At 46.1% G+C, this 72,089-nt stretch overlaps 1 protein-coding gene across 1 annotated transcript; it reads left to right on the plus strand.

Moving 5' to 3' along the window:
* The first annotated feature begins 30,850 nt into the window (after window positions 1–30,850).
* Window positions 30,851–49,117, plus strand: LOC140065725 (nicotinamide N-methyltransferase-like). Its single transcript, XM_072113299.1, has 3 exons — window positions 30,851–31,001; window positions 47,828–48,035; window positions 48,586–49,117. The coding sequence occupies exons 1-3, from the start codon at window positions 30,851–30,853 to the stop codon at window positions 49,007–49,009; spliced, it is 783 nt and encodes a 260-aa protein (XP_071969400.1). The 3' UTR covers window positions 49,010–49,117.
* Window positions 49,118–72,089: the final 22,972 nt, after the last annotated feature.

The raw sequence follows: 72,089 nt of genomic DNA on the forward strand, positions 1-72,089 counted from the left end.
TGACCTCATGACTTAATAGACTTTTGCTTATAGTGTAATTCAGGTAGTAAGATGGGAACTGCTCATTAAGTGCAGACAGGGTAAGGACTGATTTGTACAGGATATCAGTAAAATGTAAGTTACAATGCAGACCACCAGTATAGGATTAAACACCCCCGCTTCCTTTATCTATTATAAAAAGAGAGGTTTTGGCAAAAATTGAGATGGAATGTTCCACATAAACAGGTAAAGAGCAAAGGCAATGAAGACAGTGGGGGATATTTATGAGCCCTGCCGCTGCAAATTTGCAGCCCGATACATCAAGAGGCTTCTGCCTCTTGATGTATAGGGGCGGGAGGCAGCAAAGCGCTTATCCTATGCCAGTCAGTGCCTGGTGTAGAAAAAAACGCAGCCAGCGACTTTTCACGTATGAAAAGTCGCGGGCAGCAGCAGGTAACGCCCCGTAACCGTAACGCCCCGCGCCGGCCCACTCCCATTCGGCCGCGCCCTCCGATTGGCCGCGCCCCCCCCCCTACCAGTGGGGCATGAAGGTGGCGGATCGGGTCAAATAATCGCAAAAGCTATCAATAAGCTAGCATTTGCGATTATTTCAGGGCCTCTGCGCCACTGGTGGTGCGCAGAGGTCCTGATAAATATCCCCAAGTAGGTGAGAAAAACATACAGATAAACCAGACAACCCCATTCATTGTGGGATACTTGTCATTAGGACGACTCCTTGGCCCAGTTCCATGACTTTGGCCCTTTAATAAACCTGTCAGTAGTATCAGCCGCATTTAAAAATAAAAACTTCTTAAAAATTGTAGAATGATTTTAAAACAATCAGAATTCCAGAAGTGGAGTGACTGTGACTTTTTATCCAATTTTATTTCTTTTTACATTGCAAGTCACAAACAGGGTGTTGCACAAAATGCAATGCCAAAAAGTCAAGAAAATCCTTTGATCAATGTTCCTCATTTTGTCAGCTACTCCTAAAGTATTCTGAGGTTCTTGGCGCACAATTTGATTCCGTTGTGCGAGCCCATCTGCCACGTCAAGGCGACCTCATTCAGATGGGTCCCTACACTAAGACAATTTTTTTGTACACTAGTAATATAGAAGTAACAAATTACATGAAATATTCTGTTATACATAGTAGTGTTAGTGTAGGGACCCACCAGTACGAGGAGGGAAGTGCGTCAGATAGGTGCATAACAGAGGGTAATATAAGAAATCAGAACTTCATTTGTGTAATTGTATAACCAAACAGGGTACAATTGGTAAGTGATTGTATAGTCAGTCTCTGTAGAGGAAAGACTGCATTTAGTATATTTGTTTTAAAATGTCAGTAAAATTGAATATCTAAGGAGTAGATTATGTTTAACTTCTTAAAAGTGTCTGTCAAGGCCTTAGATACTTATGATCTTTCCATGGGACAGCTCTGACACCATTATGCACATTTTGTAGTAGTGGAATCAGGTTACTATAGGTAAGATCCAGCTGAGCAGTAGTTTGGAGTGAACCTGTCACCAGGAATGCCAATTTTACCTGGTGACAGGTTGCAATAACTATGCTGATTTTAAAAATACCTTTGTCACTATTCTAAATCATTTCAATAGTTTATATGACTCTAATTCACATTACTTGGCTCACTACCAGCAGCATGTGGTAAATTTGGTGGAAGGGGGCAGCTGCAGCCGTGTGTGCCTGTGTCAGTCTCCTCTCCTGCACACTTATGTACTTCCCTCCCCCTCCCCACTCCCTGTCATGTGCATTGAGCAGGCAGGGAGGGGGATGATGTGGGGGAGAGGTAGAATGCATGAGGAGACACAGGCACACACAGGCTGTAGCTGCCCCCTTCCCAGGATTCTATACACACTACAGGCTCACAGCCAGGTAAAGTAAAATAATCTTTTATATTCCGCTGAAATTATTCAGAATGATGACAAATGGATATTTCAAATCAGCATAACATAGGATATTGGAACCTGCCACCAACTAAAAATCACAACCCAGCTGATATAGGTTTGCTTTAAAGTCCAAATATATAATATGAACAAATCCAAATGTGTTTATATTATAGTAATTTATACCATTATTATCATTTTATTATATTGAAGAAAATATAGTAAGCTCTCAATCTATTTCTATTAAGATAATTAAAGATAAAAAAACATTAATACAGAGAGGATAAAGAGAAGGGTGAGGCTGAGAAGTGGGAATAGAGAGAGGGGTGAGGGTAGGGAGTGGGGACACAGAGAGAGTTGGGGGTAGGGAGTGGTGACAGAGAGAGGGGTGGGTGTAGGGATTGGGGATAGAGAGAAAGGTGGGTAGGGATAGAGAAAGTGGTGGGGGTAAGGGCTGGGGATAGAGAGCGGGGTTTGGGAAGGCAGTCGGGATATAGAGAGGGGTGGGAGTAGGGAGTGGGGATAGAGAGAGAGGTGGGGGTATGGAGTAAGGATTGAGAGAGGGGTGTGGGTAGGGAGTGGGGATAGAGAGAGGGGTGGAAGTTCGGAGTGGGGATAGAGAGAGGAATGAGGTTAGGGAGTGGGGATAGAGAGAGAAGTGGAAATAGGGAATTATGAATAGAGATAGGGGTAAGGGGTGGGGAATGAGAAAGGGGGTTTGGGTAATAAAAAGAGGGGTAAGAGGGGGGGATAGAGAGAGGGGTGGGGAAAGAGAGAGGGGTGAGGGTAGGGGTGGGAATAGAGAGAAGGGTGAGGGTAGTGGTTTGGGATAGAGAGAGGGGTGTGGGTAGGGTTTGGGGATAGAGAGACGGGTATGGGGTGGGGGTAGGGTTTTCTGAATAGAGATGGGTGTAGGGGGTGAGGATAGAGAGAGGGGGTAGGATTTTGGGGATAGATAGAGGGGTAGGAGGTGGGGATAAAGAGAGGGGTGAGGATAAAGAGAGGCTGGGGGTAGGGGGTGGGGATAGAGAGAGGGGTGGGGTTAGAATGTGGGGATAGAGAGAGTAGTGGGGGTAGGGGTGGGGATAGAGAAAGGGGTGAGGGTAGGGGATGGGGATAGAGAGAGGGGTGGGGGTAGGGGTCGGGGATAGAGAGAGGGGTTGTGGTAGGGATAGAGAGAGGGGTGGGGGTAGGGATAAAGAGAGGGGTGGGGGTAGGGATAGAGAGAGGGGTTGAGGTAGGGATAGAGAAAGGAGTGGGGGAAGGGGGTGGGGATAGAGAGGGGGTAGGGGGTGGTTGCAGAGAGAGGGGTGTGGGTAGGGTTTTTTGAATAGAGATAGGGGTAGGGGGTGGGGAAAGAGAAAGGGGTTAGGGTTTTGGGGATAGATAGAGGGGTAGGAGATGGGGATAGAGAGAGGGGTCGGGACAGAGAGAGGGGTGGGGATAGATAAAGGGCAGGGATGGGTGGTAAGAAAGAGGGGGTAGAGAGAGGGGGGTAGAAAGAGGGGTGGGGGTGGTGGGTAAGGGGTGGGGCTAAAGAGAGGGGTGGGGGTTGAGAGAGGGGTGGGGGTGGTGGGTAAGGGGCAGGGATGGTGGGTAAGAGGTAGGGGGTAGAGAGAGGAGGGGTAGAGAGAGGGGTGGGGTTGGTGGGTAAGGGGTGGGGGTAGAGAGAGGGCTGGGGGTGGTGGGTAAGGGGTGGGGGTAGAGAGAGGGGTGGGGATGGTGGGTAAGTGGTGGGGATAGAGAGAGGGGTGTGGGTGGTGGTAGAGAGAGGGTTGGGGGTAGGGGATGGGGATGGGGATAGAGTGAGGGTGGGGGTAAAGATAGAGAGGGTTGTGGTGGTAGGTGTAGAGAGAGGGGTGGGGCATAGGTATTAGGGATAGAGTGAGTGATGGGGTAGTGAGTTGGGATAGGAAGAGGGCCAGTGGTAGGGGATGGGGATAGAGTGAGGGTGGGGGTAGGGATAGAAAGTGTGGTGGGGGTGCGGGTAGGTGTAGAGAGAGGGGTAGGGGATAAGGAGTGGGGGTAGAGAGAGTTATAGGGGTAGGGAGTGGGGACAGAGAGAGGGGTGGGGGTAGACAGTGGGGATAGAGCGATGATTGGGATAGGGGGTGGGGAAAGAGAGAGGGGTGGTGGTAGGGGGTGAGGATAGATAGAGGGATGGGGATAGATAGAGGGGTGAGGATAGAGAGAGGGGTGGTGGGTAAGGGGTGGGGGTAGAGAGAGGTTTAGGGGTGGTGAGTAAGGGGTGGGGGTAGAGAGAGCGGTGGAGGTGTTGGGTAAGGGGTCAGGATAGAGAGAGGGGTGGGGGGTAGATAAGGGGCAGGGATGGTGGGTAGGAAGTAGGGGGTAGAGAGAGGGGGGTAGAGTGAGGGGTGGGGGTGGTGGGTAAAGGGTGGGGGTAGAGAGAAGGGTGGGGGTAGAGAGAGGGCTGGGGGTGGTGGGTAAGGGGTGGGGGTAGAGAGAGGGGTGGGGATGGTGGGTAAGTGGTGGGGATAGAGAGAGGGGTGGGGATAGAGAGAGGGTTGTAGGTGGTGGTACAGAGAGGGTTGGGGATAGGGGATGGGGATAGAGTGAGGGTGGGGGTAAAGATAGAGAGGGTGGTGGTGGTAGGTGTAGAGAGAGTGATGGGGGTAGGGAGTGGGGATAGGAAGAGGGCCGGTGGTAGAGGGATGGGGATAGATAGAGGGGTGAGGATAGAGAGAGGGGCGGTGGGTAAGGGGTGGGGGTAGAGAGAGCGGGGGAGGTGGTGGGTAAAGGGTGGGGATAGAGAGAGTGTTGGGGGTGGTGGGTAAGGGATGGGGGTAGAGAGAAGGTTGGGGGTGGTGGGTAAGGGATGGGGGTAGAGAGAGTGGTGGGGTTGTTGGCTAAGGGATGGGGGTAGTGAGAGGGGTGGGGGTGGTGGGTAAGGGATGAGGTAGAGAGAGGGGTGGGGGGGGGTAAGGGATGGGGGTAGAGAGAAGGGTGGGGGTGGAGTTTAAGGGTTGGGGGTAGAGAGAGGGGTGGGGGTGTTGGGTAAGGGATGGGTAGAGAGAGAGGGGTGGGGGGTTGGGTAAGGGATGGAGGTAGAGAGAGGGATGGGGGTGTTGGGTAAGGGAGAGTTATGGGGGTAGGGAGTGGGGACAGAGAGAGGGGTGGGGATAGACAGTGGGGATGGAGGTTGGGGGTAGGGGATGGGGATAGAGTGAGGGTGGGGGTAAAGGTGGGGTGGTGGGTAAGGGATGGGGGTAGAGAGAAGGTTGGGGGTGGTGGGTAAGGGATGGGGGTAGAGAGAGTGGTGGGGTTGTTGGCTAAGGGGTGGGGGTGGTGGGTAAGGGATGGGGTAGAGAGAGGGGTGGGGGGGTGAGGGATGGGGGTAGAGAGAAGGGTGGGGGGTGGAGTTTAAGGGTTGGGGGTAGAGAGAGGGGTGGGGGTGTTGGGTAAGGGATGGGTAGAGAGAGAGGGGTGGGGGGTTGGGTAAGGGATGGAGGTAGAGAGAGGGATGGGGGTGTTGGGTAAGGGATGGGATAGAGAGAGACGTGTGGGGGTGGTGGGTATGGGATGAGGTAGAGAGAGGGGTGTAGGGGATGGGGATAGAGTGAGGGTGGGAGTAAAGATAGAGTGGTGGTTGTGGGGGGGGGGTAGGTGTTGAGAGAGCGGTAGGGAGTGGGGATAGAGAGAGTGATGGGGTTAGGGAGTGGGGATAGAAATAGAGCTGGGGGTAGGGGATGGGGATAGAGTGAGGGTGGGGGTAGGGATAGAGAGAGTGGTGGGGGTGGGGGTAGGTGTAGAAAGATGGGTAGGGGATAGGGAGTGGGGGTAGAGAGAGTGATGGGGGTAAGGAGTGGGGATTGAGAGAGGGGTGGGGTAGACAGTGGGGACAGAGGGATGATTAGGGGTAGAGGGTGGGTATAGAGAGAGGGGTGGGAGTAGGGGGTGAGGATAGATAGAGGGATGGGGATAGATAGAGGGGTTGGTATAGAGAGAGGGGTGGTGAGTAAGGGGTGGGGGTAGAGAGAGTGGTGGGTAAGGGGTGGGGATAGAGAAAGTGTTGGGGGTGGTGGGTAAGGGATGGGGGTAGAGAGAAGGTTGGGGGTGTTGGGTAAGGGATGGGGTAGAGAGGGGAGGGGTTGGTGGCTAAGGGATGGTGTTAGTGAGAGGGGTGGTGGTGGTGGTTAAGGGATGGGGGCAGAGACAGGGGTGGCAGTGGTGGATAAGGGATGGGGTAGAGAGAGGGGTGGGGGTGTTGGGTAAGGGATAGGGTAGAGAGAGAGGGGTGGGGGTGGTGGGTAAGGGATGGAGGTAGAGAGAGGGTGGGGTAGGTGGTGGGGATTGAGAGAGGGGTGGGGATGGTGGGTAACGGATGGGGGTAGAGAGAGGAGTGGGGGAAGGAAATACTTTTTATTTAGGAGCATAGCATTAAGATTTTACTTGGTTTTATTGGACTGGTAGAGACAACTAAGTGGGATAAATGTATTTCATGGCACAATCCTCCTAGAGCCTAGAATAGTGGTGGCGAACCTATGGCACGCGTGCCAAACAGGGCACGCAGAGCCCTCTCTGCTGGCACGCAAGCCATTACCTCCACCATGTGTTTAATTAATGGAGCTGCGGCCAAGCTACAAGCTGCTGCTACATGCCAGAGCTCCAGTGATTCTCTGAGCATCGGGAAGGCAGACCAGAGAGTAACACACTCTCTTCTCTAATACACACACCTTCGCCCTCGGACTGTCAGCTTCCCAGTGCAGGCTGCAGCTGACCTGTTCTGCTATCACTTGTGAAGCAGCAGCAGGTCACTGCCTCCCTCTTTGCTCCCTCCCCCTCCTCCTCACTGAACCCGAAGCCAGAACCCGGCAGCCAGGAGTGCACAGCAGCAAGATGACTGCTAATGAAGATAAGGGAAAGCAGTCCCTCACTACAGGCAGGGGAAGCCTGCTACTCCATTGTCTGCTGTCTGTGTAAGCAGGCAGCAGCTAAAGTGTTAAATAATTGACTTTAGTGATTTGTACCCTACACCCCACAACACCCACTTTGCCCCAGTGAGATCTTGCTAAATAGGTTTCCCAAATCCCCTCAGTGCCCTGCTCGTTTGTTTTTATTTTACCAGATTCAACTTGGACCTCATTTAGTCATATTTCTTGGCACATTCAGTCCCTGCCCCTGTTTCCCTCTCCCACTTCTCTTACACAGCGCTGCTTTCACCTTCTAAATTTCGAATTTCAATAGATAAAGGCCCCTTTCACACTTGCGAGTGTGATGCGCTGAACTTGCCCGGGCTGAACGCTGCAAACCGTAACTAAACTGACATGCTGAATTCAGTTCCGATTTGCAGCGTTCGGGCCGGAAGATCCAGCGCATCACACTTGCAAATATGAAAGGGGCCTTAAAGCTAAATTCTTGTTATTGAGATATATCCTCACATGCTTGGCTTGTAAACAATGGAAAACACGTGGTGCGAGTTCACGAATGCGATGGTGCAGTCAGACGTACCGCTTTGATTAAGTTTAGAAACAGAATCAAAGTGCATGGGGGCAAACCATGGCTCGATTTATATATGCGCTTCCATGGAAACGCATGCAATCTTGTTAAATGTAAGACACTGGGGCAGATTTACTTACCCCGGTTCATTCGCGAACCAGCGGCGCGTTCTCTGTGGTGGATTCGGGTCCAGCCGGGATTCACTAAGGCAGTTCCTCCGACGTCCACCAGGTGTCGCTGCTGCGCTGAAGACTATCGAAATGCACTGAAGTTCACAGAGCCATTGTGGGTGAAGGTAAGCGCGTGTCGAGTGACACTTTTTTAAAAAAAATGCAGCGGTTTTTCCGAATCCGTCAGGTTTTTTTTACGGCCACGCCCCCCGATTTCCGTCTCGTGCATGCCGGCGCCGATGCGCCACAATCCAATTGCGTGCGCCGAAATCCCAGGAAAGGGAAAATCATTGCAAAACGGAAAAATTAGGTTAACCCGTCGCAAAAACGTGAATCGGGCCCTTAGTAAATTACCCCCACTGGGTGCTAGTTGACAATCGAATGCACTTGCATAGAAATGCATATATGATCGGGCAGTGGTTCGCCCCATGCACTTCGATGCTCTTTCTAAACAGAATGAAAGTGGTACATCTGATCGCACCCTCATTCAATCACAGTGTGTGAACATGGCCTAAACGCCTGTTTAAATTTTCTGTTACCTTTTTAGTTTATTTACTAAATAACAGGCTTCCTCTTCAATTTCTCATAGCTGAAAAGGACCTGAGTGGGAGTATAAGGCTGTGTTCACATGATGAGTCTCGAAACGAACGTGTTTTGCATTGTTAAACATGATTAATGTTAAGAAATAAAACACATGTGGCTGCTGTAAAATCCTATGTTTGTTTGGTGATGTATTTCGCCCAGTGCATTTACAATGTATATCAAAATTAAATGCAAATGCATGATGTATGTGTAGCCTTAAGATGCAGTCACACAGTGCGTTTTTGATCCGTTCTTGGTGCTTTTTTTAAATGCAGTGAAAACGCTGGAATTTTTACATGTTTACCATGAGTTTTTATGGTTCAATCTGTTTGTTAATCTCATTTATGGAATTTTAAGCAGCTGTGTTAACGTTTTGAAAGATGCTTACACTTCCAGAAATGAAGAAAAGTGGATTCAAACCAGCCAAAGGCCTTGTAAACAGGCAAAAACACATGCGTTTAAAAAACGCAACAAGAATGGAAGAGAAAAGGAAAGAGCAATAAATATTAGAGGGGGCATAAAAACTAATTGGTAAAAGAAGTGGACTAATTCTAAGAGGGAGCAAGAAAGGGGACTCTAAAACTGGTGCAGCAGTAGCATTGGTGTCCTTTTACATGATGCCATATCTTCACTATATGGTGGTGATATTTATCACTATATGGCGCCAATGTTCAGCACTGGCATTAAAATCATTTACTGTATGGCGGTAATATTCAGCATGATGCCATTTATGTTGTGTTGTAATAGTGATGCTCATCGTATGGCAGTATTATTTGTCCCTTAAATAGTGTTATTTTGGTTAATATTGGTCTAAATTACCATGCTGGCACTTTGCAATAGATAAGTGGGTAGTGGCTTGTAGTTTGGGCACTCGAGTTCTAAAAGGGTCGCCATTACTGGCCTAGAATATACAGTAGCCAGCAATGAATATAATAATAAACATAGAAATGAATTGCTATAACTAGAAGTATTTGTTATAAACTACTGTACTTACCTCTTCAGGCTTCTGAAGGAGATATATTAAGTTGATGTAAGGACCAAAAAGAAGATGTTCTTTAACATAGAGACACAGGAGCATATTCATCAGGACCTCTGTGCCACATCAGTGGGGTAGATGCTCTAAAATAATTGCAAATGGCAGCTTATAGCCAGCACTTGTGATTATTTTTCCCTTTCCGCCACCTCCACATCTGGGGTGGGGATGGGGGTCCTGAATGGGCTTCCCTGTCCCGGCACAGGCGCACCAGCTGCAGCCTGCAACTTTTCAGATATGGAAAGTCGCCGGCTGCTCCTATTTCTACGCCATATTTTACAAATGAACTCAGCGCATGTTCCGTCGGTATCCGGCTGCACCTTATGGGCTTTGGGGATATCATATACCAGTGCAAGAGGGCACTTTATGCCATTTCTTAAAAAAAATATTTTTCTTAAAAACAAGGATATAGGAAACTTAAATAAGAACAGATCCTCTCAGAGGGCGTACACCGGTATGTCAGCGTGCTTGGTTTACAGTCCTTCATCCTGGTGGTAGATGTCCTTTAATATTCCTAGGTAGTTAATAAGGATATAAAGATGCTCAGTCTATTACTAGAGGAGGGCATTGTGGAAATTTGGGTAAATGTATGACACTGTAGAAAATCAAAACTGTCTTTGTTGTTATAGCAACTACTCGCAGCTGAGGTGTCACATCCTGAAGTGTTGGCAGCATGGAAACCTGTGGCTCTCAGTAGTAAATGCTGGCTGTGTACTGTCCCTACTTACATGGCTTCCCCTCTTACTCTCTTGGTATGGAGCACGCAGGTCGCCATCGTCTTGCAGCATCTCCAGTGTCCTACAGGCCAGTGTCTCTCCGGAATGTTCTATACTGTCCTGTGATGTCATGTGTTGTCAGGGACACCAATTCCAGATGTTAATAAAGTTTACTGTATTGAAAAAAACCTCACCCATCTTGCTGGTGTCGCTGTCATTCTTATTATTGCACTTGTAAATGGTTAATGGCTGCTGGCCGGCAGTAATCCAACCTTCCTGGTCTGTACAGAGAGAATCCATCTCTCCAGGCTGTAACAGACCTGCCTGGTGTGGTCATATGTGTTGGTTGTATGATGAAAAAGAATTTCTTGTTTCGTTACAATCCCAGGAGATGCCGCCTTTCCTTTGCATTATCATTACATCTTTCTCTTTAGCAGTGATATGGTATTTCTACATTGACAGGTAGCAGAGTTATATGGGAGAGAAAATGAATTCCCCACAGTATCATTCCCAGGAGCACTGACCTTTCCTTTGCCATAAGAGGTACATATTGATGGCCTCAGTGTCCCTGATCTATTTGTAGCTGTCATTTCCAAATCCTTCTCTCCCATATATCTCTGCCAGAACACTTTTATTCTATATTTTTATATCTTTTTCTGATCCGTCACCTAGACTTCACCTGTATGACACCCCGTCACCAGATACGGCAATACACATAGTTGCCTATACATATTTGGTGTTTATTCACCTGTTACTGTCACTAAACAGTGATAGAGGCCCAAGCTCTAGATCCTGCAGAGACTTAGGCCCCTTTCACACTTGCGTTTTTCACGCGCGTTTTCTGCGCGTGCTTTTGACGCGCAGAACTTGCATTGCACTCTGACCCATTATAACCAATGGGTCTTTTCAGACTTGCATTATTTTTCACGCACACACCAAATGCTCTACTTTTGCAAGTCACGCGCGTTCACGCATCAATTGCCATAGAAAAGATAGAGCTCAGTCCTGAGTCCATTTCAAGCGCATTTTCTGCACGTGAAAAACGCATTGAAATTGCATTGAAAACGCGCGTGAAGAACTGAGACACTGAACAAACTCTGACTGAAAACTGGTTGCACTCTGATGCAAAATGTGCGTTTCTCACTGATCAAACCCTGATCGCACCCTGATCAGACTCTGACGTGATCTGCAACGCAAGTGTGGAAGGGGCCTTAGGGCTCTTTCATATGGGCAATTTTCACGTGTGGTTCAGTGATTTCCCTGGATGCCTCACAAAGTCATTGGGGCTTATTTACTAAGGATTAGAGATGAGCGAACATACTCGTCCGAGCTTGATGCTCGATCGAGCATTAGCGTACTCGTAACTGCTCGTTGCTCGGACGAGTATTTCGCCCGCTCGAGAAAATGGCAGCTCCCGCCGTTTTGCTTTTTGGCGGCCAGAAACAGAGCCAATCACAAGCCAGGAGACTCTGCACTCCACCCAGCATGACGTGGTACCCTTACACGTCGATAGCAGTGGTTGGCTGGCCAGATCAGGTGACCCTGGGATAGACTAGCCGCTGCCCGCGCTGCTCGGATCATTCTCTGTCTGGATGCCGCTAGGGAGAGAGCTGCTGCTGGTCAGGGAAAGCGTTAGGGTGTTCTATTAGCTTACTGTTAGGCAGGAGTGATTCTACAACAATCCAACAGCCCTTCTTAGGGCTACAATAACGTTATACTTTTTTTTTTAATTTGCTTGTGGCTGGGCTTGCTGGCACTAGTAGTGCAGCTAGTACCATATTGTGAGGAATTTGCAGGGGGACTTGCTACCGTTGTGTTTAGCTCTTAGTGACACACACAGGGCCGCATCTGCCATGAGGCGAGATGAAAATCTCGCTTCAGGCGGCAGAATGCGGGTCCCTGTAAAGGGCGGCGAAATTCGCCGCTCTAAAGTGGGCGATTCGGGCGTCCATTAACGCCCGAATCGCCCACCAGCTAAATAAATCGCGCCTGTCTCTTTAAGACACAGGCGCGATTTATATGCGGAGCGACGCAGCGCCTTTCCGGCAGCTGCGTCGCTCCGTTCTAAGCAGTGACACAGGCGCCATGACGTCATGGCGCGGCGCCTGTGTCACTGTGCGGAGCCGCGTCTCACAGGAGAGCCGCGTGAACACCGGAGCCGCGCCGAGGGAGCAGCTGCCTGCAGGTGAGTATGATTTTTATTATTTTTCATGTATTTAATTAATTGTGGCTAATAATTAATACTGCGGGGGGGGGGCTATATATATCATATGGGGCCAGAATTATTTTAAACTGGGGGGGGGGGGGATCATGGAATGCTATTTTATTTGGGGCTATAATTATTTCTTTATTACTGGGGGGGATGCAATATATATTTATATTATTTGGGGCTATACTGTAATTATTTTATACTGGGGGGAATGCTATATATATATTATTTGGGGCTATGATTGTTTAATACTAGGGGGATGCTATAGATATTATTTGGGGCTATAATTATTTTATACTGGGGGGGATGCTATATATATATTATTTGGGGCTATAATTATTTTATACTGGGGGGGATGCTATATATATATTATTTGGGGCTATAATTATTTTATACTGGGGGGGATGCTATATATATATTATTTGGGGCTATAATTATTTTATACTGGGGGGGGATGCTATAGATATTATTTGGGGCTATAATTATTTTATACTGGGGGGGATGCTATAGATATTATTTGGGGCTATAATTATTTTATACTGGGGGGGGATGCTATAGATATTATTTGGGGCTATAATTATTTTATACTGGGGGGGGATGCTATATATATTATTTGGGGCTATAATTATTTTATACTGGGGGGATGCTATAGATATTATTTGGGGCTATACTTATTTTATACTGGGGGGATGCTATAGATATTATTTGGGGCTATAATTATTTTATACTGGGGGGGATTCAGTATATATTATATGGGGCCAGAATCATTTTATACTGGGGGGTGCTGTATATATTATATATCACTATATCACTAAGCTGGGGGGATGTATATGGGATACAGTATATTACTAAGCTGGGGGGATGTATATGGGATACAGTATATTACTATGCTGGGGGGGGCTGTATATCGGGTACAGTATATTACTTAGCTGCAGGGGCTGTATATGGGATACAGTATATTATATGTATATAGATTTTATCCCTATATAATGAAGGGATGTGTTATATGTGGGGTAGCGTGCGGTCAGTTGTGTTGTGAGGGGTATATATTATTTAGGAGCGCAGTGTTGTTTTCCAGGAGACTTCATACTGTAAGTGACTGTGGTATTTTTAGGGGCGCCGGGTGGAGATGCTGCACGGAGCTGAAGATATCTGCCCGTGAATTCAGCAGTGATACGTCATGGATTGGAGAACCCGGAATAAAGTCGTCCTGATGGAAGAGATTGTCATCTATAAGGTACTAGATGCCACTAATGTCTCTCAGATCCTGTAGTCAGTCACACAGTGTCAGGGAGCTGCCTGTAGGGTTGTTAATTGTTAGTAAAGTTTTCAGCATTTACTTAACAGGGAGCGTGGGGGGGGGGGCAGCATTTTAATATTCGCCTCAGGCAGCAAATATGCTAGAATCGGCCCTGGACACACATATCCACCTCAAACACCAAAGTGGGAAAATTTATTAGGGGTTTGATTTCAATTAGGCACAGTCTGCCAGTTTCTTTTTATTTTACGTTTATTTTTTTAATAACTCAGTGTCATGTCATCTTGCATAGTAGTGTGCTTTAATACTTGGCTAGAAAATAGCCATAGGAGAATCCAAACGGCTTACTTACGCCTACAGTAGCGTTATATATATTTGATTTCTGGTTGATCTGCTGGTGGCTGTAGTTGCTGCAGTGCATCTACTAGCAAATTGTGAGCAATTTGGAGTGAGACTTGCGACCACTGTGTTTTGCGCTTAGTGACGCACATATCCATCGCAAAGACCGAAGTGGGAAAATTTATTAGGGCCCGGGGTTGGATTTCAATTAGGCACAGTCTGCCATTTCCTTTTTTATTTTACGTTTATTTTTTTCATAACTCAGCGTCATCTCATCTGGCATAGTAGTGTGCTTTAATACTTGGCTAGAAAATAGCCATAGGAGAATCCAAACGGCTTACTTACGCCTACAGTAGCGTTATATATATTTGATTTCTGGTTGATCTGCTGGTGGCTGTAGTTGCTGCAGTGCATCTACTAGCAAATTGTGAGCAATTTGGAGTGAGACTTGCGACCACTGTGTTTTGCGCTTAGTGACGCACATATCCATCGCAAAGACCGAAGTGGGAAAATTTATTAGGGCCCGGGGTTGGATTTCAATTAGGCACAGTCTGCCATTTCCTTTTTTATTTTACGTTTATTTTTTTAATAACTCAGTGTCATCTCATCTGGCATAGCAGTGTGCTTTCATACTTGGCTAGAAAATAGCCATAGCAATAGGATAGCATCGTTTGGTTTTAAAAACTAAAAAACACACAAAAAAAAAAAACACAAAAAAAAGTTAAAAAAAAAATTAAAGTCATAACTCTCATTTTCAAAATGTTTAACCCGAGGGCTAGGGGTAGAGGACGAGGGCGGGGACGTGGGCGTCCAACTACTGCAGGGGTCAGAGGCCGTGGTCCTGGGCGGGGTGAGACACCACCTGCTGATGAGGGAGCAGGGGAACGCCGCAGAGCTACACTCCCTAGGTTCATGTCTGAAGTTACTGGGACTCGTGGTAGAGCACTGTTGAGGCCAGAACAGTGCGAACAGGTGATGTCGTGGATTGCCGACAATGCTTCGAGCAATTTGTCCACCAGTCAGTCTTCCACGCAGTCCACCCATGTCACCGAAATCGGCACTCCTCCAGCTCCTGCACCTCAGCCTCCTCCCCCCCAGTCTGCCCCCTCCCAGGAAAATTTGCCATTAGAACCGGTATACTCTGAGGAACTGTTTTCTGGACCCTTCCCACAGTCACAAACCACTTGTCCGGTTGCTGAAGAGCAATTTTCCGATGCCCAGGTTTTCCACCAGTCGCAGTCTGTGGGTGATGATGACCTTGTTGACGTACTGGAAGAAGTGTGTAAAGAGGTGTCCGACGATGAGGAGACACGGTTGTCAGACAGTGGGGAAGTTGTTGTCAGGGCAGGAAGTCCGAGGGGGGAGCAGACTGAGGGATCGGAGGATGATGAGGTGACAGACCCATGCTGGGTTGAGAGGCCGGGTGAACACAGTGCTTCTGAGACGGAGGAGAGTCCTCGACCAGAACAGGTTGGAAGAGGCAGTGGTGGGGCCAGACGGAGAGGCAGGGCCAGAGCTGGTGCATCAGCGCCAAATGTGTCAACTAGTGAAGCTCCCGTGGCGAGGGCTCCTGCGGCGAGGGCTAGATTTTCAGAAGTCTGGAGGTTCTTTAAGGAAACACCAGATGACCGACGGACTGTGGTGTGCCACATTTGCCAAACCAGGATCAGCAGGGGTTCCACCACTAATAGCTTAACTACCACCAGTATGCGCAGGCATATGAATGCTAAACACCCCACTCAGTGGCAACAAGCGCGTTCACCTCCGGCCGTGCACACCACTGCTCCTTCCCCTGTGTCAGCTGATAGTCAGCCCCCTGCCCAGGACCCTGCCACAAAAACCCCATCGTCGCCTCCACGATCCTCCACAGCATCCACCAGCGTTCAGCTCTCCATACCCCAGACGCTGGAGCGGAAACTCAAATATAGTGCAACCCACCCGCACGCCCAAGCCCTTAATGTGCACATCTCCAGATTGCTAAGCCTGGAGATGCTGCCCTATAGGCTTGTAGAGACCGAGGCCTTTCGCAGCCTCATGGCGGCGGCCGCCCCTCGGTATTCGGTCCCCAGCCGCCACTACTTTTCCCGATGTGCCGTCCCAGCCCTGCACCAGCACGTGTCAGACAACATAATCCGTGCCCTGACCAACGCCGTTTCTGACAAGGTCCACCTGACCACGGACACGTGGACGAGTGCTGCCGGGCAGGGCCACTATATATCGCTGACGGCACATTGGGTTAACTTGGTGGAGGCTGGGACCGAGTCTGACCCAGCGGCTGGTCATATACTGCCGACGCCGAGGATTGCGGGGCCTACCTCGGTCCAGGTGTTTCAGGCCTACTATGCCTCCTCCTCCTCCCACCCCTCCTCCACCTCCTCCTCCGAACGACCATCCGTGGGCATGGCGCCATCAGTCGGTAGCTCTAGGCACAGCAGCAGTGCCGTCGCTAAGCGACAGCAGGCGGTGCTCAAACTGCTGAGCCTAGGCGATAAAAGGCACACCGCCCAAGAACTATTACAGGGCATCACGGCGCAGACTGATCTGTGGCTGGCACCGCTGAACCTGAAGCCAGGCATGGTTGTGTGTGACAACGGCCGTAACCTGGTGGCGGCTCTGCAACTCGGCAGACTGACACATGTGCCATGCCTGGCCCATGTGTTAAATCTGATAGTTCAGCGTTTCCTCAAGACATACCCCAATCTGTCTGATTTGCTCACGAAGGTGCGCCGCATCTGTGCGCATTTCAGGAAGTCCAGCACAGATGCTGCCACTCTCAGGGCAGCGCAGCGCCGCTTCCAACTGCCCGCTCACCGACTGTTGTGCGACGTGCCCACGAGGTGGAATTCAACACTGACCATGTTATCCAGAGTTTACCAGCAGCGCCGAGCGATTGTAGACTGCCAGATGTCAACTTCCACCAGAACTGGTAGTCAGGTCAGTCAGCTTCCTCAAGTCTACAATGAGGAGTGGACGTGGATGTCTGATATCTGTCAGGTGCTGAGTAACTTTGAGGAGTCAACACAGATGGTCAGTGGCGATGCCGCCATCATCAGCCTCACCATCCCGCTGCTTGGCCTGTTGAAAAACTCTCTGGTCAGCATGAAGTCAGAAGCTTTGCGCTCCTCACAAGAGACGGGGGAAGAAGATTCCCTTGTTGATAGCCAAAGCACCCTTAGGTCTGTTTCTCAGCGCATATCGGAGGAGGTGGAGGTGGAGGAGGATGAGGAGGAAGAGGAGGAGAATGTTGGCGAGACACAAGAGGGGACCATTGTTGAGTCCTTCACTGTTGAGCGTGTATGGGCAGAAGAAGAGGAGTTGGAGGAGATGGAGGAGGAGGAAATGGACAGTCAGGCCAGTGAGGGGAGTGAATTCTTACGCGTTGGTACTCTGGCGCATATGGCAGATTTCATGCTAGGCTGCCTATCCCGTGACCCTCGCGTTCAAAGAATTTATTCCAGCACCGATTACTGGGTGTTCACTCTCCTGGACCCACGGTACAAGCAAAATCTTTCCACTCTCATCCCTGGAGAGTAAAGGAGTGTGAGAATGCATGAATACCAGCAGGCCCTGGTGCACAAGCTGAAACAGTATTTCCCTTCTGACAGTGCTAGCGGCAGAGTGCGTAGTTCTGCGGGACAAGTAGCGAGGGAGAGTAGGCGAGCAGGCAGCTTGTCCAGCACTGGCAAGGGTACGCTTTACAAGGCTTTTGCCAGCTTTATGTCACCCCAGCAAGACACTGTCACCTGTCCCCAGTCTCGGCAGAGTAGGGCTGATCTTTACAGAAAGATGGTGAGGGAGTACGTAGCTGACCATACCATCGTCCTAAATGATCACACAGCTCCCTACAACTACTGGGTTTCAAAGCTGGACATGTGGCACGAACTGGCGCTGTACGCCTTGGAGGTTCTTGCCTGCCCTGCCGCTAGCGTCTTGTCCGAGCGGGTTTTCAGTGCAGCTGGTGGCATCATCACCGATAAGCGTACACGCCTGTCGACTGACAGCGCTGACAGGCTGACGCTTATCAAGATGAATAAAGCCTGGATTTCTCCTAATTTCCAATCTCCACCAGGTGAAGGAAGCTCAACCTGAATAATTTATCCACTCCTCCTCCTCCTCATTTTCCTCCTTCTCCTCCTCTTTGTACAGTAAAGCAGAGGAAACTGGCTATTTTTTGACAGGGCCCACTGGCTCTAGCTATAGTACTTTATGCATTTAATTTTTCTGGAGGTCCACCGACCCGGTCCTCTGGTTTGAAAACTTTTTTGGACTGCCACAATTTTTGGGAGTGCCACATACAGGCACTCAATCTATTCAATTTTTCTGGAGGGCCACCTACCTGCTCCTCTGGTTTGAAAACTTTTTTGGACTGCCACATACAGGCACTCAATCTATTCCATTTTTCTGGAGGGCCACCTACCTGCTCCTCTGGTTTGAAAACTTTTTTGGACTGCCACATACAGGCACTCAATCTATTCCATTTTTCTGGAGGGCCACCTTCCTGCTCCTCTGGTTTGAAAACTTTTTTGGACTGCCACATACAGGCACTCAATCTATTCCATTTTTATGGAGGGCCACCTACCTGCTCCTCTGGTTTGAAAACTTTTTTGGACTGCCACATACAGGCACTATCCAAATTGAATTGTCTCCATAGCAGCCTCCACACGTTGTCTCCATTGCTACCTCCAAAAGTCGTCCATATAGCTGCCTCCATACATCGTCCCTTTATCAAACGAGGTGTGTCAGGCCGAAATTTGGGTTGTTTTCATGGATTCCACATCAAAGTTGTTAACTTTGTCGCCACCCTGCTGTGTTATCCACAAAATACACTGGCAAACTTTTACCATTTACGGATATTATTTCAGTGCTTCTTGCGCAGATGTTTACATTCCCCTCACCCGCCATATCCTAAACTTATAAGAACGCTACTACACTTGATCTTATACAAAAGGTTCTTAGAAGTGCTGTTTGGGGAGTAGCCTAGAGACAGGGGCTTGGATTGGCGAAAGCTCGCCTGGCAGCGGAGCGCCAGCTCCATGCCAAGAACCAACTAACATAGTTTTAACTGCAGCACCTTTAATCTACTACTAGTTCACTGCCTCCATACATGGCCGCCTTATCAAACGTGTTGTGTCAGGCAGAATTTTGGGTTGTTTTCATGGCTTCCACAACAAACTTGTTAACTTTGTCACCACCCTGCTGTGTAATCCTCAAAATATACTGGCAAACTTTTACCATTTACGGATATTATTTCAGCGCTTCTTGCGCATCTGTTTACATTCCCCTCACCCGCCATATTCCAAACTTATAAGAACGCTACTACACTTAACTTGGTGCAGGCTGGGACCGAGTCTGACCCTGGGGCTGGTCATATACTGCCGACGCAGAGGATTGCGGGGCCTACCTCGGTCCAGGTGTTTAAGGCCTACTATGCCTCCTCCTCCTCCCACCCCTCCTCCACCTCCTCCGAATTACCATCCGTGGGCATGGCGCCATCAGTCGGTAGCTCTAGGCACAGCAGCAGTGCCGTCGCTAAGCGACAGCAGGCGGTGCTCAAACTGCTGAGCCTAGGTGATAAAAGGCACACCGCCCAAGAGCTATTACAGGGCATTCCACATCAAACTTGTTAACTTTGTCGCCACCGTGCTGTGTAAGCCACAAAATATACTGGAAAACTTTTTTCATTTACGGATATTATTTCAGCGCTTCTTGCGCAGATGTTTACATTCCCCTCACCCGCCATATCCCAAACTTATAAGAACGCTACTACACTTGATCTTATACAAAAGGTTCTTAGAAGTGCTGTTTGGGGAGTAGCCTAGAGACAGGGGCTTGGATTGGCGAAAGCTCGCCTGGCAGCGGAGCGCCAGCTCCATGCCAAGATCCAACTAACATAGTTTGAACTGCAGCACCTTTAATCTACTACTAGTTCACTGCCTCCATACATGGTCCCCTTATCAAACGAGCTGTGTCAGGCAGAATTTTGGGTTGTTTTCATGGCTTCCATGTTAACTTTGTCGCCACCCTGCTGTGTAATCCACAAAATATACTGGCAAACTTTTATCATGTACCGATATTATTTGAGCGCTTCTTGCTCACCTCCTTTGGTTCCTCTCTGCCACCCATTGGTTTGAAGCCTGAGTCCATTTAGGGTATGTCGCCATGCCACTCTCTAGCCTGCTGCTGCTGCCGCTGCCTCTGCATGCCGTCCCCTATAGTGTCAGGGTCAATTATTGGATGTTTTAGATGCTATCTAGCTTCATTCTGTCACTCTGTCATGGCCATGCTGTTGCCCATAATTTTGGCATAATGGTGCGATTAAGCAGCCTCAGAGGCATCCATGCATGCTGCCCCTGCTGTTTCCTGTCCATTTCCGTGGTGTTTCCATCCTTTTCTGAGGTTCCCAGGTGTTTGGCCAAGCTTCCCTGTGCAGAGCCTTGGTCCCCTTGAAAAATGCTCGAGTCTCCCATTGACTTCAATGGGGCTCGTTACTCGAAACGAGCACTCGAGCATCGGGAAAAGTTCGTCTCGAATAACGAGTACCCGAGCATTTTAGTGCTCGCTCATCTCTACTAAGGATCCCTCGGCCGCATTCCCTACGTTTTAGAAACGCGCAGCTGGGACAGGTATTTAGTAGGCGATACAAATGGGGGCGGGGGGGGGGGTTTGGGGCGTCGGACAATCAGATGGATTCTGACAAACCGCAGGATTTGACTTAAAAATTGTGTCGCAAACCATGCACTTACATACATCGGGAGTTAGATGGTGAACTCCGGCGGACCTGAGCAGGGAAGCGACACATGCAGGATATTGGGTGCACAATCTTCTTGAATCGCAGGACAATGTACTTTCGGGATCTCCTCCGGACCAGGTAAATAAATATGCTTTCAGTGATCCGTTGTCCATGGAAAAAATTATGAAACATGTCCTATTTCTTTTATGGATGCAGATCACGGAAGGCAATAGAAGTCTATGGGTCCGGATGAAACGTCATTTTTTTCACAGATGAGGCTGTGATGTTTTTTTCATCAGGTGTGATGTTTTCTATAGTTTTGTCAGTTTTTTCAAAATGATGGTATTTAATATTCCATGCCGTGTAGTGGGAAGCGGGAAAAATATCTTCGGATCTTCGGAAGATCCAAGGCTGTCATGCCCCCCCCCCCCACCATGCGGAGCCATTTTTCTTGGTTTGCAGGCAGCGATACTACCGCCCGAGGACGGACTGGGCCCACAGCTAGGCCCCGACGGCTCTTGGCTCCGTCCCCTCATATAATATGCTAACCGCTGATGTGTTGCTTCTTGCATCTATCGATTTCACTGAGTGTGGCGCCTGCTCCCAGATGCTGGGTCTGGACGGCTCCTGGGACTGAGAACAGACAGTATCTGCAGCAGGACTTTATACCCTCAGGAGTGCACGGATCAGAGAGCAGGCAGCACATTCAGCTGGAGGGTCTCTCATCTTCCCACAACGCTGGGGCAGAGAGGGAAACTGTGAGCACATTACACCTCACTGCCCGAGTGCTGGAGGAAGATGAGAGACCACAGGTAATGAAAGGGTTAATGCCCTGCCAGCGCTGCACTGTGAGCCGGGATGAAGTATTCCCAGCCCTGGCTATGGCCAGCAGGCACACATGTGTGTGAATGTAGCCTGACCTACACTAACTACACATTCTTGCTGTCTATGTGTCATCAGTGCGTAATCAGTTTCTGTGCCATAAGTAGTTTGTTTGTCATCTGTGTAAATGACACCAGTGTAGCATCCATAATTTTCATATTCCTACAGACTTCTATGGGGATGCAAGTGTCAATTTAAAGGGAAACTACTGTCAAAATATATCATGATAAATCAGGGACACCCCTGCTCACCCCTCCCCTCTCCATAGGAAATAGAGCCGCACGACCGTTCCTTACGGCCTAAGGCTGCATTCACACTGCCGCAAGGGGGATGTATATACGGCCGACATACGTCCCCCATAGAAGGCAATGGGCGCACGGAGCCCTACGGGAACGGTACGGTGCAGCACACGTGTGGCACCGTACCGCTCCGCACTCCGTAGAAATCTTTCTCCGTAGTACGGCGCCGTGCGCCATATGTTTCCATGGAGAGGGGCGGGGGTGAGCTGCGCTCACCTCCTCTATCCGCGCACCACCGTTGCCCCCCCGTGCTATGGTACGGCGGGCAACGGCCGTCTGAATGTAGCCTAAGATAGGTCATGTTTTGTGGCCACGGCTTGGAACGTGTGCTCACCGTACCAAGCTCAGGCGCCATAGACAACGACGGAGGATGTATATATGGACGAGAATTGTTGGCCGTATATATACGTCACCCATATGTTCGTGTGAATGTAACCTTACTTATAGATCTAGGCACCGAGACAGTGGTAATCTTCTTATATTTGTTATCCGTGGCCTCATTCCTTCTAAAATTAATGTTTAAAAGTATGCTGATGATCCAGAAGTGCTCCTGGGGTTGTTACCCAACCCCTTCTGTGCTGCAGCTTCACAGGCTTTTACACTGTCCCACCCTCCATCTCTGCTCAAGCACTTCCTTCTCCCTCTGCCTGATGTAATCTCACTGCATCTCACATTCAGCATACAGTAGGAGGGAATGTGCCCCTTCACAATGTAATAGCCTTTGAATCTGCACAGAGAGGCTCTGGTGACACCTTCAGGAGTCCTTCTGGCTCATTAGCATTTTAAAAAGTGGATTTTAGAAGGAAGGAGGCCATGGATAAAAAATTAAGAAGATACCAGGGTCACAGTGCCTGCATCTATGAGTAATGTCCCTAGTTTATCATGATGGATTTTATTATCTTTATTTCTATAGCGCCATCATATTCCGTAGCGCTTTACAAATCACAGGGGACATATACAAATAAAATACTACATTGCAGAGCACAAACAGTCATGTGGAGCAATAGGAGTGAGGGCCCTGATCACGAGAGCTTACAGTCTATATGGGTGACGGGGTGACACAAGAGCATACAGTCTATGAGGATGAGGGTGCGACACAAGAGCTTACAGTCTATGAGGATGAGGGGGTGACACAAGAGCTTACAATCTATGCGGTTGAGGGGCTGACACAAGAGCTTACAGTCTATGAGGGTGAGGGGGTGACACAAGAACTTACAGTTTATGAGGATGAGGGGTGAGACAAGAGCTTAAAGTCCATGAGGGTGAGGGGGTGACACAAGAACTTACAGTTTATGAGGATGAGGGGGTGACACAAGAGCTTACAGTCTATGAGGATGAGGGGGTGACACAAGAGCTGACAGTCTATGAAGATGAGGGGGTGACACAAGAGCTTACAGTCTATGAAGATGAGGGGGTGACCCAAGAGCTTACAGTCTATGAGTATGAGGGGGTGACACAAGAGCTTACAGTCTATAAGGATGAGGGGGTGACAAAAGAGCTTACAGTCTATGAGGATGGAGGGGGGACAAGAGCTTACAGTCTATGAGTATGAGGGGTGACACCAGAGCTTACAGTCTATGAGTATGAGGGTTGACACAAGAGCTTACAGTCTATGTGGATGAAAGGGGGACACAAGAGCTAACAGTCTGTGTGGATGAAGGGTTGAGACAAGAGCTTACAGTTTATGAGGATGTGGGGGTGACACAAGAGCTTACCGTCTATGAGGATGAGGGGATGACACAAGAGTTTACAGTCTATGAGGATGAGGGGGTGACGCAAGAGCTTACAGTTTATGAGGATGACACAAGAGCTTACAGTCTATTAGGATGAGGGGGTGACACAAGAGCTTACAGTTTATGAGGATGAGGGGATGACACAAGAGCTTACAGTCTATTAGGATGAGGGGGTGACACAAGAGCTTACAGTCCATGAGGATGAGGGGGTGACACAAGAGCTTACTGTCTATGGGTTTTCATGGTAGATTTCCTTTTAAAGCATCATAAAGGTTAATAGAGCACCACTGACATATTTATGTCAAAGCTTTATTAACAGGGCACTTTCATCCCTCTGTTCAACTACTTGTACCCCTAGTAATAAGAAATATTAACCTATACAGTAAGTATTGGACAAGCTCTTGTTTATGAATTTTCTTAAACAGGGCACCTGTTAGTTGAGAAATGGTTTCCTTCTTACAAAAACAGCACCAAATGTGATCATGGTTATTGCAGCTCAGCCATATAGAAATGAATGGAGCTTGGTTGCAAAACTAGGTACAACCTATGGTGAGGTTTGGCACTATTTTCGGAAGAAAGTAGACATGTTTTTCAGCCCCCCAACAACCCCTTTAACATTTATCCACCAAATGTTTGCATTGCTAAATAATAGAAAAGCTGACTTTGCAATACTGGTGCCCTAGGACCCCCAGTCTGACACTGACTACTGCTCCCTCGTCCATTGTCCATCCCAGGTGCCGATGCCGGGCGTGCTGTCACTTAGTCGACGGCACCTGGGTCGAACAGAGGACTCTATGACCCTGACGCCGTTGCCTAAAGCATACTTCCCAACATTTGTGAAAGGGAAAGAGGGACAAAATAGCTCACGCGTTGCGATCGCCCTAAGCCACAACCCCCAATCACTCCCTGGCCACGCCCCAAATTTTACTATAATGATAAAAATCATCTTCTCAATAATACATTTTTTTTAACCTGATTGGGATTTGAACCCAGAACCTGCAGAGTCCATGTGCCATAATGTCACAGTGCCTCTATCCACTGTGACACAGATTTAATGCCCTGGTATATAGAGAGAGATCTTCTCAGAGATTATTATTGTAATTATTGAGACAATTATTATTATTATTATTATTATGGAGATGGTTATTATTATTTTTACTATTATTAATAATCGTCTCCATAATAATAAAAATAATACAATTTATAATAATAATAATTGTCTCGATAATTACAATAATAATCTCTTAGAAGATCTCTCTCTATATATCAGGGCATTAAGTCTGTGTCACAGTGTAACAGTAGCAGATAACAGTTCTTAGTTACCAAAAATCCTCAACCAGATAATCACTGGGCTCATAGCTCAGTTGGTAGAGGCTCCTATTTCTAATGCAGAGATTTTGGGGGTTCAAATCCTAGACTGGGCAAACATTTATTTAATTTAATTAAATAAAGAGCTTGTGTCTGGGGAAGCCCTAGGAGACCATATATGGACAGATGCTGATCTGATCCTGATGACTTGGTCCCTTCTCTCCGCTAACCCGACACATCTCTCAAAAGGATTCCCTGCCCGATGAATGCTCTGGGGAACTCTAGGAGATGTGACCATATATGGATAGAGATCTGAACCTGATGACGTGGTCCCTGCTCTCCGCTAACCCGACACTTCTCTCAAAAGGATTCCCTGCCCGATGTCTGTAGAAGCCATTCAGTACAATAAGTTCAGGCTTTGAAAGTATTTACTATGCGGGACACAGAGCCGGGACATGCGGGACCTGGAGGGAAAATCTGGGACAATCTGACAGCTGCCCGTGACGCGGGGCAGAGGTAAGAAAAACGGGACTGTCCCAGCAAAACTGGGACGGTTGGGAGCTATGCATCAGAAGTATTGTAGATCTGATGGTAGCTTCCTCCTGCCTGCCTCTGCCCTAATCTGTAATTTAATAATCGTGGAGCCTAACCTAACTTTGGTGTGGAGGCTACTGGGGTGTGGAGTAGCCTTAGGCCCCAGTGCCCGGCCATGCTACTACATGCCCTGGTAGCCTCTGTAGTTAATTTGCATATTACTAAAATAAAGTTTTTAACAAGTTATATTAGGTTCTAGGATTATTAAATTACAGATTAGGGCAGAGGCAGGCAGGAGGAATCTACCATCAGATCTATTTCTGATGAAATATTACTAATAATAGGTTTTCCTTAAAGGAAATTTTCCATAAAAATCCAGTAAGTAAAACCAGGGGCACTTGCTCATAGATCCAGGTCCAGGCACTGTTATTGTGGTTATGAAGTGATGGGGGCTATGCCTGCAGGATGGGTGCTGGGGAGCAACCGGGTATTGGTCCCTGCTGGTGCTGTGCCGCAGCAGCGGTGGATGCCATGTGATGTCGCACACAAAAGCGTAGGGACCCACTACAACAAAGTCAATGTAAAGTGGTTAGAGGGCTTATACAATTTGATCAAAATGTAACTAGGAACCTTGAGTTTATTATGAAAATGTAGCCTAGCAGCAGTAGATCATTGTATGATGTGTGGATGTGCGGTCCAGTTCTTTTTCTCTCCCCATATTTGTAATTGTGGTTATGTTCTTAGATTTGTTAGCCCTGTCCTCCTTCCTTCTACAATCAACTTTTAAACTATGCTAGTGATCGCGAAGGTCTCCTAAGGATGTTATCAGAGCCCCATCATACTGTAGCTTTATAGGCTGTTAGACAGTCTCACCTGTCCCCTCTGCTCCTTCAGCATCCTCCCCATCCGCCTGACATATTCTCACTGCAGCAGAGGAGGTTTCAGCACACAGTCGGTGGGGGAAGTGCTCCTTGCACACTGTAACACCCTGTGAATCTGCAGCATGGTGGGACTCCAGTAAGACCCCCCGGAGTCTTTCAGGTACATTAACATAATATTAAAAGTTGATTTTTAAAAGGAAGGAGGCCATGGATAACAAACATGAGAAGATTATCACAGTCACAGTGGCTGGGTCTATGTAGATAATCCCTAAATCTTCATCAAGTCATTCAGCATTCCTGTTACTTCCTTTTGTACTGTGTGCAGACTTTCCGTGCTCCTTTGTTTACATCTGTGAGCTTTGTTTACAGAGAAGTTGGCAGATACTTTAGTAGATAATCCCTGAATGTTCATCAAGTGATTCAGCATTCCTGTTACTTCCATTTATACTGTGTGCAGACTCTCTGTGCTTTTTAGTTTACATCTATGATCTCTGTTTACAGAGGAGTTGGGGTATGCTTTAGTCCATGTCTGGGAGGAGATCCCTCAGAAGACCATCCACAACCTCATCAGGAGCATGCAGAGGCTTTGTAGGGAGGTGATACAGACAGGTTTTTTGCTAAGAAGCATCCACTGCACCAAAAGAGAGAAGACTACAATATTTGTACGTAAAATATATCACCTTTATTAACCCCTAGGCTCACCTGGACATTATAGTACGTCCCTGCATAGATACTTCCTGCATCGGGACGTGCTATAACGTCCTGCTTCTGGCACAGGCTCACGAACGGAGCCGACACCAGAAGCAGCGGCCGTCAGCTGTCTAATACAGACACCGTGCTGTAACACCCGTGATCGGAGCCGGCTCCGATTTATCGTGGTTGTTAACCCCTTACACGCTGCGGTCAAGCGCCGATCCTCTTCTTGGCAGCCCCAAGGTCTGCCAAGTGCCCTGGAGGTGCCCGATCTCCCTGGCAGTCAGACCCCTTCCGGGTCTGACTAAACGGTCTGTGCATGCGTCTGCATGATCAGACAGTTTACACTGCTCTACAATGAAAAAGTTTTGTAGAGCAGTGTATTGGAGCATCACTGGTTCAAGTTCAAGTATGTGTAAGTAAAAAAAAGTTAAAAACACTAAAGATCAAACATCAGAATAAATAAAAAATAAATACATAAAAATATAAGCCCCTAACATGTCACTTTCCCATAAAAACACTTAATTAAGTGCTGATTTTCCCAAAAATGTTAAAACTGGCACCTAAATTCTGAGCCTCATAACATTCTAGTAAAATATGTGGAATCTTAAAAAACCATGCCAACATAAAGCAGACATTTGGGAAATGTAAGTTATGAATTTATTTGGGTGCTATGACTATCTGCATCAAAAGTAGAGAATTTAGAACTTTGAAAATAAAAAAAATTTCTAAATTTTTGCCAAATTTCGTTTTTTTCATAACTAAACACAGAAAATTTCATCCAAATTTTTAAACTAATTTGAAGTACAATGTGTCACGAGAAAACAATCTCAAAATCCCCTGGATATCTCATAGCGTTCCAAAGCTATAACCACTTATAGTGACACAGCACAGATTTGAAAAATGGGACTGACGTGGCGCAGAGGCCCTGATAAATATGCCTCAATGGGTATAATGGCATAATATAGCCTGCAGATATAGAGAGAGTGCACCTCTCCAACATGCGATTTATCAGATGGCTTTGTCAAGGAGTGATGTCCAAATGTATAAGGCCATTATATATAGAAGAAAAAGACCTACTAACTTACTTATACACCTGTCATCAGGTCAGTCACTGGTCCTCCCCTACTCTACATCTCAGGAGTTCACTAACATGTCCACCATTTAGCAGCATATCATATAATACAGAGTTGTCTGGACCCATTGAAATAAAATTAAATAGACTTTAAAATACAGGCAGTCCCCGGGTTACATACAAGATAGGGTCCATAAGTTTGTTCTTAAGTTGAATTTGTATGTAAGCGAAACAGTATATTTTATTATTGTCGATCCAGACAAAAATGTTTTTCCCCCAGTGATAATCAGAGTTTCAATTTTTTTTTATGTAATGGGACCAAGTACTATCAATAGAGCATAATTACAGATACTTTACAGCTCTTCATTGCAGCTTGGGACTAAAGTAAAGCATCCAGAGAGCTTCTCCAGAAGTCACAGTGGGCACAGGGGTCTGTCTGTAATTACGGGTCATCTGTAAGTCAGGTGTCCTTAAGTAGGGGACTGCCTGTACAAGATACCACATTGACAATTAAAAATGAGGTACCCTAATAGTTGTACATACAAGATTGTGAGCATGTTATAAACATTATACACAGTATCTAACACAGGGGTGAGGAACCTTTTTGGCTGAGAGAGCCATGAACGCCACATATTTTAAAATGTTATTCCGTAAGAACCGTACAATATGCACATGCCCTCAAGTAGATAGGTAGTCCCAGTGTCACGGGTGCCCCTGCGATCTACATTTTGGATCACAGGCACACCCATACCTCTGTCCGTGGTGGTGCCCCTTTCCGAGCTCACTCACCTCTCCATGTTCCCGCTCCCGTCCCCACCGGATCTTAGTGCTTCATGTCTTTGAGCAAGCTTTCCACAGTGTTTCCTTCCCAAGTGTTGACCTCCCGTTGTGACCCCGGACCTGTTCCTGATTCTGCTCCTTCGCTGCCAGCTCTGACCTCTTGCTCCGTCCCCGACCTTGCATCATTGCCGCCTGCCTTGACCGTCTGCCTGTTCCTGACCACGAGACTGCCTCGTGATCCCGTACCTCGACCTTGGCTACCACCGTGGACAAGTCGCACCTGTGGACTGCGGCGGGCTCTGGTGGAGACCGGGTGCCACTTAGATTCTGGTCCCAGGTGTCTGCTTACATAATCGTCCGCGGTGGTCTAAGGGGTTCACTACTCCAAATCCTGACACCCACCACATGCCTTCCAGTAGATAGGTAGCTACAGCACATACTCCCAGTAAAAGGGTAGCCACAGCACATACCCCCAAGTAAATAGGTAGCCACAGCACATGCCCCCCCAGTATATAGGTAGCCACAGCACATGCCTCCCAGTAGATAGGTAGCCCCAGCACATACCCCCAGTAAATAGGTAGCCACAGCACATGCCCCCAAGTAAATAGGTAGCCACAGCACATGCCCCCCAGTATATAGGTAGTCACATCACATACTCCCAGTAGATAGGTAGTCACATTGCATAACCCCAGTAGATAGGTAGCCACAGCACATACTACCAGTAGATAGGTAGTCACATTGCATAACCCCAGTAGATAGGTAGCCACAGCACATACTACCAGTAGATAGGTAGTCACATTGCATAACCCCAGTAGATAGGTAGCCACAGCACATACTCCCAGTAGATAGGTAGCCACAGCACATGCCCCCCAGTAGATAGGTAGTCACAGCAAAAAAAAAAAAAAGAATATTCACTTACCAGTGCTCCCTGCAACCAGGTCCTCATCACTCCGGCACTCTTCTCTTTGACCCAGGCTTAGACGATGGTGGCAATGGCACCTGGATCGTACAAAGGACGTATGGTACTCATTTGTATATGAATTATGCTGATTCCTGGAATAGCATAATTTAACTTTAACTGCCACTGGGTTAGTGAAGTGGTTTCAACAAAGGTATGTGAAGCGGAAGCAGGCCATGCTGAAACTCATCTGTGTGGGTGAGAGACCACATAGTTCCTTGAAACTGTGGACTGGGATCCAAGAGCAAACAGATTACTAGTTGCTGTCACTTAACCTCAGGCCTGGCGAGATGGGCGTTCGACAATGGCTAGAACCTTGTAGCTGCCTTTGGGCAAGCAAAGTTGACTCACATCACCTGCCTTCCCGAGTTTACACAGCCACCCCAGTATACACAGCCTCCCCCAGTATACACAGCATCCCCCAATATACACAGCATCCCCCAGTATACACAGCCACCCAGTATACACACCCTTCTTAAGTATACACAGCCTCCCCCAGTATACACAGCCTCTCCCGGTATACACAGCCTCGACCAGTATACACAGCCTCCCCCAGTATAAACAGCCTCCTCTGTATACACAGCCTTCCCCAGTATACACAGTTCCCCTGTATACCCAGCCTCCCCCTGTATACCCAGCCTCCCCTAGTATACACAGCCTCCCTCAGTATATACAGCCTCCCCTGTATACTGAACCTCCTCTGTGTATATATCCTCCCCTGTATGCACAGCCTCCCCCAGTATACACAGCCTCCCCAGTATGCACAGCCATGACAACCCCCCAAAAAATATAATCTTTTACTCACCTTTGGGCTCCAGCCCCAGCGCTCCCTCCTCTTCTCCTCCCCTGCTAATTGATTTTTCAGGTAGTACGGACTTGCCAGCCATTGGCAACTCTGTTCAAGTGGCGGTGATCCGCCGCCACTAAAAGGGGTCCACAATTGGCCCCCTGTGGTGGGGACTTCATTGCAGATGCGGCCCTGTTTGATTGTTTGATCTAGTTTGAAAGGTCAACCTAATATTTTTGTGTAAAGCACCATAGAATCTAGGGACAGGGCTGTCTTAGTGTAGTTCCTGAGTCCAAAGTCTGTATTGCATGCTTAGTCATGTTTTTTTTTCCTTAGATGCCAGATGTCCCAGGGAACCTTTTTTTATGGTCCTATTAATAAAAAATAATATTTGTTTGTTTAAAGATTATCTAATCCTGTGACAATTTAAGTTCTCATGACTGATTTGTGAATCTCATAATTTTTTATATGATTTCGTAACTATAAATACACCTTGATCACTGGAGTAGGGGGATTGAACATATGCAGATTCAGGATTTGATAATGGATTCCCATACCAATAAGCTCTACCATTTACATGGCTGTGATTCTAGACAAATTCTGGAGAATTACTTTTCAGGCAAACCTGAAATGGTCTTTGGTGATGATTCCTTGAAATTTCCTATTGAAAATCTTACAAAAACATTCAAATCGGGTATGTACCTTAATTCCTGTGTTTCCATGTCAATAAATTGAAAAAAAACTGAGTACCGGCGGTCCCCTTCTTAAGGACACCCGATTAACTGACGACCCCTAGATACAGACAGAACCCTCTGACCTCTGGTGAAGCTTTCTGAATGCTTTACTATAGTCCCAAGCTGCAATGATCAGCTGTAAGGTGTCTGTAATGAAGCTTTATTGATAATCCTTGGTCGTATTTTGGGCTGTGAGGGTACATTATATACCGGGGCTGTGGAGACTGTGGAGATGAGTTGTGAGGAACATTTCATACTAGGGGTATGGGGGCGATATTATATACTGGGTCTGGGGTGACATTACTTACTGGGGGCTGTAGGGACATTACTTTCTGTGGGGGGCATTACTCATCCGGTGGCTGTGCCGACATTACTCATTCAGTGTAGGGGCACTAGTCAGTATGGGGTTATTTTTTAGTGGGGGGGGGGGGGGGGGGCATTATTTAGTGTGGGTATTATTAGCTGAGGGCTCTTTTTTAGTGGGTCTGATTAGAAGGAGCCCACTATCAGGGGGAATTATGTGTAGGGGTGTTGTGGTGGCATTATTCACTGCAGGTCACATTGAGGGGGTATTAGTAGATGCCACAGGTATTAAGTGTAGATGGCATTATTACATGTTAGGTTAGATTTGGGGAACATTAAAACTCCTTAGTTTACTGTAGCTGAAAATGATAATTACAGTTGTTTTTAGTGCAAGCACATGGGGTTACATACAGGAGCTGACACTAATGAAAATTTGTTACATTTGCATAAGTGCATCTTTTACGCCCCTAGCAACATCCCTGGCACTCCTTCTATTTCCTGATGTATTCAATTTAAATGTGGGTTTATTTCTAAACGTACATAACATTATTTCATAATTGTGTTGCAAAGTATAAAGTGCATTGTCTCCTCAAATCTATTTAACGTGTAAATTATTTAAATCTATTTAATGTAGGGCTACAGTAAATAAAGTAATAATCAGAAAAGTCACATTTCAAAACTTCAGCTCCAAAACGCTTAGTAAACACGATGTTAACGTATGCGATAATGTCACGTTTATATTGCGTTTTTGTCCCTTAAGGACGCAGACTTGGCCTTTTTTAGTTTTTTCACTTCCATTTTTCACTCACCACCTTCAAAAATCTATAACTTTTTTATTTTTCCACATAAAGAGCTCTGTGACAGCTTATTTTCTGGGTAACCAATTGCACTTCATAGTGATGGTATTTAATATTCCATGCCGTGTACTGGGAAGCGGGAAAAAAATTCCAAATGCAGTGAAAATGGTAAAAAAACACATTTGCAATGTTTTCTTGTGGGCTTGGATTTTACAGCTTTCACTGTGCGCCGCAAATGACAGGTCTACTTTATTCTTTGGGTTGGTACGATCACGGGGATACCAAATTTGTATAGGTTTTATAATGTTTTCATACATTTACAAATATGTAAACCTCCTGCACAAAAATTTTTTTTGCTATTTTCTGGCGCTAATAACTTTTTCATACTTCGGTGTACGGAGCTGTAGGTGGTGTACTTTTTTGCAACTTTTAATGTCGTTTTCAATGCTTCTATTTTTAGGACTGTATGGCCTTTTAAATACTTTTTATAGAATTTTTAATATTTTTCAAAATTGAAAAAAAGTGTCATTTTCGACTTTATTTTTCCTCCGCTGCCAGGTCAGGGCTGGCAGTGGAGGAGCATAAATGGGAAAAGGGCCGGGGTCACAATGGGAAATCAATAAACAGGCACAGGGCAACAATACAAGCTTTCTCAGAGGCATATGGTCCAAAGACACTACTAACATAAACTACAATGTCTCACGAGAAAACAATCTTAAAATCACAGGGATTTCGTAAAGCGTTGAAAAGTTATTACCACAGGAAGAGACACTGGTCAAATGTAAAAAAAGGACTGAGCCTTAATATACAAACAAGCTGCGTCCTTAAGGGACAAAAACGCGATGTAAACGTGACATTATTACATACGTTAACATCGTGTTTACTATGCGTTTTGTAAATGTAAATGTTAACAGTAATGTAATTCGGCAAATCACCTCTCCTCAGCTGTTGTACTGTGTTTCAAAATACAATCATATCGCAATCAAAACGCAACATGTGACCACAGCCTCATTTGTCGCCATCTCCCTGTGGTGTGACTAGATTGCTTAAAAATGCAGGATACCGCCTCAAATCCAAAATCTGTATATAACCCCTCACATGGCTTGTGTCCTCTCCTGTTTATAACCCCTCACATGGCTTTTGTCCTCTCCTGTATATAACCCCTCACATGGCTTGTGCCTTCTCCTGTATGTAACCCCCTCACATGGCTTGTGTCCCCTCCTGTATATAACCCTCTCACATGGCTTGTGTCCTCTCCTGTATATAACCCCCTCACATGGCTTGTGTCCTCTCCTATATATAAGCCCCTCACATGGCTTGTGCCTTCTCCTGTATATAACCCCCAAACATGGCTTGTGTCCACTCCTGTATATAACACCTGACATGGCTTGTGTCCACTCCTGTATATAACCCCTCACATGGCTTGTGTCCTCTCCTGTATATAACCCCTCACATGGCTTTTGTCCTCTCCTGTATATAACCCCTCCCATGGCTTGTGCCTTCTCCTGTATATAACCCCCTCACATGGCTTGTGTCCCCTCCTGTATATAACCCTCTCACATGGCTTGTGTCCTCTCCTGTATATAACCCCCTCACATGGCTTGTGTCCTCTCCTATATATAAGCCCCTCACATGGCTTGTGCCTTCTCCTGTATATAACCCCCAAACATGGCTTGTGTCCACTCCTGTATATAACACCTCACATGGCTTGTGTCCACTCCTGTATATAAACCCTCACATGGCTTGTGTCCACTCCTGCATATAACCCCCTCACATGGCTTGTGTCCATTCCTGCATATAACTCCCTCACATGGCTTGTGTCCTCTCCTGTATATAACACCTCACATGGCTTGTGTCCACTCCTGCATGTAACCCTCTCACATGGCTTGTGTCCTCTCCTGTATATAACCCCCTCACATGGCTTGTGTCCACTCCTGCATATAACCCCTCACATGGCTTGTATCCTCTTCTGTATATAACCCCCTTTTATGGACTCTGAACTTGCCTGGAACGATGCAGCTCTCATCGCCACCTTTAAGTAAGGACTCTCGCCGCAGGTCAAAGATGCGCTGGCGGCTCGGGATCTACCGTCAACTCTGGGTGGTCTCATCACACAGGCCACTCGGATTGATGTCCGGTTTAAGGAACGTGCCGAGGAACTTCGCTCTGAGCATCCTCAAGCTCAGGTAAGAGGTTTTCCTCGCCTAGCACCTGCCTTCCAAAGGCCGCTCCAGCCTCCGCCTGTATCGTCTGCTGAGGAACCCATGCAGGTGGACAGAATCCGGCTCTCTCTACAAGAGCGTTCCAGAAGACAACAGGAGAACCTTTGTCTGTATTGTGGCAATCCAGGGCACTACATCGGGACTTGTCCTGTTCGCCCCCAACGTCCGGGAAACGCCAGCACCTAGGGCTCTTGGGAGAAGCGTCCCTAGGTGTGAGCCAAGCTTCTCCACGCCTGATTATTCCTGTGCTCCTCAGCGTAGACACCGGCACCCAGATCCAAGTTTCTGCTTTCCTGGATTCAGGCTCTACAGCGAACTTTATGGACGCAGCCATGGTCTCCCGGCATCACTTCCCAGTGGTTCGTCTTGAGAAACCATTGTCCATTGCCTCAGTCAGTGGCCAGATTCTTTCCGTGCCCATTCGGTTTCGCACAGAACCCCTGCTTCTGCAAGTTGGAGCCTTACATAAAGAAAGACTGTTTTTTTGTACTTCCCCAAAGCACTTCCACCCTCCTTTTGGGTCTTCCCTGGTTGCAGCAACATGCCCCTGTGCTGGACTGGTCTTCTGGGGAGATTCTCCGTTGGGGCCTGGCTTGTTCTTCTCATTGTATGGAGATCCCTCGTCCGCTTCCAGTCTGGACTTCCACCTTGTCTCCCAAACCCCTGGAGGGGCTCCCCGCTCCATACTTGGATTTCGCAGATGTGTTCTCCAAAAAACAGGCTGAGACTCTTCCTCCACATCGTCCCTATGATTGTCCCATCAACTTGCTGCCCGGCTCTTCTCCTCCACGGGGTCGGGTGTACCCGCTCTCGGTACCCAAGACAGCCACCATGTCTGAATATGTTAAGGAAAATATGCAAAGAGGTTTCATACGTAAATCCTCCTCTCCAGCTGGCGCAGGTTTTTTTGTCACCAAGAAAGATGGCTCTCTTCACCCCTGTATAGACTATCGCGGTCTTAACAAAGTCACCGTTAAGAATCGCTACCCCTTGCCGCTGATCACGGAGTTGTTTGATCGTCTACGGGGCGCAAGAGTCTTTACCAAGTTGGATCTTCGTGGTGCCTACAATCTTATTCGCATCAGGAAGGGTGCCGAGTGGAAGACCGCCTTTAACACCCGTGATGGGCATTTTGAATATTTAGTTATGCCCTTTGGACTTTGTAATGCGCCAGCCGTTTTCCATGAATTTGTGACTGATATTTTCCGGGACTTATTGTACAGTTGTGTTGTGGTTTACCTGGATGACATCCTCGCCTCAGGACTAACCATCTCTTTTCCAAACTGGAAAAATGCCACTTTCATCAAAGGAGCCTTCCATACCTTGGCTACATTATTTCCGACAGAGGCCTGCAGATGGATCCCGCTAAACTATCCGCAGTTCTTCAGTGGCCATGCCCAGTGGGACTGCATGCTATCCAAAGATTCCTGGGCTTTGCCAATTATTATAGGCAATTCATTCCACATTTTTCATCCCTGGTAGCTCCACTGGTGGCGCTAACAAAGAAAGGTGTCAATTCTCGTCTCTGGCCTCCAGCGGCTGAGGAGGCCTTCACGAGATTAAAGACTGTTTTTTCCTCTGTATCTGTTCTTACCAGACCTGATACCGAAAAGCCATTTTTTCTGGAAGTCAATGCCTCTTCCGTAGGAGCTGGAGCGGTTCTTACCCAGAAGGGGCCTAGGGGCCGAACTCTCTCCTGTGGCTTCTTCTCCAAAACTTTTTCCTCCGCAGAGAGGAATTATTCTATTGGGGATCGTGAGTTTCTGGCTATCAAGCTTGCCTTGGAGGAATGGCGTCATCTGGAGGAGCTCGATTTCCAGTCAGCATTTTCACTGACCACAAGAACCTCCAGTACCTACAGACAGCTCAACGGTTGAACCCACGTCAAGCCCGGTGGTCCCTCTTCTTTTCCCGTTTTGACTTCCAAATCCATTTTCGCCCTGCTGAAAAAAACATCAAGGCTGACGCCCTGTCATGTGCTTCCGATGTTATGGGGGAGGACTATGCTCCGAGACACATCATTCCTCCAGAGAGGCTTGTGCTGGCAGCACCGGTGGACCTTCGGCAATTACCTCCTGGCAAGACTTATGTACAACCTGGGCTTCGAAAGAGGATCCTGACCTGGGGACATTCTTCTCGAGTGGCTGGGCACCCTGGGGTGCAGCGCTCTGTGGCCCTGATTTCCCGTTTCTATTGGTGGCCTGATTTGGTCAAGGATGTTCGGGATTTTGTGCGGTCTTGTGCCTCTTGTGCTTGCAATAAGCCCTCACGACAAAAAACAGCTGGTCTTCTGCTGCCGTTACCCGTGCCTACCTGCCCGTGGTCTCACGTGGCATGGACTTCATTACTGATCTGCCGCCATCATCTGGCAATACCGTTATCTGGGTGGTAACAAACCGCTTTTCTAAGATGTCCCATTTTGTCCCTCTGTCAGGTTTGCCTTCAGCCCCACGTCTTGCCAGTCTCTTCTTCCAGCACGTCTTCTGGCTTCATGGCCTTCCCCGGCACATCGTTTCTGAGCAACCAGCTGCAAATGAAATTGGACTTTTCCTCTGCCTATCATCCTCAGTCCAACGGCCAAGTGGAGAGGGTGAATCAGACTTTGGGGTGCTATCTCCGCCACTTTGTGTCCGCCCGTCAGGACGACTGGGCTTCTCTTTTACCATGAGCGGAGTTTTCCTACAATTCCCTGATGATGGTTCTGCTCCCTTCTTTATTAATTACGGACTGCATCCACGGCCTCCTCTTCCGTTACCTGTGTCTGCAGATGTTCCTGCTGTGGAGAACTTGGTACAGGATCTAAAAGCCATCTGGGAACAAGTCCGTACCTCATTGCTCCAAACCTCTGCCAAGACCAAGCGTCAAGCGGACAAGAAACGTCGGCCTTTTCCTGTCTTAGCTCCTGGTGACAGGGTTTGGTTATCCTCAAGGTACGTCCAACTGAAGATCCCTGGCTACAAATTGGGACCACGGTTCTTGGGTCCATTTGAAATCCTCAGTCGCATTAACCCGGTGGCCTACAAACTGCGGCTGCCTTCTAGCATGCGCATACCCAACTCCTTCCACGTTTCCCTCCTCAAGCCAGTCATCTTAAACCGCTTTGCCTGACAAGTTCCTCTCCCTCCAGCACCACAAGCGGACTCTACTGATGTCTTTGAGGTGAAGGAGATCCTGGATACTAAGACAGTGAGAGGTAGGCGGTTGTTTCTGGTAGACTGGAAAGGATTTGTCCTGAGGAGAGATCTTGGGAGCCAGAGGATAACATCCTGGACAAGAGCCTGCTCCAACATTTGCTAAGGCCCAAGAAGAGAGGGAGGCCGAAGGGGGGGGGGGGGTACTGTCACGGGTGCTCCCGCGATCCCTGTCTCAGATTGCGGGCGTATCCATGCTCCCCCATGTGTCCCCGCTGCAGCCGGCCTCTCCCGGCTCCTGCTTTTCCCCGGACTGCCGTGCGCGCGTCCCCGCCTCCTAGGGCGCCTGTGCGGCTCCTGCCAAAAATTAAAAGGGCCAGCGCACCGCTAATTGGTGCACTGGCTGAACACCTCACCTTTAAGAATCCTGCCTCTTCCTGTGTCCCCTGCCGGATCTTTGTGCCTCAAAGCCTTAGAGAAAGCTTCCAAGCGAGTATTCCTGCGTTCCTGTGTATTCCTGCGTTCCTGTGTGTCCCCGCTCCCCCCGAGTCCTGTGTTACCTAAGTTCCTCCGTGTTGCTGTGTTCCGTGTGCCTGTGTTCCTGTTCCCACCTGCCTGGACCTCCTGTTGCTGACCCCGGACTTGGACTTGACGTTGCATCTCTGCCGCCTGCCCTGACCCGGTGCCTGGACCTGACTACAAGATTGTTATCCGCTAAGGTACCTCGACCTCGGCTGCCACCGCGGGCTAGTCGCACCTGGGAACGACCTAGTGGTATCCTGCCGCAGCAAGTCCAACCCGCTTTGCGGCAGGCTCTGGTGAATACCAGGTGCCGCTTTACTCCGGTCCCGGGTGTTGGCTAGTTCCATCTCCCGCGGTGGTCCAGAGGATCCACTGATCCTAACACATTTGCAACAAGAAGTCTCACAAAGAAGCCAACATTTGCGCCTGCCAGGATAGGAAAATTTCAACATGTATCATACATAAGGCGCAACAAAGAGCTGCCAAATTCACCAAAGAAAGAAAAAACTATGATACATGTCCCCCAATGCAAATGCATAAGATAATGTTTTTTTTTCCTTTTCTTAAAAATGTTGTATCGTATTGAATAACATGACAGTGCTCCAATTATCATATCACAAGGGGCCCTGTGTTTGAGGCTACTGGGTATCTCACTGATGGAAGAGGCTGCTGATACTCAAGTCAATGGCCCACATTTATCAAAAACAGTGCAAATAACACTATGTGCAGTTTGCCTGTGAAGTATGCAGGGTGCGCCACATTCAGGAATTGTGTCGCAGGTTCTTCATGAATCTGGCGCTCCCTGCACTGCTCTGTTTGGTTACAGGTTACTGGTGGTAGAGTGCCCTAATTAGGCTGCTTGTTCCATCTAGGGGATGGCGTGACTGTTTTTTACAAGTTTTCTGGCATCTCATGTGACCAGAGTGACATCATCTAAGGTCATTTAGCCTCTTAACAATAGTAAACTGTAGCCCATGTCTGTATCTGACCACATGAAGTCACAGCTGTCTCCATGGACTTCTACTCCTCTTCATCCTCCATGCAGGCTGCAGTGATTTAATGTAATCACATACATCCTCCTCTCGGCTACAGTTTGCCATTCTTAGAAGACTAAGGGACCTGCGATGATGTCACTGGTCACATGTTATGAATGTAACACAAGGCACCGTGAAAATAAATTGATACAATACTTCCCATCTGTACATAGAGCTTTACATGAGCTTTTAGTTGAATATTAGCATACAGTCCATCAGTACAAGGAGGCAGGGCAATGATTTGAAGAGACACAGAGCTGTCAGCTAGAATAAATGGCGTGGTTCACTGGCAGCCTGAGAGAGAGAAGAGTCACAAACACCAGACATGAGTCAGAAAAGCTAATTTGCATATCAGAAAAACATCTGTAATTAAGGTACAGCGCCTCACTGGCAGCTAATTTTAGGTGATATGGGGAGGACTTGTAACCCCCAGCAGACATTGTTAGTCAGGGTGGTCAAAATCTGGTGACAGGTCCTCCCTTTAACGACCTGACCCTTTTTAGTTTTTTCATTTCCATTTTTTTACTCCCAACCTTCAAAAATCTATAACAAATTGCACTTTATAGTGATGGTACGTGTACCAGGAAGCGGGAAAAAATGGTGAAAAAATGCATTTGCAATGTTTTTTTGTGGGCTTGGATTTTACTGCTTTCACTGTGCGCCCCAAATGACATGTTTCATTTATTCTTTGGGTCAGTATGATCACAGGGATACCAAATTTGTATAGGTTTTATAATGTTTTCATACATTTACAAAAATTAAAACCTCCTGTACCAAATTATTTTTTTTGATTTTGCCGTCTTGTGGCGTTTTTCATACTTCGTTTTATCGAGCTGGGGGACGGGGGGGACGGGTGGCGTTTTCAATGCTACCATTTTTTAGGACTGTTCAACCTTTTGATCACTTTTTATTGAATTTGTTATATGTTTCAAAATGTCAAAAAAGTTCCATTATGACTTTGGGCGCTATTTTCACTTAGAAATTTGTACTTGGTTACAGATGGTTACACATGGTTACAGACCTACAATTGCAGCAAAGTGGTTTTAGTGGAAGAATGAAAGAAATTAAATGCAGGACAGATAGATCATCCATACACTATCAATTTGTCTAATTTCACAAAGGCTGTTTATTTTTTATGTGTATTTTTTTAGCAATTGGGATCTAAACTCTTGTTTGTATCAGTTTAGGACCGTGGAGTTAGACATGAGTAGTGGGTTGTGTACAGAATTGGGGTTTTAGTGCTCTTTTAGGTCCCTAATTTTATATTGTTGATGTCTTTTATTATGTTGAATTTTATGTAATGTGTTTTATTGTATTGTATTTTATGTATTGTTTGTGTTGGTCAAACTGGTTGTGACATCTTCTTTTCTCCCCTTTCAGGGACAATAAATTATTATTATTCAGTTAAGGGGTTAAACGCAGTATGGCAGTGTATGGGTATTTTCCACCTCATTCATTAAAATGTGCAAATCGCACATTATAATGAATGGGTTAAAACGAGACAGGATCAAATCTTCAGAAGACCCGAGCCTATCATGGCGACCGATCGCTGCTTCCTGTTGACGTCACCAAGATGATGGCCCCCATACGCAGCCATCTTTTTGAAGCCACCGGCAGCTTTGCTGGCGATCAATGGGATATCACTGGTGTTAACGGTTACCTGTAGAGATGAGCGAACATACTCGTCCGAGCTTGATGCTCGTTCGAGCATTAGCGTACTCGAAACTGCTCGTTGCTCGGACGAATACTTCGCCCGCTCGAGAAAATGGCATCTCCCGCCGTTTTGCTTTTTTAGGCGGCCAGAAACAGAGCCAATCACAAGCCAGGAGACTCTGCACTCCACCCAGCATGACGTGGTACCCTTACACGTCGATAGCAGTGGTTGGCTGGCCAGATCAGGTGACCCTAGCCCCTGCCTGCGCTGCTCGGATCATTCTGTGTCTGGATGCCACTAGGGAGAGAGCTGCTGCTGGTCAGGGAAAGCGTTAGGCTGTTCTATTAGAATAGTGTTAGGCAGGAGTGATTCAACAAGAACCCAACAGCCCTTCTTAGGGCTACAATAACGTTATACATTTTTTTTTATTATTTGCAGCTAGTACCATATTGTGAGGAATTTGCAGGGGGACTTGCTACCGTTGTGTTTAGCTCTTAGTGACACACATATCCACCTCAAACACCAAAGTGGGACAATTTATTAGGGGTTTGATTTCAATTAGGCACAGTCTGCCAGTTTCTTTTTATTTTACGTTTATTTTTTGATAACTCAGCGTCATCTCATCTGGCATAGCAGTGTGCTTTCATACTTGGCTAGAAAATAGCCATAGGAGAATCCAAACACCTTACTTAGGCCTACAATAGCGTTATATATTTTATTTCTGGTTGATCTGCTGGTGGCTGGCCTTGCTGTAGTGCATCTACTACCATATTGTGAGGAATTTGCAGTGAGACTTGCGACCGTTGTGTTTAGCGCTTAGTGACGCACATATCCATCGCAAAGTCCGAAGTGGGACAATTTATTAGGGGTTGGATTTCAATTAGGCACAGTCTGCCATTTACTTTTTATTTTACGTTTATTTTTTTCATAACTCAGCGTCATCTCATCTGGCATAGCAGTGTGCTTTCATACTTGGCTAGAAAATAGCCATAGCAATAGGATAGCATCGTTTGGTTTTAAAAACTAAAAAACACAAAACAAAAAATAAAAAAAAAAAGTAAAAAAAAAATTCAAGTTATAACTTTCTTTTTCAAAATGTTTGACCTGAGGGCTAGGGGTAGAGGACGAGGGCGGGGACGTGGGCGTCCAACTACTGCAGGGGTCAGAGGCCGTGGTCCTGGGCGGGGTGAGACACCACCTGCTGATGAGGGAGCAGGGGAACGCCGCAGAGCTACACTCCCTATGTTCATGTCTGAAGTTACTGGGACTCGTGGTAGAGCACTGTTGAGGCCAGAACAGTGCGAACAGGTGATGTCGTGGATTGCCGACAATGTTTTGAGCAATTTGTCCACCAGTCAGTCTTCCACGCAGTCCACCCATGTCACCGAAATCGGCACTCTTCCAGCTCCTGCACCTCAGCCTCCTCCCCCCCAGTCTGCCCCCTCCCAGGAAAATTTGGCATTTGAACCGGCATACTCTGAGGAACTGTTTTCTGGACCCTTCCCACAGTCACAAACCACTTGTCCGGTTGCTGCTGAGCAATTTTCGGATGCCCAGGTTTTCCACCAGTCGCAGTCTGTGGGTGATGATGACCTTCTTGACGTAGTGGAAGAAGTGTGTAAAGAGGTGTCCGACGATGAGGAGACACGGTTGTCAGACAGTGGTGAAGTTGTTGTCAGGGCAGGAAGTCCGAGGGGGGAGCAGACTGAGGGATCGGAGGATGATGAGGTGACAGACCCAAGCTGGGTTGAGAGGCTGGGTGAACACAGTGCTTCTGAGACGGAGGAGAGTCCTCGACCAGAACAGGTTGGAAGAGGCAGTGGTGGGGCCAGACGGAGAGGCAGGGCCAGAGCTGGTGCATCAGCGCCAAATGTGTCACGTAGTGAAGCTCCCGTGGCGACGGCTCTCGCGGCGAGGGCTAGATTTTCAGAAGTCTGGAGGTTCTTTAAGGAAACACCGGATGACCGACGGACTGTGGTGTGCAACCTTTGCCAAACCAGGATCAGCAGGGGTTCCACCACTACTAGCTTAACTACCACCAGTATGCGCAGGCATATGAATGCTAAACACCCCACTCAGTGGCACCAAGCCCGTTCACCTCCAGCCGTGCACACCACTGCTCCTTCCCCTGTGTCAGCTGACGCTGGCCCAAAAACCCCATCGTCGCCTCCACGATCCTCCACAGCATCCACCAGCGTTCAGCTCTCCATACCCCAGACGCTGGAGCGGAAAAGGAAATATAGTGCAACCCACCCGCACGCCCAAGCCCTTAATGTCCACATCTCCAGATTGCTTAGCCTGGAGATGCTGCCCTATAGGCTGGTAGAGACCGAGGCCTTTCGCAACCTCATGGCGGCGGCCGCCCCTCGGTATTCGGTCCCCAGCCGCCACTACTTTTCCCGATGTGCCGTCCCAGCCCTGCACCAGCACGTGTCAGACAACATCATCCGTGCCCTGACCAACGCCGTTTCTGACAAGGTCCACCTGACACGTGGACGAGTGCTGCCGGGCAGGGCCACTATATATCGCTGACGGCACATTGGGTTAACTTGGTGGAGGCTGGGACCGAGTCTGACCCTGCGGCTGGTCATATACTGCCGACGCCGAGGATTGCGGGGCCTACCTCGGTCCAGGTCTCAAAGGCCTACTGTGCCTCCTCCTCCTCCCACCCCTCCTCCACCTCCTCCTCCGAACTACCATCCGTGGGCATGGCGCCATCAGTCGCTAGCTCTAGGCACAGCAGCAGTGCCGTCGCTAAGCGACAGCAGGCGGTGCTCAAACTGCTGAGTTTAGGCGATAAAAGGCACACCGCCCAAGAACTATTACAGGGCATCACGGCGCAGACTGATCTGTGGCTGGCACCGCTGAACCTGAAGCCAGGCATGGTTGTGTGTGACAACGGCCGTAACCTGGTGGCGGCTCTGCAACTCGGCAGACTGACACATGTGCCATGCCTGCCCATGTGTTAAATCTGATAGTTCAGCGTTTCCTCAAGACATACCCCATATCTGTCTGATTTGCTCACGAAGGTGCGCCGCATCTGTGCGCATTTCAGGAAGTCCAGCACAGATGCTGCCACTCTCAGGGCAGCGCAGCGCCGCCTCCAACTGCCCGCTCACCGACTGTTGTGCGACGTGCCCACGAGGTGGAATTCAACATTAACCATGTTATCCAGAGTTTACCAGCAGCGCCGAGCGATTGTAGACTGCCAGATGTCAACTTCCACCAGAACTGGTAGTCAGGTCAGTCAGCTTCCTCAAGTCTACAATGAGGAGTGGACGTGGATGTCTGATATCTGTCAGGTGCTGAGTAACTTTGAGGAGTCAACACAGATGGTCAGTGGCGATGCCGCCATCATCAGCCTCCATACATCGTCCCCTTATCAAACGAGGTGTGTCAGGCAGAAATTTGGGTTGTTTTCATGGATTCCACATCAAAGTTGTTAACTTTGTCGCCACCCTGCTGTGTTATCCACAAAATATACTGGCAAACTTTTATGATTAACCGATATTATTTCAGCGCTTTTTGCGCATCTGTTGATTACACTGTTGTGTAATCCACAAAATATACTGCCAAACTTTTACCATTTACGGATATAATTTCAGCGCTTCTTGCGCATCTGTTTACATTCCCCTCACCCGCCATATCCCAAACTTATAAGAACGCTACTACACTTAACTTGGTGGAGGCTGGGACCGAGTCTGACCCTGGGGCTGGTCATATACTGCCGACGCCGAGGATTGCGGGGCCTACCTCGGTCCAGGTCTCAAAGGCCTCCTCCTCCTCCCACCCCTCCTCCACCTCCTCCTCCTCCGAATTACCATCCGTGGGCATGGCGCCATCAGTCGGTAGCTCTAGGCACAGCAGCAGTGCCGTCGCTAAGCGACAGCAGGCGGTGCTCAAACTGCTCAGCCTAGGCGATAAAAGGCACACCGCCCAAGAGCTATTACAGGGCATTCCACATCAAACTTGTTAACTTTGTCGCCACCCTGCTGTGTAATCCACAAAATATACTGGCAAACTTTTATCATTTACCGATATTATTTCAGCGCTTCTTGCGCATCTGTTTACATTCCCCTCACCCGCCATATCCCAAACTTATAAGAACGCTACTACACTTGATCTTATGCAAAAGGATCTTAGAAGTGCTGTTTGGGGAGTAGCCTAGAGACAGGGGCTTGGATTGGCGAAAGCTCGCCTGGCAGCGGAGCGCCAGCTCCATCCCAAGATCCAACTAACATAGTTTTAACTGCAGCACCTTTAATCTACTACTAGTTCACTGCCTCCATACATGGTCCCCTTATCAAACGAGCTGTGTCAGGCAGAATTTTCAGGTGTTTCACCAGATACATAGTGGAACTCGGCGCGTCTGTCGCCGCCATGCTGGAGACCTGCAGTTGCAATCATAGAAGCGCAATATGGATGCCCCATACTGTCGCTCTTAATCATGGAAGTCCTCTCCATGGCTGCCTCCAAATGTCGTCCCCTTATCAAACGAGCTGTGTCAGGCTCATTTTTCGGGTGTTTCACCAGATACGTTATGGAACTTGGTCACTATGTTGCCACCATGCTGTGTTATCGACTAAATATACCGTCAACCTTTTGTTCACAGAGGAAATAATTTCAGCGCTTCTTGCTCACCTCCTTTGGTTCCTCTCTGCTACCCATTGGTTTGAAGCCTGAGTCCATTTAGGGTATGTCGCCATGCCACTCTCTAGCCTGCCGCTGCCTCTGCATGCCGTCCCCTATAGTGTCAGGGTCAATTATTGGATGTTTTAGATGCTATCTAGCTTCATTCTGTCACTCTGTCATGGCCATGCTGTTGCCCATAATTTTGGCATAATAGTGCATTTAAGCAGCCTCAGAGGCATCCATGCATGCTGCCCCTGCTGTTTCCTGTCCATTTCCGTGGTGTTTCCATCCTTTTCTGAGGTTTCCAGGTGTTTGGCCAAGCTTCCCTGTGCAGAGCCTTGGTCCCCTTGAAAAATGCTCGAGTCTCCCATTGACTTCAATGGGGCTCGTTATTCGAGACGAGCACTCGAGCATCGGGAAAAGTTCGCCTCGAATAACGAGTACCCGAGCATTTTAGTGCTCGCTCATCTCTAGTTACCTGCAATATGCAGCAAAGACTTACCGGCTATGGAGATGGCTCAGCCCGTGAGCCCTCTTCATGTACCTGCTCAATCTGTCTAGAGCATTGGGGGAACTGTTTTTAATAACAAAATATTAACTTTGTAAAACAGCCAAAGGCGCACAGGTTGACGGCACTCGAGCACTTCTCGGTTTCCCTGGCTTTTTAATTTATGCACCCCTCCTGCCTTCTGCTCCCAGCCGGGGAATAAGGATCCAGCTGGTGATGTCTGAGCTGGGGCGTGGAGTGAGGTTTTACAAAGTTAATATTTTGTTCTTAAAACTGCCAGAAAACTTGTTAAAAAACTGTTTCTTCCATCCTCTAGACAGATTGAACAACCTAATAAGGACACTTTATCATCAGTAATCCGTTGGTAGATGTCCTTTAACCCCTTAACGCTCTGCGCCGTAGCTCTACGGCGCAGAGGTATAAGGAATGTATGAAGAGGGCTCACGGGCTGAGTCCTCTTCATACAAAGGTGGGGGTTTTTGCATATTGCATAAAACCCCCACCGCTAATAACCACGGTCGGTGCTTGCACCGATCGCAGCTATTAACCCCTCCACTGCCGCCGGCAAAGTCGCCGGCGGCATTTAAAAGACGGCGGCGCTCGGGCGCCGCCATCTTTTTTGCGATCGCCACGCCCCCGTACGTCATCTGGGGGCGGCGATCGGTTGCCATGGTAGCCTCGGGTCTTCGTTTGACCGGAGACTATCTGGCATCTGCAGATTCGTTACAATGAGCCAGTGGCTCATTGTAATGAATGAACTGCAAAAATGCCATATATTGCAATACAGAAGTATTGCAGTATATGGTAGCAGCGATCTGACCATCTAGGGTTAATGTACCCTAGATGGTCTAAAAGATAGTGAAAAAAAAAAGAAAAAAAAAAGTTAAAAAAAAGAAAAAAAATTAATAAAATATTAAAAATTCAAATCACCCCCCTTTTCCTAGAACTGATATAAAACAAAATAAACAGTAAAAATCACAAACATATTAGGTATCGCCGCGTCCCAAAATGCCCGATCTATCAAAATATAAAAACAGGTATGGGCGGCGGTGACCTCCAAGGCGGGAAATGGCGCCCAAATGTCCGAAATGCGACTTTTACACCTTTTTACATAACATAAAAAATGAAATAAAAAATGATCAAAATGTAGCACAGACCTCAAAATGGTAGCAATGAAAACGTCGCTTCATTTCGCAAAAAATGACCCCTCACACATCTCCGTGCACCAAAGTTTGAAAAAGTTATTAGCGTCAGAAGATGGCAAAAAATTTTTTTTCTTTTTTGTACACATTCGTTTAATTTTTGAAAATGTATTAAAACACAATAAAACCTGTATAAATTTGGTATCACCGCGATCGCACTGAACCAAAGAATAAAGTAGGCGTGTTATTTGGAGCGAAGAGTGAAAGTCGTAAAAACTGAGCCCACAAGAACGTGCGTTTTTTTTTCAATTTTTCCACATTTGGAATTTTTTTTCAGCTTCGCAGTACACGGCATGTTAAAATAAATAACATTACGGGAAATTAAAATTTGTTACGCACAAAATAAGCCCTCACACAGGTCTGTACACGTAAAAATGAAAAAGTTATGGATTTTTGAAGTTGGAGAGCGAGAAATGAGCCGAAAAACCCTCCGTCGTTAAGGGGTTAACAAAGGGCGTGCAACACAATTCTGATGGACACCGCATGGTAAATGTGTCACATAGTCCCACTGTGCACCGGAACGCTACGTTGGACGTAGTGCAGACGCGACACAGACGTAAATAAAATAAATACAATTAGCACTAAAAAGAATGTGCAAAGTCAGATAGGTCAGTGTGCAAAGTCAGCAGGGGCTTTAATAACTGTGGGCCAATACCTTTTTCCAGCTTTTTGTAGTAAAATACATAAGTACTATGTGTCATGGAAAAAAGGGTAAATGAATGGATTGCAATATCATTACCATTATATAGTTTGATGTTTCAGTATTATTATTTTGTTACAGGTCATATTAAAGGAGATATTTTGATAGACCTCAGCCATGGTTCATTGGTTCATCACTTGTATTCAGCCTGTGAGTTTTTTAAAAACATCATAGTCCTGAAGATCCAAGACAGATGCATCCTGGAGCTGAAGAGATGGGTGGACACTCGTACAGGAGCATTTCACTGGGGACATGCTGCACAACTTCATGCAGACGTAGAAGGAAAAAGGTGAATTATATTGATGAGTGGACCCAGGAGGGTTCAGATTCATAAAATCTGCAGAACCTGAGGGTGCGGTCACATGTCACGTTTACCGCATGCGTTTAAAAACACATTGCTACAGCTGAAGGGAGATTTGCCTAATTAAACAGCTGTTAACGCTTGCGTTTTGTAAACGCAGCTGTTAACAGCTGTTTAATTAGGCAAATCTCCCTTCAGTTGTAGCAATGCGTTTTTAAACGCATGCAGTAAACGCAACGTGTGACAGCACCCTGAAACAAAAGTTTGGTTTAGATACCCGTAATCCAAACTCACCACTGACACCAGTGATCGATGCTGGCCCTGATCACAGATGTTAACCTTCAAAGAGACACAGGCAAAACCACCAGCAGTTTGAATCTTAACTATTTAAATGCTGGCAAAGAAACCCTCTAGATGTCCATTAGCCACCCACTTCTCTCGGCCTCTGCTCGCAGCATGGTTTCTTTACCCTTTACATGGCACCAGCAAAGGTCATTACTCTAAGTCAAATTTGTTTCACTTTTTATATTTCTTTCAGTGACAAGATAGAAGACAAAGAAGGAAAAGTGAGATCCGCGCTGCAACATGTTGTGAAATGTGACCTGGAGAAAGAAAATATAACAGAACCAATAGATTTACCACCAGCAGATTGTATCATCAGCGCTTGGCTCCTGGATTATATCTGCAAAGACCAAGATGATTATGTCAGATATCTCAGGAAGTTCTCAAATCTGCTAAAACCTGGGGGACACTTCATAATAATTGGGAGTTTAAATGCAACATACATAACAGCTGGGAAAGATAGGATTTATCTTTTTAAATATGATGAGGAGTTTGCCAGGAAAGCTCTAGCTGGAGAAGGTTTTGTTATTGATCGCTGGGAGGTTAAAAAGAGAACAAATGTCAGTGATCTCATTGACTACAAAGCTGTAATATTTATTGCAGCTCACAAGGAGAAGTAGAAGTGTATTAAACATGATCAGATTGTATATTGTATGTGCAGAGGACCTCATTTATCTCCTCCAATAACTGGCACTTTTCTGCTTTTTTGCATTTATTATGAATGTGATTTGTTTTACAGGTTTCAATTAAAGATAAAGGAAGGAAGCTAAAAAAAATATTAAAAGAAGTCTTCCATTAAAATCATATGATTAACCCCATAGCGCAATAAGATGTACCCTTACGTCTTGCTGCGCATGGGGGAGTATGAAGAGGGCTCACGGGCTGAGCCCTCTTCATACTCACCAGACGTTTGCTTCATAATGAAGCAAATGCCTGCCGCTAACACCCGCGATCGGTGCTTGCACCGATCGCGGGTGTTAACCCTTTGATTGCCGCCGGCATTAAAGAGCCGGCAGCGCGTAGGCGCCGCCATCTTAGCTACGATCGTCACTCCCCATGACGTCACCGGGGAGTGGCGATCCATTGTCATGACAGCCTCGGATCACACAAAGATCCGAGGCTATCATGATCGAGGCTATCTATTACAATGTGCGATCTGTACATTGTAATAGATGGTATGCAAAATCCCCATATACTGCCACACTGTAGTATGGCAGTATATGATAGGATCAATCAGGCAACCTAGGGTTAAAGTACCCTAGGGAGTCTGAAAAATAGTAAAAAAAATAAATAAAAAAAAGTAAAAAAAAATTATATTAATAAAACATAAAAATTCAAATCACCCCTCTTTCCCTAGAACTGATATAAATATAAATTAGCAGTAAAAATCATAAACACATTAGGTATCGCCGCGTCCGAAAATGCCCGATCTATCAAAATATAATAACCGTTTTTCACTGCATTTAACCCCGTAGCGGAAAATAGCGCCCGAAGTCGCAAATGGCATTTTTTTGCCATTTTGAAAAATAGAAAAAATTCTACAAAAAGTGATCAAAAGGTCGTACAGTCCAAAAAATTGAAGCATTGAAAACGTCATCAGAAGTTGCAAAAAATTACACCACTCACAGCTCCGTACACTAAAGTATGAAAAAGTTATTAGCGCAAGAACACGGCAAAATGAAGAATTTTTTTTCTGTACAGGAGGTTTTAATTTTTTTAAATGTATGAAATCATTATAAAACCTATACAAATTTGGTATCCCCGTGATCGTATTGACCCAATGAATGAAATAGAACTGTCATTTGGGGCGCACAGTAAAAGCTGTAAAAACCAAGCCCACAAGAAATGGCGCAAATGTGTTTTTTCATCATTTTCACTGCATTTAGAATTTTTTTCCCGCTTCCCAGTACCCGGCATGGAATATTAAATACCATCACTACGAAGTGCAATGTGTTACGCAGAAAATAAGCCATCACACAGCTCTGTACATGGAAAAATAAAAAAGTTGTAGATTTTTGAAGGCGGGGAGTGAAAAATAAAAACGCAAAAACGAAAAAGGGCCTGGTCCTTAAGGGGTTAACCATTGTTTTCAGTGAAAAAAAATGGCTGTTTTCTTATCATCCATTCTATGGGAAGCACAAAAAACTGCAACTGCGAGCAATTTTTAGCCTTGAGGGAACACTTTAAAAAGATGCTAACACTTGAGGAGCAAGGCTTGCCACCCTGCTGGGACTAATAGCCTTGACAAATGAAATAAAGTAGATTGCTGGGCAAAAAAAATGTGTCTTTTGCGTTACTCTAAGAGGTTTTTGTATGATAAAGACAAAAAAAAGCACATCCAATTTTAGCAAAAATTCAGAAGGAGTATTCCGTAGCCTTCTCTATTTTAGGGATATGATGGGATTATTGAGATTACTGTATCTTCAAAGGCTGTTACAATGAACAGAGCAGGTCTCCCTGAGAGGAGGGAGAGAGCAGGGGGGTGGTCAGACATGTTCTGCTCATTGTAACAATATGTATCTGAAATTTGCTGTTTACTCCTGCATCAAATTCCAGAGTGAGAACCATCAACTGTTTTTCTCATCGATGATCAAGATGGCATTCCCGACCCTAAGTCAGCAGTTGTGTCTAGGGGCAACTGATTTGTGAAATGCTGCATTTTTGTTAAAGGGTTATTCCAGGAATCAGCATAATTCATATACAAATTGGGTACTTAAAATATATGCTAATTAGAGATGAGCGAACATACTCGTCCGAGCTTGATGCTCGATCGAGCATTAGCGTACTCGTAACTGCTCGTTGCTCGGACGAGTATTTCGCCCGCTCGAGAAAATGGCAGCTCCCTCCGTTTTGCTTTTTGGCGGCCAGAAACAGAGCCAATCACAAGCCAGGAGACTCTGCACTCCACCCAGCATGACGTGGTACCCTTACACGTAGATAGCAGTGGTTGGCTGGCCAGATCAGGTGACCCTGGGATAGACTAGCCGCTGCCCGCGCTGCTCGGATCATTCTCTGTCTGGATGCCGCTAGGGAGAGAGCTGCTGCTGGTCAGGGAAAGCGTTAGGGTGTTCTATTAGCTTACTGTTAGGCAGGAGTGATTCTAAAAGAACCCAACAGCCCTTCTTAGGGCTACAATAACGTTATAATTTTTTTTTTTTTTTATTTGCAGCTAGTACCATATTGTGAGGAATTTGCAGGGGGACTTGCTACCGTTGTGTTTAGCTCTTAGTGACACACATATCCACCTCAAACACCAAAGTGGGACAATTTATTAGGGGTTTGAGTAGAATTAGGCACAGTCTGCCAGTTTCTTTTTATTTTACGTTTATTGTTTTAATAAATCAGTGTCATCTCATCTTGCATAGTAGTGTGCTGTAATACTTGGCTAGAAAATAGCCATAGGAGAATACAAACGGCTTAATTACGCCTACAGTAGCGTTATATATATTTGATTTCTGGTTGATCTGCTGGTGGCTGTAGTTGTTGCAGTGCATCTACTAGTAAATTGTGAGCAATTTGGAGTCAGACTTGCGACCACTGTGTTTTAGTGACGCACATATCCATCACAAAGACCGAAGTGGGAAAATTTATTAGGGCCCGGGGTTGTATTTCAATTAGGCACAGTCTGCCATTTCCTTTTTTATTTTACGTTTATTTTTTTCATAACTCAGCGTCATCTCATCTGGTATAGTAGTGTGCTGTAATACTTGGCTAGAAAATAGCCATAGGAGAATACAAACGGCTTAATTACGCCTACAGTAGCGTTATATATATTTGATTTCTGGTTGATCTGCTGGTGGCTGTAGTTGTTGCAGTGCATCTACTAGTAAATTGTGAGCAATTTGGAGTCAGACTTGCGACCACTGTGTTTTAGTGACGCACATATCCATCGCAAAGACCGAAGTGGGAAAATTTATTAGGGCCCGGGGTTGTATTTCAATTAGGCACAGTCTGCCATTTCCTTTTTTATTTTACGTTTATTTTTTTCATAACTCAGCGTCATCTCATCTGGCATAGTAGTGTGCTGTAATACTTGGCTAGAAAATAGCCATAGGAGAATACAAACGGCTTAATTACGCCTACAGTAGCGTTATATATATTTGATTTCTGGTTTATCTGCTGGTGGCTGTAGTTGTTGCAGTGCATCTACTAGTAAATTGTGAGCAATTTGGAGTCAGACTTGCGACCACTGTGTTTTAGTGACGCACATATCCATCGCAAAGACCGAAGTGGGAAAATTTATTAGGGCCCGGGGTTGTATTTCAATTAGGCACAGTCTGCCATTTCCTTTTTTATTTTACGTTTATTTTTTTCATAACTCAGCGTCATCTCATCTGGCATAGTAGTGTGCTGTAATACTTGGCTAGAAAATAGCCATAGGAGAATACAAACGGCTTAATTACGCCTACAGTAGCGTTATATATATTTGATTTCTGGTTGATCTGCTGGTGGCTGTAGTTGTTGCAGTGCATCTACTAGCAAATTGTGAGCAATTTGGAGTCAGACTTGCGACCACTGTGTTTTGCGCTTAGTGACGCACATATCCATCGCAAAGACCGAAGTGGGAAAATTTATTAGGGCCCGGGGTTGTATTTCAATTAGGCACAGTCTGCCATTTCCTTTTTTATTTTACGTTTATTTTTTTCATAACTCAGCGTCATCTCATCTGGCATAGCAGTGTGCTTTCATACTTGGCTATAAAATAGCCATAGCAATAGGATAGCATCGTTTGGTTTTAAAAACTAAAAAACACAAAAAAAAACAAAAAAAAACAAAAAAAAGGTAAAAAAAAAATTCAAGTTATAACTCTCATTTTCAAAATGTTTAACCCGAGGGCTAGGGGTAGAGGACGAGGGCTGGGACGTGGGCGTCCAACTACTGCAGGGGTCAGAGGCCGTGGTCCTGGGCGGGGTGAGACACCACCTGCTTATGAGGGAGCAGGGGAACGCCGCAGAGCTACACTCCCTAGGTTCATGTCTGAAGTTACTGGGACTCGTGGTAGAGCACTGTTGAGGCCAGAACAGTGCGAACAGGTGATGTCGTGGATTGCCGACAATGCTTCGAGCAATTTGTCCACCAGTCAGTCTTCCACGCAGTCCACCCATGTCACCGAAATCGGCACTCCTCCAGCTCCTGCACCTCAGCCTCCTCCCCCCCAGTCTGCCCCCTCCCAGCAAAATTTGCCATTTGAACCGGCATACTCTGAGGAACTGTTTTCTGGACCCTTCCCACAGTCACAAACCACTTGTCCGGTTGCTGATGAGCAATTTTCCGATGCCCAGGTTTTCCACCAGTCGCAGTCTGTGGGTGATGATGACCTTGTTGACGTACTGGAAGAAGTGTGTAAAGAGGTGTCCGACGATGAGGAGACACGGTTGTCTGACAGTGGGGAAGTTGTTGTCAGGGCAGGAAGTCCGAGGGGGGAGCAGACTGAGGGATCGGAGGATGATGAGGTGACAGACCCAAGCTGGGTTGAGAGGCCGGGTGAACACAGTGCTTCTGAGACGGAGGAGAGTCCTCGACCAGAACAGGTTGGAAGAGGCAGTGGTGGGGCCAGACGGAGAGGCAGGGCCAGAGCTGGTGCATCAGCGCCAAATGTGTCAACTAGTGAAGCTCCCGTGGCGAGGGCCCCTGCGGCGAGGGCTAGATTTTCAGAAGTCTGGAGGTTCTTTAAGGAAACACCGGATGACCGACGGACTGTGGTGTGCCACATTTGCCAAACCAGGATCAGCAGGGGTTCCACCACTAATAGCTTAACTACCACCAGTATGCGCAGGCATATGAATGCTAAACACCCCACTCAGTGGCAACAAGCGCGTTCACCTCCGGCCGTGCACACCACTGCTCCTTCCCCTGTGTCAGCTGATAGTCAGCACCCTGCCCAGGACCCTGCCACAAAAACCCCATCGTCGCCTCCACGATCCTCCACAGCATCCACCAGCGTTCAGCTCTCCATACCCAAGACGCTGGAGCGGAAACGCAAATATAGTGCAACCCACCCACACGCCCAAGCCCTTAATGTGCACATCTCCAGATTGCTAAGCCTGGAGATGCTGCCCTATAGGCTAGTAGAGACCGAGGCCTTTCGCAGCCTCATGGCGGTGGCCGCCCCTCGGTATTCGGTCCCCAGCCGCCACTACTTTTCCCGATGTGCCGTCCCAGCCCTGCACCAGCACGTGTCAGACAACATAATCCGTGCCCTGACCAACGCCGTTTCTGACAAGGTCCACCTGACCACGGACACGTGGACGAGTGCTGCCGGGCAGGGCCACTATATATCTCTGACGGCACATTGGGTTAACTTGGTGGAGGCTGGGACCGAGTGTGACCCTGCGGCTGGTCATATACTGCCGACGCCGAGGATTGCGGGGCCTACCTCGGTCCAGGTGTTTGAGGCCTACTATGCCTCCTCCTCCTCCCACCCCTCCTCCACCTCCTCCTCCGAACGACCATCCGTGGGCATGGCGCCATCAGTCGGTAGCTCTAGGCACAGCAGCAGTGCCGTCGCTAAGCGACAGCAGGCGGTGCTCAAACTGCTGAGCCTAGGCGATAAAAGGCACACCGCCCAAGAACTATTACAGGGCATCACGGCGCAGACTGATCTGTGGCTGGCACCGCTGAACCTGAAGCCAGGCATGGTTGTGTGTGACAACGGCCGTAACCTGGTGGCGGCTCTGCAACTCGGCAGACTGACACATGTGCCATGCCTGGCCCATGTGTTAAATCTGATAGTTCAGCGTCTGTGCGCATTTCAGGAAGTCCAGCACAGATGCTGCCACTCTCAGGGCAGCGCAGCGCCGCCTCCAACTGCCCGCTCACCGACTGTTGTGCGACGTGCCCACGAGGTGGAATTCAACACTGACCATGTTATCCAGAGTTTACCAGCAGCGCCGAGCGATTGTAGACTGCCAGATGTCAACTTCCAACCGAACTGGTAGTCAGGTCAGTCAGCTTCCTCAAGTCTACAATGAGGAGTGGACGTGGATGTCTGATATCTGTCAGGTGCTGAGTAACTTTGAGGAGTCAACACAGATGGTCAGTGGCGATGCCGCCATCATCAGCCTCACCATCCCGCTGCTTGGCCTGTTGAAAAACTCTCTGGTCAGCATGAAGTCGGAAGCTTTGCGCTCCTCACAAGAGACGGGGAAGAAGATTCCCTTGTTGATAGCCAAAGCACCCTTAGGTCTGTTTCTCAGCGCATATCGGAGGAGGTGGAGGTGGAGGAGGATGAGGAGGAAGAGGAGGAGAATGTTGGCGAGACACAAGAGGGGACCATTGTTGAGTCCTTCACTGTTGAGCGTGTATGGGCAGAAGAAGAGGAATTGGAGGAGTTGGAGGAGGAGGAAATGGACAGTCAGGCCAGTGAGGGGAGCGAATTCTTACGCGTTGGTACTCTGGCGCATATGGCAGATTTCATGCTAGGCTGCCTATCCCGTGACCCTCGCGTTCAAAGAATTTATTCCAGCACCGATTACTGGGTGTTCACTCTCCTGGACCCACGGTACAAGCAAAATCTTTCCACTCTCATCCCTGGAGAGGAAAGGAGTGTGAGAATGCATGAATACCAGCAGGCCCTGGTGCACAAGCTGACACAGTATTTCCCTTCTGACAGCGCTAGCGGCAGAGTGCGTAGTTCTGCGGGACAAGTAGCGAGGGAGAGTAGGCGAGCAGGCAGCTTGTCCAGCACTGGCAAGGGTACGCTTTACAAGGCTTTTGCCAGCTTTATGTCACCCCAGCAAGACACTGTCACCTGTCCCCAGTCTCGGCAGAGTAGGGCTGATCTTTACAGAAAGATGGTGAGGGAGTACGTAGCTGACCATACCATCGTCCTAAATGATCACACAGCTCCCTACAACTACTGGGTTTCAAAGCTGGACATGTGGCACGAACTGCCGCTGTACGCCTTGGAGGTTCTTGCCTGCCCTGCCGCTAGCGTCTTGTCCGAGCGGGTTTTCAGTGCAGCTGGTGGCATCATCACCGATAAGCGTACACGCCTGTCGACTGACAGCGGTGACAGGCTGACGCTTATCAAGATGAATAAAGCATGGATTTCTCCTAATTTCCAATCTCCAGCAGGTGAAGGAAGCTCAACCTGAATAATTTATCCACTCCTCCTCCTCCTCATTTTCCTCCTTCTCCTGCTCTTTGTACAGTAAAGCAGAGGAAACTGGCTATTTTTTGACAGGGCCCACTGGCTCTACCTATAGTACTTTATGCATTTAATTTTTCTGGAGGGCCACCGACCCGGTCCTCTGTTTTAAACAATTTTTGGGAGTGCCACATACAGGCACTCAATCTATTCAATTTTTCTGGAGCTCCACCTACCTGCTCCTCTGGTTTGAAAAATTTTTTGGACTGCCACATACAGGCACTCAATCTATTCCATTTTTCTGGAGGGCCACCTACCTGCTCCTCTGGTTTAAAAACTTTTTTGGACTGCCACATACAGGCACTCAATCTATTCCATTTTTCTGGAGGGCCACCTACCTGCTCCTCTGGTTTAAAAACTTTTTTGGACTGCCACATACAGGCACTCAATCTATTCCATTTTTCTGGAGGGCCACCTACCTGCTCCTCTGGTTTAAAAACTTTTTTGGACTGCCACATACAGGCACTCAATCTATTCCATTTTTCTGGAGGGCCACCTACCTGCTCCTCTGGTTTGAAAAATTTTTTGGACTGCCACATACAGGCACTATCCAAATTGAATTGTCTCCATAGCAGCCTCCACACGTTGTCTCCATTGCTACCTCCAAAAGTCGTCCATATAGCTGCCTCCATACATCGTCCCTTTATCAAACGAGGTTTGTCAGGCCGAAATTTGGGTTGTTTTCATGGATTCCACATCAAAGTTGTTAACTTTGTCGCCACCCTGCTGTGTTATCCACAAAATACACTGGCAAACTTTTACCATTTACGGATATTATTTCAGCGCTTCTTGCGCATCTGTTTACATTCCCCTCACCCGCCATATCCCAAACTTATAAGAACGCTACTACACTTGATCTTATACAAAAGGTTCTTAGAAGTGCTGTTTGGGGAGTAGCCTAGAGACAGGGGCTTGGATTGGCGAAAGCTCGCCTGGCAGCGGAGCGCCAGCTCCATGCCAAGAACCAACTAACATAGTTTTAACTGCAGCACCTTTAATCTACTACTAGTTCACTGCCTCCATACATGCCCGCCTTATCAAACGTGCTGTGTCAGGCAGAATTTTGGGTTGTTTTCATGGCTTCCACAACAAACTTGTTAACTTTGTCGCCACCCTGCTGTGTAATCCACAAAATATACTGGCAAACTTTTACCATTTACGGATATTATTTCAGCGCTTCTTGCGCATCTGTTTACATTCCCCTCACCCACCATATCCTAAACTTATAAGAACACTACTACACTTGATCTTATACAAAAGGTTCTTAGAAGTGCTGTTTGGGGAGTAGCCTAGAGACAGGGGCTTGGATTGGCGAAAGCTCGCCTGGCAGCGGAGCGCCAGCTCCATGCCAAGAACCAACTAACATAGTTTTAACTGCAGCACCTTTAATCTACTACTAGTTCACTGCTTCCATACATGCCCGCCTTATCAAACGTGCTGTGTCAGGCAGAATTTTGGGTTGTTTTCATGGCTGCCACAACAAACTTGTTAACTTTGTCGCCACCCTGCTGTGTAATCCACAAAATATACTGGCAAACTTTTACCATTTACGGATATTATTTCAGCGCTTCTTGCGCATCTGTTTACATTCCCCTCACCCGCCATATCCTAAACTTATAAGAACGCTACTACACTTGATCTTATACAAAAGGTTCTTAGAAGTGCTGTTTGGGGAGTAGCCTAGAGACAGGGGCTTGGATTGGCGAAAGCTCGCCTGGCAGCGGAACGCCAGCTCCATGCCAAGAAACAACTAACATAGTTTTAACTGCAGCACCTTTAATCTACTACTAGTTCACTGCCTCCATACATGGTCCCCTTATCAAACGAGCTGTGTCAGGCAGAATTTTGGATTGTTTTTATGGCTTCCATGTTAACTTTGTCGCCACCCTGCTGTGTAATCCACAAAATATACTGGCAAACTTTTATCATGTACCGATATTATTTGAGCGCTTCTTGCTCACCTCCTTTGGTTCCTCTCTGCTACCCATTGGTTTGAAGCCTGAGTCCATTTAGGGTATGTCGCCATGCCACTCTCTAGCCTTCCGCTGCTGCCGCTGCCTCTGCATGCCGTCCCCTATAGTGTCAGGGTCAATTATTGGATGTTTTAGATGCTATCTAGCTTCATTCTGTCACTCTGTCATGGCCATGCTGTTGCCCATAATTTTGGCATAATGGTGCATTTAAGCAGCCTCAGAGGCATCCATGCATGCTGCCCCTGCTGTTTCCTGTCCATTTCCGTGGTGTTTCCATCCTTTTCTGAGGTTCCCAGGTGTTTGGCCAAGCTTCCCTGTGCAGAGCCTTGGTCCCCTTGAAAAATGCTCGAGTCTCCCATTGACTTCAATGGGGCTCGTTACTCGAAACGAGCACTCGAGCTGATAGGGATGGATCCTATATCCCCTCATGCTCCCCCTTATTCAGAACATGTTTATGTTATATCTCTCAGGTCATTCTTAGGAGAATTGAGCTGAATAAATATGGTTGCATAAAGAGTATAAAAATAAAGCCTCACAAGGTACAGTCAATGCAGGTGACCAGAAAGAACCTTGACCAGGTTATTAATACTCTTAATTACAGAACTTCTGATTAGTATCAAGGAATAATAACCATTAAGGTAGCTTGTGCCAGCTCGCACCTGGCACTTAATGGGAAAATCAATAATGGAATTTATTCATTATTGATATGCCCTGTAAACAAGGACATATGTTAATTATTAAATATAATAAAATATGGAAACTGACCAATTGTTATAATATTTCCTAATGGTTCGATGAAACTATCCAATAATTGTAAGACAGCTTAACATGTAAACGCCCTTCTTTTGGGTATATAAGACGATGTCATGCACCAATAAAGCAGAGTTTTATTCAGAGAACCAGGGTGTGTTCTTGTCTGAAATTCTCGGCGAGCTCGTCATCATCCTGAATTTGGCTCCTCTCCAATATACTGAATTGTCCCCATTGAGGACTACCCTAACAGTAAATGGCGCTTCCAATCGCGGGGCAGTTGGAAACAGATTGACTTCAGTATTGCAGACCCGGCAACACAACAGGCTCTTTGGCAGCGGACACACAGACAACCCCGGGGATGGTAAGAACCTTATTCTTACACAAACTTCTCTGTGTCTCCTCTATCTCAAAGTCTGCCGCCGGATTTACGGTACGTTATAGATAAGTCTTTCTTCTTACTGCTCAATATTTATTGACAAAGAACCGTAGAATATCCCTGAGATAATCATAAGAGTATATTGGAGAAGGTTTATGTTTGTGCCGCTATTATATGTTGTTTGTTTATGTTGTTGTATGAATGGTGTATGACTGATATGAGTCCACCTCGAAGGCAACTCCTGGCCAGAAAGACTAACCTCTTCCCGTAATACTGGCTTGTCCGGTTTGCGTGTGAACAAGACGCCCCTGCTGGCTGGTTTAAGTTGCAGATTATTGTCACTTCTCGGAGACTGTTAGCTGAAGTCGGAAGAATTGTTTAAACCCGCACTAGAAACAACTTTCATCATAGTAAGCTGTAAAAGTTTAGTTAATCTTACACTCTGGCTGATGTATAAGAGATATGTATACGCTAAATTTACTTTGAGTTTCTTCCTTTCTTACCCAAGGAGCCTAGGGGATTTAGTGACGTGACTCCAGTGTAGTCACTTGGCCAAGTCACAAATCATATTAAAGGGCCTGCACACCAACGCACTGAAATATGCTCGTTGAGCTCAGTTATAAATAAGTGGGTACCGCAAGTTGCAGGACAATAGAGTAAAGGCAACCTAGGTAGTTGTGGGCTTCATAGTCATAATACGGAAAAGGGCGTTTTAGAGGCAGCCAGAGAAAAAGATAGACCTAAAGACAGCAAATGTATTTCACACCAACGGGTACTTCTGACTAATATTTCCGGGATATAGCAGGTGGAATAAGGGATAACATTTATTTTGACAAGAAAAGATCTTATAAGCAGCTTTAGGAAGTAATAAGCAAAGTTATAAAAAAAAAAAAAAAAAGAGAAAAATAAGAAAAAAATAAAAATGAGTACACGTGCTCAACAGTTGGTTAATACTGTATGGGAAGCACTATCAAAAGAAGCTAAAAAAACACTTCTTAGCAGAACTGATGGATTGGTGTCAGGAAAGGATAATAGAGACACTTCTGGATGACGAAGATCCAAATAGTACTGAAGAACAAATCTGGGACCAGGTTGTACAGGCAGCAGAAACAGCTGAGCTAGGTCAAGTAAAATATTTCCCAAGGAAATGTTCCCAACAGAGATTCAAGTGTCCCACTTGTGGGAAACTATGGGACCTTTTAGGAGAAGTTATAAACGTTCAAACCGCTCCCATAGGAACACCAGTACAATTACCACCCAGTGTCCCTATTCTTTCAGGGTCTCAGAAAATGGTTACACTCCATTTTCCAGATGGTAGAACAATTCACTTGTTATTAGAACCTAATGCATCTGGAACAGTCACCTACCAGACACATGTGAACCCATCTCACTCTTCTGTTGGCACCTTGTATACACAAGGAGCTGAAGGGATTGAAGAATGCAGCAACAATCTATGCCCAGTACCCTATCACTCCCCATGACTAAAATATCACGATAATTCTACAGATGGGTTTCCCCTGGATCCAAAAATTTTGGCTGCATTTACTTTTAGGAAACAATGATATATTTGGTGGATGTCACCACTAGGAGTCCGAAAATTTTAATGGTTGGTTTTCTAAATTTCATTTCAGGAAAATGTTCTTTCTGACACATGAAGGTAATCGAGTCACTAAGTAACACATGGGAGTTTAGCTATGTACTACTTTGAGTAGAGTATTGTATTAGAAGTCTTGAATCTGCTATGTCTGCACCCTCATGCAACAATTGTATAATTGATTAGACACATAGCTTTTCCAACTCTCCACAGAAGCCTAGAAGCCTTCGTTTATTTCCACTCCTTTTAGCTGCAGCATCAGGTAGCTGACTCAACTAAATCCTATTACATGTAGGCGTTTTATTATATTGTATTGAATTACGGCAAAAATATTATAAGAATTTAAGTTCAGAGACTGTTCTGAAATTATACCCCATTATGTAGTAACTACTTCACCATTTCCATTTTGCATAATTTGCATAACTTTTTGAATATAATGCAGCAAACTTTCTCTTCCTGTTCAGAAACTTACATTGCAAATTAAAGCACTCATGGCAACAAAATTTTAAGTGCTTGACATTGAATCCAGATACCTTAGTTCCCATTAATGTGATTGATGCAATGTCAACAGGGGGGGAAGATAGATAGAAAGTATAATATAGGAAACCTTGCTTAACAAGGTATCTTTGTTTAACAATACTTTTTGGCATTATGTTTTACCGTTGTTTTACCATCTTAAACATTTTTATTCTATGAAATACCTTCTTTTTATGATACAGTCATCTAATGAGTAAACAAAGGGGGTTTCGGAAAGTCATCCGATGTCTTGCAATCACCACTATAGCTGTTTGGTACCATTTCAGTCTCATTTTGCAAGTAGTCAGAGGGTATAAGATATCATATGTATAAATTTGTGCTGCATCATTCTGGTATTTATATTTAAGAAAGAAAGAATTGTATTACAGTATACTTCTTTTTATTGTATTTGTGATATTGTTTCAAGTTTAATAATTAAAGAAGAGCTTACTGAATACGATGATATATGAGCAAATAAGACCTGTAACCATACACTGTGCTGTCACTAGACTTTATACCACTGCATTCTTGAGTCAGGCATGAAAAATTATTTTTATCATTCCTCTTGTTTTCTTTACATCATAGCACAGGAAACTTAAGGATAATAATCAGATTTCAAGTTTTTGGTAGACGGATAAAACCAGCATCGGAGAGGACGGACGGTTCCACAGTGGGTATGAAGTGGTCACACAACATGATGTAGTAAAAGCAGAACCACTCCTTCCTCACATGTCTGCACAGGAGGAGGAGCTGAAGGCCCTCATTGGAGCGCATAGAGTAATGTCTCAGGTAAATACATACAATATTGTAGGGAGAAAGACAGGGACTTCCTCACCTCCATAGGTAGACTAGTAGAACATGAGAACGTAATCAAATAACTGATGAAACATTGTATATTACACAAGAAGTTGACATAGTAAAGGTAAAAGGCACATACAAAACTGGCCACTAATGAGGCACAAGGCAACCACAGGGTGAATAAAGCGGAAAAGGTGACAACCAGGAGGACAAGAGCGGCAGAGGTCCCAGAAACCTCACAGATCAAGGTAAGCACTGAGCCTAACCATGCATTTGACTTCAGTATTTTACAGTCTCTGACCTGGCAAACCACCAGGGAAGAGAGGAAGATCTGGTCGAAGGCTGGCACTCGGGAAGAGTCTGATCTGTGGAAGCTGGGGAGAGAATATGCCTACCAAGATTTATGTACCCTATGATGGCTGAAGCTGCTCAAGGTCCAACTCACCTGTTTAAAGAAGCTATGTGCTCTCTAGTGGACATACAACGCTCCACACCTGGGGTTATTACTACCACAGCCAGGTTTACAAAAGCATATCTCACATGTGCATAACTATGATAATATAGGAAAAATCACACACCTAGACACCTCTATCTGTTCCAATGACTGCTAATTGACCTCATGCAACTAACCAAGGTTGGTAGTATGCTCTTGTGTATGTTGATCTGTTCTTAGGGTGGCCGGAAGCTCTCCTGATGCGTGGAGGACACTTCTACAGAAGAATTAAAATTAGTGAAATTTCTGTAGATTTGGTATAACAGAGGTAATTAAAATTCAGCAAGGTATGCAAAGGATGGACAATCTATACCTAATTTAAATAACCAACACAATAGAGTGAAGTAAAGAATTGACTAAAGGGAATAGGGCCTATTAGTCTTCTCCAAAAGACAAAGGTCTCTATTGCTTGAAATATATATATACCAGAAGGGAGGGCCCCAACAAAGTATTTCCATGCTAAAAGCTATCCCAATATGGGAAGGTGAGATCACAGAGATGCGTCACAGAACAAAAAAATACTAGAGGATAAATAATGACAAGATAATTATAAGTAAATCCAATTGTATAGCATTTGCCACTGCTAGTTCTAACGAATACATCATTTAAACTTTCTGATGACCCAAAAAGACTCACAACATACTGTGTATGTTAGCTATGTGAAGGGCTTCGTATGAGCCCATTTATTATCTATGTATTGTTTATTAAAGTTGCGCCCACCAGTCATAACATACTGGGTAACCCCATGAGTAGGAGAACAATCCTTGTTTCCAGGAAACTGGTAAGGTGAAACATGAAGCTCAAACTTAGATTGCTAAGTAAACTGGGCCGAGGAGTAAGCTAAATGTAGCTCATTGGTGTAAAGAGAAGACTGCTCCCTAGATCCAAGAATGTATATAGATGATATTCGAATTCCAAGAGATATCTCTGATAAGTTTAAAGCAGGAAACTTAATAACTGCAGAGCTGGAATTAGTTCTCGATTGGTCAACATATTGACTATTGATATTTTGACTTAAAGTTTAAATAAATATAGACATGTCCTTAGTATAAAAAGGAGGGGTTAAGAATTTGGATTTTATCATTGTTTTTTATTATTTCCATAGTATAGTCCAATATTGGAACATTAGCACCGTGATCCAAAGAACTTGACGGAAACTCCAGCATTGATGATATTTTTACCCACCAGTTGGAGTTCTGGCTGAGAAAATGGAGCAGTATGGTCTAGTCTCTTCATCTCGTCAGCCGTCGTGACAGAATCACAAGTCACCTGTTGTTACTGTATTGCTAACTTACTGTAATAAGGACTTACATAACGACTGATTGAAACATCCATCACCAAGACCGTGTATCCACTAGGGAGATGATAATGATGATGAAGGAGAGAGAGTGTTGTGAGAATAAGATATGAGACTCCCCTATTCTGGGGAATTCAGTGAAGAAACATAATTTGAAGTCTGACAGTGGTGTTTTACCATTGAAGTACGTAGAGTGGGAAGAGCCTCATATTTGTTCTCAAAAGGAGGGATTGATAGGGATGGATCCTATATCCCCTCATGCTCCCCCTTATTCAGAACATGTTTATGTTATATCTCTCAGGTCATTCTTAGGAGAATTGAGCTGAATAAATATGGTTGCATAAAGAGTATAAAAATAAAGCCTCACAAGGTACAGTCAATGCAGGTGACCAGAAAGAACCTTGACCAGGTTATTAATACTCTTAATTACAGAACTTCTGATTAGTATCAAGGAATAATAACCATTAAGGTAGCTTGTGCCAGCTCGCACCTGGCACTTAATGGGAAAATCAATAATGGAATTTATTCATTATTGATATGCCCTGTAAACAAGGACATATGTTAATTATTAAATATAATAAAATATGGAAACTGACCAATTGTTATAATATTTCCTAATGGTTCGATGAAACTATCCAATAATTGTAAGACAGCTTAACATGTAAACGCCCTTCTTTTGGGTATATAAGACGATGTCATGCACCAATAAAGCAGAGTTTTATTCAGAGAACCAGGGTGTGTTCTTGTCTGAAATTCTCGGCGAGCTCGTCATCATCCTGAATTTGGCTCCTCTCCAATATACTGAATTGTCCCCATTGAGGACTACCCTAACAGAGCATCGGGAAAAGTTCGTCTCGAATAACGAGTACCCGAGCATTTTAGTGCTCGCTCATCTCTAATGCTAATATGTAATTAGTTGTTATTTGAAATTTTGCTCCTCTTAGCAGAAAATGCTGCTGACATAGACTGTAATGAAGAATTACTACTGGCCCTTTAATCAGTCTGTTAATTTCCTCTGTGCGGAGCAGACACAGGACAGAAGATGGCTGCTGGTCACATGTTCACATCACATGTCCTGCACCTGCCTGGGCAGGTCATGTGATCATCACTTTTTTGGCTGTAGTCGGTTGGTTGCAGTGCATCCAGTATGGCCAATGTTGTGGTGAGACGTCATCTCAGTGAGATAATGTGCAGTGATGGCAGTTACATATCATTACTATGGTAATAGAGCAGGACAGTCTATTAGATTATCACTTGGAGCAAAGCATAAGAGGGAGGAGTTGTTACTGAGAACTAAAGGATCATGGGACTTGTAGTTTCCAGTGGCAGCCATCTTGGTGATAACTGCATACTTTACAGAGGCCATAACATTTTGTGAACGATAAAATCAAACTATTTAGGCTCCATATAATACCTCTGTAACTACAAACCTAAAGAATCTATCTTGTATGTAACTCAGGGGCTGTGTTTAATGCATTGATAAAAATATCCTATTGTTAGCAGCAAAATGAGTTGAGAGAACCATGCACTGTACTGTCAGCTAGAAGATAAACTGCACAGTGGCCCAGATTTATCAAAAGCAGTGCAAACTGCACTTAGTGTAGTTTGCATTTCGAATGGGCATGTGTCACAAACTTTGAAAAGCTTTAACATATCCAAGTGATTGTGAAATTCTTTTTTCTTGACATTTTGTACTTCATGTTGGTTGAAAAATTTTTGTGATGTGTAATGTATTTATTTATGAAAAACATTGATATATGGTGAAAATTTTTTTTAAAAATCTCGATTTTCAAAATTCTACATTTTCTACTTTTCCGACACATAACTGCCATAACTGCAAAAAAAACGCACAGAGGAGACTGACCGCGTCGCGGGAAATCGGCAGCGTCAGGCGAGGTAAGTACATGTTTTTTATGTTTAACTAGCCCATCCCAGCCCAGCACTCAGTATTTTTTAACACCCGAATAACCCCTTTGTCATTTACCAAATGTCTGCTTTCTGTTTTTTATGCATCCTCTCATTTTTGTAGAATGTTATGGGGCTTTGAACTTTAGGTCCGATTTTTTACATTTTCATAAAAAAACACAAAATCATGTCAAGTCACAAAATCAAGTCACTAAATAATAGGAAAACCCCACAAATTACTCCCTGATAGAAACTAGACCCATCAACATATGTAAAACAACTTTTACAAAGTTTGTTAACCCTTCAACCCCTGTAAAACAATTAAAACAAAATCTGGTGCAATTTCTAAATTTTAATTTTTTGGGCTAAATGAATGTGTTTTTCAGATAATTTACACATTCTCAGTGGATAAAATACCCAAACGCTCCATTAAGTTTGATACCCAATTTCTCGTGAGTATTCCAATCCCCCATATGCGGTGGTAAGCTGCTATATGGGCACATGTCATGGTATTAAATTGAAGCTGTGACATTCAGAGCAGATTATGCTTTGTCACTTTTTAATGCCTATACCATCTTTATTTTTTTGGCAATTTGGACATATAAGGGCTTATTTTCTGTAAGATTAGATTCACTTTACAAATACTTCATTTAAGTGGGTCTTTAGCTTATCAATGAGATTTTATTAATAGAGATGAGCGAGCACTAAAATGCTTGGGTGCTCGTTATTCGAGACGAACTTTTCCCGATGCTCGAGTGCTCGTCTCGAATAACGAGCCCCATTGAAGTCAATGGGAGACTCGAGCATTTTTCAAGGGGACCAAGGCTCTGCACAGGGAAGCTTGGCCAAACACCTGGGAACCTCAGAAAAGGATGGAAACACCACGGAAATGGACAGGAAACAGCAGGGGCAGCATGCATGGATGCCTCTGAGGCTGCTTAATCGCACCATTATGCCAAAATTATGGGCAACAGCATGGCCATGACAGAGTGACCGAATGAGGCTAGATAGCATCTAAAACATGCAGTAATTGACACTATAGGGGACGGCATGCAGAGGCAGCGGCAGCAGCGGCAGGCTAGAGAGTGGCATGGCGACATACCCCAAATGGACTCAGGCTTCAAACCAATTAAAAAAATTCCTTTTGGCGATGATAACGTGTAGCACTGTATGTATCAGTATTTTGCCTGGTTAAGGTGGCAGAGAGGAACCAAAGGAGGTGAGCAAGAAGCGCTGAAATGATATCCTATGTGAACAAAAGGTTGACGGTATATTTAGTCGATAACACAGCATGGTGGCGACATAGTGACCAAGTTCCATAACGTATCTGGTGAAACACCCGAAAAATGAGCCTGACGCAGCTCGTTTGATAAGGGGACGACATGTGGAGGCAGCCATGGTGACGATTTCCATGATTATGAGCGACAGTATGGGGCATCCATATTGCGCTGCTATGATTGAAACTTCAGGTCTCCAGCATAGCGGCGACAGATGGGCCGAGTTTCATTATGTATCTGGTGAAACACCGGAAAATTCTGCCTGACATAGCTCGTTTGATAAGGGGATGATGTGCGGTATTTCCTCTCGCGCTCCAGCGTCTGGGGTATAGACAGTTGAAAGTTGGGCATGGAGACATTAGTGGACGCTGTGGAGGATCGTGGAGGCGAAATGGACAGGAAACAGCAGGGGCAGCATGCATGGATGTCTCTGAGGCTGCTTAATCGCACCATTATGCCAAAATTATGGGCAACAGCATGGCCATGACAGAGTGACCGAATGAGGCTAGATAGCATCTAAAACATGCAGTAATTGACCCTGACACTATAGGGGACGGCATGCAGAGGCAGCGGCAGCAGCTGCAGGCTAGAGAGTGGCATGGTGATATACCCCAAATGGACTCAGGCTTCAAACCAATTTAAAAAATTCCTTTTGGCGAGAATAACGTGTAGCACTGTATGTATCAGTATATTGCCTGGTTAAGGCGGCAGAGAGGAACCAAAGGAGGTGAGCAAGAAGCGCTGAAATGATTTCCTATGTGAACAAAAGGTTGACGGTATATTTAGTCGATAACACAGCATGGTGGCGACAGAGTGACCAAGTTCCATAACGTATCTGGTGAAACACCCGAAAAATGAGCCTGACACAGCTCTTTTGATAAGGGGACATGTGAAGGCAGCCATGGAGACGACTTCCATGATTAAGAGCGACAGTATGGGGCATCCATATTGCGCTGCTATGATTGAAACTTCAGGTCTCCAGCATGGCAGCGACAGATGGGCCGAGTTCCACTATATATGTGGTGAAACACCTGAAAATTCTGCCTGGCACAGCTCGTTTGATAAGGGGATGATGTGCGGTATTTCGTCTCGCGCTCCAGCGTCTGGGGTATAGACAGTTGAAAGTTGCGCATGGAAACATTGGTGGATGCTGTGGAGGACCGTGGAGGCGAAATGGACAGGAAACAGCAGGGGCAGCATGCATGGATGCCTCTGAGGTTACCTAATCTTGGGATAGAGCTGGCAAAAAAGAAAAAGCAGACTGTGCCTAATTCAATCATACCCCTAATAAATTGTCCCACTTACGTGTTTGAGATGGATATGTGTGTCACTAAGAGCTAAACAGAACGTTCGCAAGACTCCCTGCAAATTCGTCACAATATGGTACTAGCTGCACTACTAGTGCCAGCAAGGCCAGCCACAAGCAAATCATCCAAAAATAAAATATATAACGCTATTGTAGCCCTAAGGCTACATTCACACTGACGTATGGGGGACGTATGTATGGCCGACGTATGTACGGCCGATATACGTCCCCCATAGACGCCAATGGGCGCACGGCACCCTACGGGAGCGGTACTGTGCAGCACACGTGCGGCACCATACCGCTCCATACCCCGGAAAAAGATAGGACATGTCCTATCTTTCTCCGTAGTACGGCGCCGTGCGCCATAACTTCCTATGGAGAGGGGCGGGGGTGAGCTGCGCTCACCTCCTCCTTCTCTCCCCGTGCACTGCCGTTGCCCGCTACGGTACGGTCAGGCAACGGCAGTGTGAATGTAGCCTTAGAAGGCCTGTTGGGTTCTCGTATGGCTAGTTTCTAGCCTACCCTGACAGCACACAACTGGATTTTGTGCTGTGCCTGATGACTTTGAGTTATAAAAAAAAAAAAAAAAAAAAAAGCAGACTGTGCCTAATTCAATCAAACCCCTAATAAATTGCCCCACTTAGGTGTTTGAGATGGATATGTATGTCACTAAGAGCTAAACAGAACGTTCGCAAGTCTCCCTGCAAATTCGTCACAATATGGTACTAGCTGCACTACTAGTGCCAGCAAGGCCAGACACAAGCAAATCAAAAAAAAAATATATATATATGTATATATATAAAACGCTATTGTAGCCCTAAGAATGCCGGTTGGGTTCTTGTATGGCTAGTTTCTAACCTACACTGACAGCACAGTGCTGTGCCTGTGATGATGCCTTTTAGTTTTGAAAAAAAAATAAAAGTAAAAAAAAAAATCAGCAGACTGTGCCTTATTCAATCAAACCCCTAATAAATTGTCCCACTTAGGTGTTTGAGATGGATATGTGTGTCACTAAGAGCTAAATTCGTCACAATATGGTACTAGCTGCACTACTAGTGCCAGCAAGCCCAGCCACAAGCAAAGAAAAAAAATATATATTCTCGCCCTAACAAGGGCTGTTGGGTTCTTGTAGACTCACTCCTGCCTAACAGTAAGCTAATATAACACCCTAACGCTACCCCTGCAGCAGCAGCAGCTCTCTCCCTAACAGCATCCAGACAGAGAATGATGCGAGCAGCGCGGGCAGGGGATAGTCTATTCCAGGGTCACCTGATCAGGCCAGCCAACCACTGCTATCGACGTGTAAGTGTACCACGTCATGCTGGGTGGAGTGCAGAGTCTCCTGGCTTGTGATTGGCTCTGTTTCTGGCCGCCAAAAATCAAAACGGCGGGAGATGCCATTTTCTCGAGCTGGCAAAATATTCGTCCGAGCAACGTGAAGTTTCGAGTATGCTAATGCTCGAACGAGCATCAAGCTTGGACGAGTGTGTTCGCTCATCTCTATTTATTAACTCTTGAATGTATGGAAGAAAAGAAAATGGTGAATTCTGGTTTCCTTTCTTCTTTTATTCTTTGGGGGCCCATAAAATAATATTTTTTCTTTGTTCTTTAGATCACTACGATTGTGGTGATACCTCATTTTTAAAGTTTTTTAAATACATTTTTAGAATTTCACTGAAGGAAATAGAGAAAATCTCATTTATTTTCATATCACCATCTTTTTGGAGACATAACTTTAATATTTTTTGGTTGACAGAGCTGGTGTAAGGCTTATTTTTCACATATTGAGTTGTCCTTGTCAGTGGTACCATTTTGGTGCACATAACTTTTTTATGGCGTTTACCGATCAAGTCCCATAATGTTTTTAATTTAATGAACAGATTGTTAAGGATGCGGTAATGGTAAAAATTTTTGTTGTTGTTGTTGTGATTTTATGTTTTTTTGTACTTTATTAGATGTGCATAGGGAATGTTGGTGTTTAGGGGAATCTTATTTTAGTAATTATTTTTTATAAAAAAAAAACTTTAGTAAGTGTTTTTTACAAGTTGGCTTGAACAAGCAATCCGGTCTGAGGAATCTCAGGTTGCGGGTATTACAGGCTGGTGTCAGCTGTAATATACAGTTGACAGCCACAGCTTCTGGTGCCGGCTCTATTCAGCAGCCTGTGCCAGAAGTGGGATTTAGTAGTATGTCACGTTGCGGGATGTCCCTTCTGTGCCGTTAGGTACTAAGTACTATGTCAAATGTCGGGAAGGGCTTAAAATACAGCCTGAAACACTATTCTGTTAAGTTGCTGTATTAAATGTGTCACAAACTGCGACTAAGCACTAATGTTCCTTTAGGTGCATATTTTTTCTGTCTTGTTGACACAGTGCAGCCACGACAAAAAACTAGTGCAGACACTTTATAAAAACATGAGCAAGCTCCAAAAATGTTCTTTCTAGTGCAAAGTTAGACAGAAAACTGGTGCAGCCAGTTTAATAGGTCTTGCCAAATTCTTCATAACAGTCGTGGAAGTTAAAATTCCAAACGTACTTCTAGTTTTCTTTCCTCATATTACTGCAAAATACCCGAAACCTATTTCTTCAATATCTGACTCCCCAAAACCATTGGCACTCCTTCTCTTCCCTGATGTATGCAATATTGTCATGGGTGCCCCTGTGTTCCATGTCTCGGGTCACAAGCTCACCCGTGCTCCTCTGTGTTCCCCTCCATGCCAGCATTGTCACTCACCTCTTCATGATCCAGCGGAGGCTACTGCGGTTCGGCCCGTGCGTCCCCGCCTCCTAGTGTGCGCGTGTTCTGGGTCTGCAAGATTTAAAGGGCCTGCGCATCACTAATTGGTGCTGGCAACCTGGTAACTTGATAAAAAGCCAGCCTTTCCACTTATGCCCCGCCAGATCTTTGTGCTTTGTGAGTTAATGAAAAGCTTGTTCCCTATGCCTTGCGACTGTTTGCTGAATTCCCATTGTGAACCCATTTCAGTTCCTGTTTACACTTCTCTGCTGACTGCCCTGACCTTCTACTCTGCCTCTGACCTCGATTCTGTGCTGCCTGTCTCGACCTCCTGCCTGTCCCTGACCACAGTTCTGCCTCTGTAATTAGCCTTGGCCAACACCATGGACAAAAATGAGCCTGTGGAGCGACCTGGTGGTACCACGCCGCAGTAAGTCCAAATCGCTTTGCGGCAGGCTCTGCTCCCAGGTATCGGCTTACGTCATCGTCCGCGGTAGTTCAGCGGGTTCACTATCCCTGATTCCTGA

This window comes from Engystomops pustulosus, chromosome 6 (assembly GCF_040894005.1).
Source record: "Engystomops pustulosus chromosome 6, aEngPut4.maternal, whole genome shotgun sequence".
In the NCBI taxonomy this organism is placed as follows: Eukaryota; Metazoa; Chordata; class Amphibia; order Anura; family Leptodactylidae; genus Engystomops; species Engystomops pustulosus.

Coding starts and splice junctions, on each gene's coding strand:
- LOC140065725 (XM_072113299.1), top strand. CDS start 30,851: ATGGATTCCCATACCAATAAGCTCTACCATTTACATGGCTGTGATTCT. Junction 31,002..47,827: donor TACAAAAACATTCAAATCGG/GTATGTACCTTA, acceptor ATTTTGTTACAG/GTCATATTAAAGGAGATATT. Junction 48,036..48,585: donor GCAGACGTAGAAGGAAAAAG/GTGAATTATATT, acceptor TATTTCTTTCAG/TGACAAGATAGAAGACAAAG.